Source organism: Cyprinus carpio, unplaced genomic scaffold (genome assembly GCF_018340385.1).
Source record: "Cyprinus carpio isolate SPL01 unplaced genomic scaffold, ASM1834038v1 S000006675, whole genome shotgun sequence".
Lineage (NCBI taxonomy): Eukaryota > Metazoa > Chordata > Actinopteri > Cypriniformes > Cyprinidae > Cyprinus > Cyprinus carpio.
In genome coordinates, this window is record NW_024879293.1 from 64,064 (window position 1) to 136,152 (window position 72,089).

The 72,089-nt window shown below is 38.6% G+C and overlaps 3 protein-coding genes across 3 annotated transcripts in view; 1 reads left to right on the plus strand and 2 right to left on the minus strand.

Annotated features, from left to right (window-relative positions):
* The window catches only part of LOC109054611 (trafficking protein particle complex subunit 12-like), a 44,877-nt gene extending 43,571 nt beyond the window's left edge, over positions 1–1,306 (plus strand). Inside the window, exon 9 of the mRNA XM_042755350.1 lies at positions 1,062–1,306. Within this exon, the coding sequence (XP_042611284.1) occupies positions 1,062–1,306 (245 nt within the window). The remainder of the gene's footprint in view (positions 1–1,061) is intronic.
* Positions 1,307–25,997: 24,691 nt separating this feature from the next.
* Positions 25,998–36,571, minus strand: LOC109077969 (piggyBac transposable element-derived protein 3-like). The gene is made up of 4 exons (XM_042755352.1): positions 36,354–36,571; positions 34,207–35,685; positions 34,081–34,142; positions 25,998–26,078 (listed from the first exon to the last, which is right to left on the minus strand). Exons 1-4 carry the CDS (start codon positions 36,448–36,450, stop codon positions 25,998–26,000), a joined length of 1,719 nt encoding a protein of 572 aa, XP_042611286.1. The 5' UTR covers positions 36,451–36,571.
* Positions 36,572–46,521: 9,950 nt separating this feature from the next.
* Positions 46,522–54,505, minus strand: LOC109074024 (gastrula zinc finger protein XlCGF49.1-like). The gene is made up of 2 exons (XM_042755361.1): positions 54,446–54,505; positions 46,522–48,036 (listed from the first exon to the last, which is right to left on the minus strand). The coding sequence occupies exon 2, from the start codon at positions 47,819–47,821 to the stop codon at positions 47,327–47,329; it is 495 nt and encodes a 164-aa protein (XP_042611295.1). The 5' UTR covers positions 47,822–48,036; positions 54,446–54,505; the 3' UTR covers positions 46,522–47,326.
* Between the last annotated feature and the right edge of the window lie 17,584 nt (positions 54,506–72,089).

Genomic DNA, 72,089 nt, shown 5'->3' on the forward strand with positions numbered 1-72,089 from the left:
AGTCCACATGAGGATTCACACTGGAGAGAAGCTTACAGCTGCCAACCTGTGGAAAGAGTTTCAGTGAACATGGAAACCTTAAAGTCCACATGAGGATTCACACAGGAGAGAGGCTTTTCACCTGCTCTCAATGTGGAAAGAGTTTTACTCATAAAAGCACTTTGAAAGCCCACATGACTATTCACACTGGAGAGAAGCCTTACACCTGCAAACTGTGTGGGAATAATTTTGCTGGAAAAGGAAGCTTTAACATGCACATGAGGACTCACACTGGAGAGAAGCCTTACACATGCCCTCAGTGTGGAAAGAGTTTCACTCAACAAGGAAACTTTAACCGGCACAAGAGAGTTCACACTGGAGAGAAGCCGTTCACATGTAAACTGTGTGGAAACAGTTTCACACGACAAACAAAAGTTTAATGGGCACATGAGAATTCACACCAGAGAGAAGCATTAAACCTGAAGAACTTCTACAAAACTAAACCTTAACTATCACATTAACAGTCACACTAGTGACATGATCAGTGGAAAGAGTTTCAGGCATAAAGCAACCTTTAATAATCACATGAGCAGGGGCGGTGGACAACTTGGGAGGGTGTTGCAAGCCGAGCAATCAGCTGGGCAGAGTTCTGGAAACTGCCACAAGCCCGGCTCAGTTTCCTCATTAGGGCAACATACGACACCCTACCGAGCCCAAAAAACCTCCACCAATGGCTTGGAACAGAGCAATCCTGTGACCTCTGCGGGACCATCAATGCCTCACTCCAGCATGTTCTGTCCCGGCTGTAAAACTGCACTAACACAGGGTCGGCTCAGATGGCGGCATGACCAAGTGCTTAGGAAGCTGGCAGAGGTGCTGGAGAAAAGTCGTCAGGAGGCAAATAATCAGAGTCCATTAGAGAGTTGATGGAGGATCCACTTCCTCAGGGAGGGGGAACCCGCAATGCATACCAGCAAGAGACCACCTGCCAAGTTATTAACACCAGGGGCAGGGTGGAAGATGGAAGTAGACCTGGGTATGCAGCACCACATTAAGACCAGACGTGGTGCTCTGGTCTGCAGCTGTGAAGTCAGTGATAGTGATCGAGCTGACAGTGCCATGGGAGGAAGGACTGGAAGGTGCTTACGAGAGAAAGAAGGCGAAGTATGCAGACTTGGTTGTGGAGTGCAGAGAAAGTGGATGGAGAGAGGCTGTACCAGGTCGAGGTGGGAGCCAGAGGCTTTATGGGCAGATCAATATCATGCCTGCTCAAGGACCTGGGATTACGGGGAACCACACTGAGCAGATCCACCAAAGAGCTCTCTGAGGAAGCAGAGAAAGCAAGCCATTGGCTCTGGCTGAAACGACGTGATAAGGCTTGGGGAGTAACATTTAATTAATGTTTTGCTGCAGGGAGTTTCAGGGAGACGAAGTCCCTGTTCACTGCCCCGCCACCAGGACATGTTCTGGGTTAAGGGGCGAAACGTCAATGAGCGGTGGTCCCCAGCTGAAGACCCTGCAGCAAAACCACATGGTATGCGGTCAGGTTTAGGCCTGCCTCAGGGGAAAAGGACGCCCCTGCCATGCATAGTCCACCATAGGCACCGTAGGAGGTGCGACAGGCCTCAAGGTCCAGCAGGAAAGACCACCTCACTGTAATGAATGGTTAGCAATTGGCATTTTCTTATCCTAATTTAAGACACATGGTCTAAAATGCATAGCAAAGCACTCAGGTGTTTCAGAGAATAATCTTAACTAGCCAATGTGTACATGTAGTAGCACAAACAACTATACAGTGTGCTCTGTAGGCACAATGTGTTTAACACAATTACATAATAGTATACCTGACTTCAGGAAGATACATAGTATGGAGCATATGAAATACACTCCACACTACGGGCTTTCTGGCTACAGAATCGTGCAGTAGTGGTTTGTCACTTCCCTTAAATACTCAGACCAGACAACAAAGAAATCTTCAAATCAGCTGTAAAAACATAAAAGACCTTTTGGTAAACACAGATAAACATTCTCAAAGACCCCTAAAGGGGGACACACCCCCTCCTCAGCAGAACACAATTCTACAAAAGTTTTCAATCTTTCTCATAATATAAATGACTACTATGAAATTGAGACCATTTTACCAATCGCACAAAGACCTTTAAAATGACACCAAACATGAAAAGTTTACTATCATGAATCCTGAAGATATAGTAAATGTTTTATGTGAGCGTAACAACTTTTAGTTACCTGGACCATGTGCCCTGGGGGGAAGGATGGGTGAAGGTACCAAAGAGCAAATGGTCTTTCTTCCAGATCTTCCTATCTGTTTGTTTGGCTCCACGAGGAGATCAAAGCCCATTGTTTTGGTGCATCTGCATTTGCATTGCGAGAGTTCCTGAAAGTCTGGCTTCACAAAGAATTCATTTCATAAGGAAATAATTTCACTCCTTACAAGCCCTTATTTTCCATTTCTGAAGTTAATTGGCAACTCTAATGATGATGTAATTATCTTTTGACTCCCCTTCCTTAAAAAAATAAAATATAAATAAAAACACCTCAGTTGTAGGAGATATGCGAGCGAATAATAGATTTAAAAAAGAAATAAAAGTGTGTGTGATTGGTTTCTGAAATAGAATTGAAGTGACTTCATTTAAAATAAATATTAGTTACCAGCCAAGATCCTCCATCCAAAGTTGCAAATTTAACTTATGCGCAAAATTGGAATATCGCACAAAACATTTGCAAACAAGTAGCGTTTTCCATCAAATGAGTCAAAGAGAACAAAATCATCACTTTCTGATAAAACTGGCAATATACATCAAGAAAAGTAGGAGAAATCTACTGAATATTATCGTTTTCCTATATAATAAATCACTTGCACCTCAGAATGAGCAGACGAAACACAAATATTTGTGCTTATTGCTTTCGGAAGAGGATGCTGCTGTTTCGGAGCGCAGTAGTTTAACAGTGCTAAAAGGCAATTATACAGAAATACTTTGATGACAGACTTTGCCCAGGCATTTCCGAATGACCATATAACATTTCAGATGCTGTGGAATGAGATCGGTCCACTGGTTAGTCAGGATTTACCGTCCATAGCACAAAGTCACATTACTTTTTCGATGCGCTCGGAGGAATTTTTTCGAAAAATGCATTTCCATCTCCAATTATTCGCATTAACCTTTTGCGCACAGGTCAAAAACCACCTCAAGCGAGCTTAAAAACTTTTCTGTGAATTAAGGCATTTTTTTTTTTAATTTAGCTTTCCATCACTTGATTCTGATGCAATACTTTAAAATGCGCATAAAAGCAGGGTGATGGAAAACCCAGCTATAGGTGACAGAGAGAAGTTAAAACACATGTTTGCAGGAGATTGAAATAAAGTGCTGGTTATGTTTATAGATAGATGGAAGTGCTATCAATCCAGTCTTTATTTAATTTCCTCTGAGATGAAAAACTGGACTGAGAGCAGAAGATACTGTAGAGAGAGAGCAGCAGATCTGATCATCATCAACAACACAGAGGAACAAGTGTGTGTGTGTGTGTGTGTGTGAATAATGTTTTACTGTTAAATGACACTGTGTGTTATTGTTTTTCAGTATTTGGTGAAGAACATTTCTGGTGGTTCTGAACTTTTCTGAACTGAACTGATTATTATATAATAAATGATTGTCACAGTCAGTATCATATCACACAGAAAGCAGCTCTAAAGATCTAAAGCTGATCTGTTGATGCAGGTTCTGGGCGTCTGGAGAACCAAACAGCTATCAGGGAAAAGAGGAAGACACTGCTCTGAATTATTCTCCAGGATGGGCTGATTTTCCATGTGATGATATTTACAAATGGATCTGTGAGAAGAACATTTTGAAATGACTCATTACAATAAACTTTTATTGAATATCTAAATATGTCTGTTAAACATCAAGTCGTGTATTTATTATTGTGTGGTTGGTGAAATAGATTGTTTATTGATTGATAGTGAGTATGTTATGGATGAGTATGAATCGATTATTCAATTTTCAAAAATCTATTTTTTATTTATTTAAAAAAAAATTTTTTTTGCATTATTTTATTTTGTAAAAAATGTTATACCGGGAGTTGAACGTCACGAACGCGCCCAGTTCCAGTTAGCAAGCGCGTGTAACGGCAGCCAGAGCAGGAAGAACCAGGAACGAGCAACCGATCCACCCAGCTCCATCTGGGCTCAATGCAAGCGTGTGGATTCATTTTGGTTTTCATGGCAGCAGCTCTAAACATGTTGATAAAACGCATGCCGTCTGTCGACATTGCCACACTAAACTGAAGTACTGCGGCAATACGAGCAACTTGAGGGCCCACATTTCCCTCTTTCATCCAGAGGAGGCAGGGTGGGTTAAAGACGACCGCCTGAAGCCCGTCATCCCACCGAATCAGTGCACTCTCCACGATATGACAAAATTGGCCCCGGGCTCGGAGAGAGCTAAGAAAATCACAAACGTCAATATCTTATTTTATAGCTAAAGATATGAGGCCATACAGTGTGGTGGAAAACCAAGGCTTCCGCTACATGGTCCACAGTATGGAGCCAAAGTATGTGATACCATCCCGGAGCTTTTTTACACACAAGTCGATTCCTATTCTTTACAAGGAGACAAAGTTTTTTTTTAGTGCAAGTGTCCCTCAAGTCTGCTCCCAGGGTAGCAATAACTTGCAATGCCTGGACCTCCAGAGCCACCGTCTCATATGTGACCGTTACAGCTCATCATGTCAACAGTGAGTGGAAGCTAATTTCATACGTGCTTCAGACGAGAGCTATGGATGATAGCCACACGGGCGCTAATATTTGCGAGTTTCTCAAAGCTGTGGCGGACGAGTGGGGGATAGAGACACACGACCTGGTTCTAGTCACCGACAACGCTTCAAATATGAATGTGGCTGCAGCGCTTGGCAACTTTCTACATGTCCGTTGTTACGCTCACACTCTTAACCTCGCCTGCCAACGAGCGCTGAAGTTGCCCGCTGTAGCCCCGACTGTTGGGTCGAGTCAGACGGATCACCGCCTTCTTCCACCCGCAGCACCACAGCCAGTCATGTGCTGGAACAAAAGCAGGCCCTACTCGGTAAGAAAAAAAGGCTTAAAATTGATTTAAAAAATAAAATATTTACCTTTGTAATAGAAGTGAATCTGTTTTAACGGTTGCATTCAAAGCAAGCTTTTTATTAGTTTCTAAATTACCAGTAGGCTATTTAAAAATATAATTCCTTATATAGGCTACTAGTAAGTAGCTTTTCTTCTTCTTTTTAATTTTTACCAGAACTGCCTAAACACAAACTGAAAGACAGATGCTCCAATAAGGTTGAATAGTGGCTTTGACATGGTTGATCGGTTCCTTGAACAGCAGCCTGCCATCTGCGCTGCGCTCCTCTCCCCTCAAGTAAGTATTGGATTTAAGATTTAATCAGACCTAGTAGCAAGCCGAGGTTTGAAAAAATATTTTAGTTAATTGAAATAAAAAAAAAAACTAGACTTTAGAATAAAAATATTATAAAAATAAGATATTGTGTACACACAAAACTAACTTATATATATATATATATATATATACAGAAAATGTCTTTAGTTTTGTTTGTCAATTTGACACGACAGCCTTGAGGAGGCACTGGTGCATGTGTTTGAGACAGTCTAAATGACTGTGAGTCGTTGTGTTGGCGTGAATGGAGAACTCTTATAGCATACAGTGTTAATTCCTTTATTTTAACTTTTCCTGTTCTCAATTCCCATCATCCTTACAGGTGAGGAAAGGTGCGCATGACATCTGCACACTGAGTGAGGGAGACGTGTCCGGCGCTGAACACCTTGTGAAGACCCTCAAGCCCATGAAATTGGCCACCACCACAATGTCTGAGGAAAGCATGCCTACTCTCTCAATCATCGCCCCACTACACACACAGCTCCTGGCCGACTTCACACCCCTGCGCCTTCCGATGACCGGGAAATCCTGCATCCGGGAAGATTTGAGGAATGATCACGATCTACAAAAGAGAGGCACACACTCCATAAGCATCTTGCCTGGGATCCTCGGCTCTCCCATTTTCTTTCAGGGGATTTGCATACATCAGAGTCCCTACGATCCCTCGAGGTATTCTCTCTTGATATTAATAATTCTACTTTTTTTAGAGAATGATTAATTAATGATCTGATTAATAGAATGCTTTGTATCAGTTGTGTGCTTTGTATGCTTTGTGTCTTATTTCACTGCTTCCCTGTGTTAGGTGATGAGGCAAGAGCCTGAAGTCCCCCTGAGGGGAAGGTGATGACATGGCTGAGGGGCATGATGACGGTGAGGAGGATGATGCAGTTCAGAAGGTTTGCGACGAAGCCCTGAAGCTGGATGAAGATGCCCCTTCCACGCCCTCTACCTCAAGACCATCTTCTCTGACTGCACTGCTGGGCCAAACATTTAATGTTGCTGTCACCACAGCAGAGCCCAAGTCGGCACACACCAGGGCTGAGGAAGAGGTTCGCATGTATCTGGAGGCCCCTTCACTTCCTCTCACCGATGACCCCCTTGAGTGGTGGAGCACCAACCATCATGTGTATCCTCTCCTAGCTAAGCTGGCCAAACGATATTTATGTATCCCAGGTACGAGCGTTGCTGCAGAGAGAGTGTTCTCCACTGCGGGAGACATTGTGTCAGCACAACGGAGCACACTCACGCCACAACATGTGGACCAGCTGGTCTTCCTCCATAAGAATCTGGTCATTCCAGAGCTATGAATGTTTAGTACAACTTGATTACTCACAAGTTAGTGTGTTGCATTTTGTCACTGTGTTCTACAGTACAGTATATAAGCTGAAGCTACAGTAAGTTGTTCAAAAATTTTCATTTTGTCTTCTTAATGATTAAATTGGACAATTTTCTTCTAGAAAGACAAGGTGTTCAGGTGGAGAAAAACTTTTTCTTTACCTTGACATGTTTCAACTGCAACCTGCAGTCTTCCTCGACCTGAACACGTTGTCTTTCTAGAAGAAAATTGTCCAATTTCTACAGTATGTTGGTTCTGATCTACTTCTTAAAGGAAATAAGCCTTTCATTTATTTGTTATTGTTTAGTTCAACTTGATGAGTCACAACACAATGTGATGTATTCATTTCTGTGTTCTACAGAACATAAGCTACATACAAATAATTCTGAAGTTATAACTACACGACACAGAAAGTGCTTTGAGTTGTTGTTACTCAATAAAAGAGTTAAGTAATTCAGTAGCTGACTTTTTTTAATACTGCAATCACTTTGTAGTGTATTTTCGTTTACTGTTGTAAAATGGAAAATCTATAATCGCTAATCGAGAATCGTTAATAATCGAAAATCGACTGTAATCGAATTGGGACTTCAGTAATCGTAATCGAATCGAATCGGGAAATCAGACAGATTAACCACCCCCAGTATTTAGTTATTTACCAGTTTTTATTTCAATGACATTTTAATTAGGTTATCATGTAAAAATAAATAAAAATAAAAACCATTGTAATATTACAACTTTTACATTAAATAATTTAAAATCACTTTTTCAATGTTCAGTCAACGTTTTCAATGTTCAGTCAAACTTTGTCACATCTGCAGATCAAAAATAAAATGTGAATGTGAAAAACAACTACAGACTGAATATCAGTAATTCGCTGCTGTTTGTATGAACATTTCTATTATATCATTGTTCCAATACTCTTAAAGGGGGGTACAATGCTGTTTCATGTATTCAGAGTTGTTTACACTCTTAAAGAGTTGGATTCTCATGCTAAGCATGGACAAAGTTTTAAAAAACAATTTGGGCATATGACTGAGTATTTCTGTGCCAAAAATCATACTTCGTCTTAGTACAAATTTCGGAAATTTTTTTTTTTCATGACGTAGACGCGGGTGGAACTTCTTATATGGGCATTTCTCCTGGAAGAGCGGGATCGCACCCATCAATGAGCTTCATCTGGCGGCAGCGCTGCACGGGACTTGCACGAGAAGAATGTCTCCTGAGAAGTGTGTTTTTGGTTGTAAGGGAAAGAATATAGCTGCAAGCAGCAATTACGGGGCCAAGCACCACAGAAGCAAGCTTCAGACCACCTGCAGGAATGAGTAATTAAAACCATTTTAAGAGTATTTCAGGCAAAATGGCTGAAAAATCATAAATACAACAACTAATAATATGATTTATTGACTTAACATTGTTGATCAAAAGGTGGCACTGTAACCAAATTAATGTGGCATGGTCAGTGTGAGGTGGCAATGGCACATACTAAGTTTGGTGTCAATATGTCAAATATTTGGAGAGATACAGCCTGAGATGCAGTTTAGCACTATGCCTAAAATTTGTAGCGGCGCTGTACGAAAACGGTTTTCGAAAATCCAGACTCGATTTTGTTGAAAATCAGACCAACAGTTGATGAGAAGTGCAAAAAAGTAGGTATTCAACATAAATCAAAATGGCCGACAATAAGTTTGGCTTATTATGACATAATTGATATGCATGTTGTCTGCATGACCCAAGGAATATTTTGAGACCAGTTTCATTACAATAGGTCAATGCAATCAAAAGTTATTAGCATTAGTGAAAATTTCATAATTAAGAATTAATGAATGGTTTATTACTCCAGACCAATAGTTGGCGCTGTTACCAAATTGATGTGGCGTGATCAATTTGAGGTGACAATGGCACATACTGTACAAAGTTTGGTGTAAATATGTCAAAGCTTCGCAGAGATACAGCCTCAGATACATTTTGGCATCTTTCCAACAAATTCGTTGGTGCGATAAACGAAAACCGTTTCGTATATCAACACGACTTGATTTTGGTGAAAATCTAACCAACGGTTGATGAGAAGTAAAAAAGAAAGTAGGTTTTGAACATAAATCAAAATGGCGGACAGGCACAATATGTTTCCATTACACTTAACTGCCCACTTTAATAATGAAAAGTGTTTTGCAGTCATTGAGAAATGTGAGGCTTTTTTGTTAAGTATTTAGACATGGTTAGTCTTAATATTTCTGGTGTAGCAATCTAAAGAGTAACATGGATGGTGTGTTTAGAAAAAAAGAGGGAATTACAGAATGTTGACAAGGTGAAGATTTTGTTTAATGTGTTCATTATTATTATTGTGGCTTTATGAACAATGAATACCGCAGTACCGGGTATTTTTTTTTTTTTTTTTTTTTTTGGTTTGTTTTTTTTTTTGTTAAGTGTTTGTTGGCTTTTTAAAGTGCTGGATATTTTTGCTTTTAGTAGGGTTTTGGTTTGTTAGATTTGTGTTTTGTTGTTTTATGTGACCTAAGTAAAGTAAAGGCCTTGGAATATATTGTATTGTATATATTTTACAAGTTGTTTTTATGTTGTCTATGTATATGTACACAAACGGTATTTAGTTTGCATGATATTATGCAAATATAATAAATGTTATGTTCATCATGCGATGAATCGACAGCGTCATGATAATGAAATCCCACGTACATCAACATGAAGAACATTCAGTTAGTGTATGGATTATTTAATGTGTGGCTGAGCTGTGTAGCAAAGGATAATCATGTGATTCTGTATTGTAATAATATAGAAAAATTAAAAGGGTCTCAAACAGAAACGACTCTTGAGCGCTCACTTAAAGGAGTCGTAGAGTTGACCAGTCTGAAAATGATTCACTCTTGCTAGAAAGTATTATTGTGACCCCCTAAATTATGTACACTTTTGGAGTATTGTGGTTTTGGAAGAAAAGTTGTATTTTCCATATATTGTTTTTCATTTTATATTGACATGCTAAATGTGATGGAAACCTGAAAGGTGTAAACCATTGTTTATTGCCGAGTGAGCGGGATTTTCTGTGTTGCGGATGCGCGCTTTTATTTGTGCTATTGTCCTATTGTTTGTACAGGTATGACTGTCACAGCAACAAAATAATTTACACACGAGTAATGTTATTTCTATGTGTATTTTCATGTTGTAAATAAATTGTTTATTTGATTGCGATCATCGTAAAAACAGTAATTAGTCGAGGCTTTCTTATGGCATCTGTGTGTAGAAATGTTAATAGGTCACGTGATGCTGGCAGTTTGTGTTACATGTTCTGAACCATTGACGCGAAACAAAAGATTTGGTCAAACTGTGAAGCTTCATGAAGCAGAATTGTGAAACTCGTTCTTACTAGATATTGTTGAATAATGTTTTTTTTTATTATTGTGGTTTACAAATAGTCTTGTTGTCGATGTACAATATTAAAGTTGAGCCACTGTACTCACTCACTGGTTTAAATATGTTTGTTGTACCTTTCTGGGTAGTAAAAAAGTAAATGGTTTTGCTGGCAAAGTAGGCCTCAGTGAGCCATTGGCTTGTTCGCAAATATTGATTTGTGTCCTGAAGATGAGTGCGAGGCTTATGAGTGTGGAACGACATGAGGGTGACTAATAAATTACATAATTGACATTTTTGGGTGAATTAACCATTTAAAAATTAATAGCAATATATGCGGAGCTAGGTGTAAAATCTAAAAGAGTTTGAGCAGTGAAATTGTAGATTGGTTGTTGTATTTTTTGTTTTGTATAAAAGCATAAATACAGTGGGGAGAAACTATGAAAAGGGAAAAAGTGAGTTTTAACTACAAATAAAGTAATTTGGAGAGTAAAAGTACATAGCAAATAGTTATGTAGTGAAGTATTTTTCATGTACTTGTATATTTATTATCTATATTTGTAGAAATGAAATTAGCAAGCTTGTATTTTGGTGCTTAAGCACCAAATTGTTGCCAGCAAGTATCATGCACTAGCTGTTTTAGCACAACAGAGTGAAGCGTTTCAGTGAAGGTGGCAGTTTTGTGTCTTGTGTAAGAATGGATTATAATAAAGAGAAATGTTATAGACTAAAGATGCTGAAAGGGAGCAGGTTTGTATATAGAGTATACATGGCTAATGTGAAAGTGGAATGCTTGTAGTATTTTGAATGAATGGGAAATGAGTGTCGGTGTTTTGTGTTTTTTGCAGGACTGCTTTGAAGCTCAGTGATGTCGGGGTTATCTCCTTCTAAACAGACCAAAAACACCAATGACATACTAGTGAACAGTAGATCAAAGCTGTCAGTTGTGCGACGCTTAGTTTATGCGTTCGAGGAGAAAGTCAGCACACACAGCACAGTGAGAACCCTGAGGGATATCATCAAAGATTTGAGAGTGTACCGCAGGGTAAGTGTAAATATTCTTTATGTGAAACGTAACATCTGTCAGTGTGATTTAAGTAGGTGCTTGAGAAAGACTTAAATGTGAGTATATATACACTAACAGTTAGAGCTGTTAGAAAAGATTGATATGTGGGTTTCACAATATGTAGTTTAATTTAAGGAAGAAAAAGGAAGAAATATATATATGTACATCTTACAAGGTGCATGGTTTTTGTTTACTGTGCGATTCATATCTTAATCCGTGAGTTGCATATATTTTTTATGTATTAATAAATATAAAGTGAATAGCCTCAGAAAGGAAAGGTGAAATGTTCTGACAATATGAAACATCTGTATTGATGTTGTTGAACAAATGTTTGGTTTGGTTTTGGATTCCTGAAATAACTTTATTTTTCATTGATATTAAGCAGATGTAATCATTTGTTCAGATCAAAATAGTATGGCAATGTATAGTATAATTGTAAAAATAAACTGTGTACCTTTGAAGCATATATAATAATATATGTGGTGTTGCACGTTCATTAACATTTAATGTTACAGAGACTGATTATTGCAAATGCAGATCCTACTGTACTCTGGAGAAATAATTTATTTTCTTTAGGTGTATTGTTTTTTGTTAAGGTTTGCATGTGGTGGTGTGTTTTTTTAATGACAGGTTTCATAAAAGTATATTGTATTCCTACTTTTTTGTGTAATCTGGAGAGGTGGTATCCATTTGCAGCTTTATTCGGATAGTCAGACAAGACAGGGTCAATCACCAGTAGATACAATGGAGAAGGCAAGGCTGAGACAGAACCAGGTACAGGCACAAGATCAGGGTAGATAGCAAACAATCACAGGAACAGGTCAATCCGAGTCAGGGCAGGCAGAGAACAATCGATAAACGTTAAACAGTCCAGGTCAAAACAAGAAGGCAGAATCAAAGTATACAAACGCTCAGTAGTGACAGCCAGGGCAAATCAAGACTTCGCGGTGTGTAGGAGTGAGTGAGCTGCTTATATGTGTGTGTGTGTCTATTGGCTGCAGGTGTGTGTGTGTAATTAGTCCCTGGGATGAGGCAGGATGGGAAATGGAGTTCAATGGGTACAGTCAATATTCAGGTGAGAGTTCCCTCTGGTGGTGGGAAGGAGGCAGCACGGGAGCCTCCTTTGTAACACCTACAATAAGAAATATCCTAATACATCGTACAGCTTACAGTATTGTAATGTATCACACCATATTGTATTGTGTTGCTTGTATTGTGATGTATACTGTTTTCAGCAGAGTGTTGCTAATATACAGCTCTATTAGTAATATTTACAAAGGAATGGAAAGGGGATGTGCAAGGTTAACAGATGTGTAGTGTTTGTATATTGTCTAATTATGCATTTGTTTTTTAGGTGACAGTTAAGATCAAAATGGTGCAGGTCCTGGAGGAGAAAGAGACGATGGTTCGGGGTCAGAGGGTGCGTAGGAAGAGCGTTGTTGTCACTGATGCAGATGAGTTACTGCAGCTAACTCTCTGGGAGACGCATGACCTGATGCAAGGCTTGTGGAACGAAATAAAAAATGTGTCTGTGAGATAATTCAAAGGCATGGCCACACAGAGTACAACAGTGAGCCAGACAGAGGACTGTGTAGCAAAAAACTTCACTGATGCAGAACTGCAGACTGTAGTAGGAGAAATCCTGGATGCAGATGTGAAGATGGAACATTTCTGTCCTAAACATCATTTGCTTCTGGCTGTCAATGCAAGCACTTTGATGACACGGTGTAACCAGTGTAACAAGACGTCCAAAACTGCAGTGGGTTTTCATATCAGTGTCAAGGTCAAGTCTGCACAACAGAAGATTAATCTGGATAATATGCAGATTCGTGAGTTGCTGTCTGTGAAGGATGAACAATCGGTCGACGCTCACAGCCTTGTTGCAGATATTCTTGTGCATGATGAGATGCACATTCAGACGTGGAGGGATTTCTTGACCAAAGTCTCATTTGTTGAGAGAAGTGGCAGCAGTAGTGCAGGTACTTCTCTTACAGTGAAAGACACAGCAGGCAGAAGCACAGAAGATTCTGTGTTTGAATTGGAGGGTGAAGAGGCTGTAGCCCTGGAAGGATTGTTTGATGAAGGAGAATGAAGAACTAACTGAAGGAGTCCTGGAGAACTGTGTAAAGTAATGGATGGTTAATAGGACAGAAGAGGCGAAAAGTTTTAATAACAAAGTTTAATGTGTCAGTTTTTTGTTTCTTTGTGGAAAACTACTGAAGCTGTGGAACTCTGCGTAACAGTATTATGTTGCTTTGTTGTGTTGAAGGGTACATTTTGTGTTAATTCACCTTATTTTCCATGGCAACAACGGTGCCGCCATTGCGTTCGTTTTGTCATCTTACTTCCGGCTGAGGGACCTGACGTACCTAAGCTAGTGGCTAGATAACAGAACGCAAAGATGTTACGAACACAATGTGAAGCGGTCGCTAGTGTTGTGGTGCACTTGACAATTTACACCCACCGCCTAAAGAAGAGGAGCACCTGAGGAAACGGCTGAAGGCGCTGAGGTTGAAGTTCCCACCCAAGCGCCTTTATGTGTGTTCGTACCATTTCATGGACGGGAGGCCGACTGACGAACACCCTTAACCCGAGAAATGGCTCGGCTACGATGTTCCAGTAAAGAAGTCACGCCGGGTGCTGAAAAGGTTGTCAGATTCGGCTAAGCTAACCTTAACTTGACTAGCTATGTGTTTGCTCGCCTAACGTTAGATTTATGAAGTCTGTTCTATGAATACATTTAAGATCAGTAACGAGCAGTTAAAGAAGTACAACAAATTTTCCATGATTACCATGGTCCACCTATTTATTTCATATTTACGGTAGTACAAGATATTATGGTACATTACCTGTACAATAGCTCACATTATTCCTGTTACAGAAACTGCAGGTGATAGCAGGCCAGCTAGCTACATTTCTCATTCAGATACTGAACTACGTTTTTACACTACAGTTAGAGTGTGTATACAGTTTTGTTTTTAATGCATCTCTCTCTACACACACACACACACACACACACACACACACACAAACACACACACACAGTGTTCTAAGTATGGGTCCCATCATATATTAATTCTAATGCTTTTTTTTTTTTAATTATTTATGTATGTTTGTTTATTTATTCAGATGTATCGATGGCAGCCAGTGATGCAGTGGACAGCTGTGAGGGTGATCAGATCCATATGCCCCTGATCTTGCTGAAAGTCACCAGAAGTTACCTGCTGTAATAGTTATTTTATGAACCTTAAAAATGTCACCTGACATTACCTGCTGTGAATAGTTTTTTTTTTTTAAATCTTAATTTGTTTTTGTTTTTTTTTATCTTTAATCTCTGATTTGAAGGAATAAGTCATGTCAAGTTTGCAAATTAATTCCATCTTAGTTTATTACATATGGATATTAAATGGTGAAATTTTACAGGATGGTCAGTAGAAAGTGTCTCTTGCTTCCTGAAAACAACAAACACTGATCAACAAATCACAAATGATGTTTAACTTATAATACATTATACATTTTCTAAAACACAAATCACAGTCTGTCTCTTTTTTTACACAACTTAAAATTTAAAACAATTTATTTAAAATAATTCCAGTCTTCACCCACACCCTCTACATACCACCCCAATTACCTAATATCCTATCCTTAACCCTAATTATTCTCATTCCTGCTTATTTACAAAGCTGCAAGTATCTTGTGGAAAGCAGCAGGTAGCCTGCCTGAAACTCATCTGACACGAGGAAGCATATACTTAAAATAAAAGGTTTTTAGTCTAGCTACAGTATTGGCACAGAATTGCTCATTGTATGGCACATGTAGCAGAACTTGCTGTGATGGAAACCAGATGAGCAGCTTACAGGCCCTCAGCCCTGTACAGAACATGGCAAACTTAAAATACATTTCAAAGCTTTCATAGTTGTCTTATTTCAGAATCATTCATTATTATTACACTTGACGTTTACCTACCTTATTCATTGATTAGACTTAATGTTACACTCAGTGTACGCCTACCAAATCTTACCTTTACCCTACATTTTGCATATACACTGTGCAGAATTACTAGGCGAGTTGGTTTTCTGATCATATTTTTTTCCCAAGTATATTTTACCAATTCCAAACCACATCAATCTTAATAACTATTAATTTTGTATTTAATCTTTTATAAGTGATATATAATCTTTTTTGGCTCATTTTATCTGTAAAAGAAAATCTGCCTAATAATTATGCACACCTGAATATAAGGCATTTTTCACTTCGAAGGTTCAGCCTCCTCTTTTTCTAATGTGTAATTTATAAATGTTCACTCACCTTACTCCACTGTACAATTAAGAGATTAGACAAGATACTTAGCTGCTGACCTGATGACCATCATCAGACTGTGTATGTCACAAACACGTTAATATACATTTATAACATACTTAGTGTATGTTAACAACACAATCGCTGCAAGATATTATCATGAATAATAAATAATGATGATGTGTGTGATAGTCTTAGCTTCCATAATATCGAGACTGCGTGGCTACCATAGACTGTATAAAAATATGGACGTAGTGTCCGTGACATCACCCATAGACTCCTGAAGAGCGGTTTTGAAGCTCAAAGTGTGCAGAGAAAGTCGCCGCCATCTTGGCAGCACATCACGCGCAACTCTCCTGGATAATCGAAAATGGGCAAAAGGCGGGAGCTGGTTGCTGAAGCCATGCCCACCTAGCTTGACGGCAGTGTGATTAGCAGCAATCCACCTGTCATTCACGTGGCCACGCCCTTAATTATGCAGAACTTTAAGGCTTAATATAATTTAAACGGATGAGTTATAAAAAAATTCACCCCCCTCACAGTTGTCATGAATGGCAAAATTAGCTATTTAGACCAAAATCATTTTTGCACCAGGCTGTAAACATGTTTTTTTTCTGCTGTAAAGCATTTTAACATGGAGAGTCTATGGGATTGACTCCCTTTTGCAGCCAGCCTCAAGCGGCCAGTCGATGAATTACAGTTTAAGTCACTTCCTTGTTGGCTTCACAAGAGAGAGAGCGGGAGGTTGCCGCACGGTGGCTACACAACCTTCCCAAACTAGCAATGCACGAACATCCAGTAGTCTCCACTGACCCCTGCTTACTGACCACCACCCACACCAAACGGTTTGGACTGCTCCACTGGCTGGGTGCACCTTTGCTTTTAAAAAGATGAAATCACCCTCGCTGTGGAACAGTACACGACCCACTTGCCCACTATGTGAATAATGGTAGGTACTTTTATCATTTTTCGTTGCTGCTCCATCAACTCTTTCTGACAGGATGAAGTAGTTTAATATATAGGTTACCTCTGGCCACTTCTTCATATCGTCTACCCACGCTAACAGCGACGATGGATGGGACAATTTGAGACCATTTGATAGTCTTAAGAAGTTTTCATCATGCTCCCAATTTATAACATTTATGGTATTAACGTTCTTTGTCATTTCGCCATAGTTATAGCTAGCTATAAACAATCTTACAACTACTGAACTAGTTACGGATGTGCCGTATCAGTTTAGCGGAAGTCGGATAACAAAATGAGGAAAAGCGAAGTATTAAAAGTGGGCGGGGCGGAATAAGGTGAATAGAGTGCTGAAGTTATGACATTTTGTAGGCCAAAAAGTGGAAGTGAATTAGCATTTTAGCACTTCTGGTTCCCTCGCCCTAAAGTCTATGGGTTTTTTGAATGGGTTTTTGCTAAATCGCCTGAAATAAGGTCTGTGGTTAACAAAGCCTCTAAATATTTTCACGTTTTGATCTATGACATAAAACACACCAGTTATAACCTGCTTGTGATTTTTTTAGACTTTGTGTCTTAAAAACGGTGGTTGCTAACAAGTTGCTAAAAGGGACTACATCCTTTGGCGGGGACGTTAGACGTCATCATGACAAACAGGAAATCTCTCACTAGCCTCACGTTCTTTGAAGTTTACCTTTCAGTTAATATACATAAAGTTATATATTTAGTCTTTTCAAATTGTAGTAAAATTGTTGTACACAGAATTCTGTGATATTAAGGTAACCGATTACCAGTTCTTTATTTCTGTGGAGAGACTGTAGGTCGACAATGGTGTTTTGTTTTGTCCCGAGATGCAACCACAAGTCGTCGAATGAAAGATGGTCATTTTACTGTTTTCCGTCTGATGTTACCCAGCAGAGACTCTGGGTTCGTGCCGTAAGGTAAGCTCACACAACGATGATTTCCATGTGAACACCGTATTTACTGCCTTAATGTGGCCACGACAAAACTTTAATGGTGCATGTTGCTTAACACGCTTATGTTACTTTGACGGTCAGATGGAGTAAAAAAGGCTGGCAAGAATAAACGTTTTTCATAACCAAATCAACAGATTAAATACCTTTGTCTTTCTCTTAAAATATCTAAAAGCTTGTTTACTTTGCCACTGTTTAATAGATTAGACCCACTGCAGTTTTATTAAAGGCTAACGTTACGTCGAGAAATGTGTTTAATTAAAATATTCAAAATAATACCTGGTTTATTGACTTTTATTGTAACTTGTTTGGATATAATTATAGAAAGGGTGGGTCCTGCACCCTGATATTTGTGAACTTGGCTTTTACCCACTTATAATAATAAGATTGTATTTGTAAACAGCATTAGTTAAGGCATTAGGTAACAATGATATTAATCTTTGTTATTTTAGTAGTAAATGTTAACTATATTTAATGTGCTATATAAACGTGGACAGATCAATGAAGAAGATTAATGTAAATGCTGAAAAACTCCATTCTAATTGAATACAAATATTTTATTGTGTGTGATTTCCCCCCCAATTGTGTGATTTTGTAATTTTAATCTGTAAAGGTGTAACTTCCATAAAACTAACATTGCTTATTTTGAGTTTATCCTTAGAAGAGATGACCGGAAGCCCAGTGTCCATTCTCGCATCTGCAGCTGTCATTTTCCTGCAGGGGAAAAACAATGTCCCTGTTTTGTTTTTATCCACAAATGATGTTCCCACTGGACAAATTTTGGAAGATTATTCATACTCCCTGAGACAGGATAGCACTGATGTGCCTAAAAATGTTCCACCACCCATGGATGAAGAGGAGGAAATGGCTACACAACTTATGGCTGACAAAGATGAGGAACCATCTCCGGCTGATCAAACCCTCATTATCAATTCTGAGGAACAACCAAATAGTAGCACAACTTAAGAAGAGCTGCAGTCTGAACGAAGAAAAAGAATCCAGCTTGAGACTGAGTTAGAGCATTCCATAGCAGAGATTCAGTTTCTCAAAGACAAACTCCAAGGGCAAACGAGTAACTGTCATGACAGGTATTCAGATTTTAAAATTCTGAGATTTATTCCATCTCACTTGCGGCACTTTGCAGATAAACTGGTTAAGGTATGCTGTGCACTAGTGAACATAAAAGAAGTGGCAACAGAATAGTGCAAAATCGCTCCTGCTTTCCATCCAGCCATTAACATCAGGCTCCTGCTCTGCATCCAGCTAACATCAGGCTCCTGCTCTCCATCCAGCCATTAACATCAGGCTCCTGCTCTGCATCCAGCCATTAACATCAGGCTCCTGCTCTCCATCCAGCCATTAACATCAGGCTCCTGCTCTCCATCCAGCCGTTAACATCAGGCTCCTGCTCTCCATCCAGCCATTAACATCAGGCTCCTGCTCTGCATCCACCCAGAAACAATGGATTTCCTGACGTTTCTAATATTACCTCAATGTAAAGGTTAGTAAGTTTTTAGATACTTATATTCTCTCATCGTTCAGTTAAGCTCAGCCCAGCTTCTATTACACTGTGTCTACACCAGGTGTGATGTGACACACAGCTTGTTCTAAGGGGATTTTCGCATTGCACCGCGACCTAATACAGTAAGAAATATGTCAACAAATTTTTGAATATTTTTTAATTCTTAACAAAATGAAGCATAACACCACATTCAGGACACTCCACACGCCAAATAATAAATTGAAAGTTTACCCCAAAAATTAAGATTCTGTCATATCATTCCAAATAACTTAATAACTAACATTCATTTTAATAATAACTATTTACATTTTAGCCAACCTTCTAATAAACAGTTCTCTTTATAAACTATGTATATATTGAACAATATTTACAGTTTACTTTTTTGCCAGCTGTGGAAGTATGTGGGATGTAAAAAAGTCTTCCAGGACTTGCAGGTTTGATTGCCAAGTGTCATCTCTGGATATGGGGATGATGACACTTTGTTTTGTGGTCCACACAGTGAAGTAGCAGGTTTCTCTTGCAGTGAGGTGAAGCTGCCCCTGTACTTGATGCCAGTAGGGGTGGTCTCTGCGCAGGCTGTAAACACCCCCTTCCATACTGACACAGAAGCCTTTATTTTGCACTGCCTCACTAATTGACTTTCTCTTGCATCGTAGGGACACTTGGCCTCCAATGTTGCAGATGACCCCACCAGACCATCTGAAGATGCTCCCAACACTCCTGATGGAGACAGCCAAAAGCCAGACTCCTGGACTGGCATCTGAGTTGCTGTGGTGAATGCCTGGATGGCTTCACTCTCGTTCACAATACCCCACTGTACAGACAAAACACCCTCTAGGGCTTGTTGCTTTCCCAGCACCCTAGCAAGAAGTGAAGCAGTCACACGCTTTGACCTAAGGACAGCTCCAAAGTTGCTGGCAGTCAGCCTTCCACGTAATTTATCCATATAAATGCCAGTTTGGATTGTTGCGCTGACCAGTTGTTGCCACCTGAATAGCCCTCTGTTCCTCCTCTGACAAAGCCATACTGGCCAGTATAGCTTCAGACCCCTGATGACCTACAGACTCTACAATTCTAGGAACAGAATGTGCTTCCAAGGTGTGAGGATTCTCTTCAGGCTCAGGTGAGAGAAGCCAGGACATTCCTGAGAGTCTGTTCCTCAGCCAATCACGATCCTCTGCTGTTGGCTCTCGTGTCAGTGGGTTATAAGGCTCATTCGGTGGAGGGAACAGTTCCTCTACAGAGTGTGTGCTCTTAGCTGCTTTGGGCTTCTTCCACTGACATGTGGTGTCTGTGCAGCTGAAATTGTGGATGGCAAAGATGGCCAAAGCAGCTGCATGGCTGCATTTGTATTGTCCATGTGGGCATTCACATTGTGTAGCAACAATGCCATCTTTCCCTGTAGAGACCTGTCATGTTAATTATCAGTTTTTGCAATTAGTATATAGTTTGTTTTCAGTTTACTTATTTTATGAAAATAAAGATGTTTACTACAATTCTTGCTGTAAGGTTTCTGTGGCTCAGTGATTAGAGCATTTTGTTAACTGTGCAAAAGGTTGTGAGTTCAATTCCCAGAGAACACGCTGATATGTATCGCCTGAATGCACAGTAAGTCGCCTGTCTGACAAATACCAAAAATTAAATGTTAAACTATTGTATACTATTGTAACTACACTCCAGTCAGCTCACAGTAATATGAATGTGAGATAAAATTTACTACACTGGCTCTCACATTGGGGCTTGTGGATTACCAGGTAAAAAAATATAGAAAATGTGAACAAAATGAGTATAAATGGTTTATTTAGGGAACATATATGGTTTAATTATAATATATTATAATAAGCATTTGTTGATGCTATTGGACATTTCTCTTTAAATTCAACATATATAATTATATACAACTATTATTTTAAATGTTTGGAATTTAACTGTGTTATGCTTGTATAGTTATCTTAAATACATAGAACACTATTATAACTCCTCTATCTCTCCCTAGTTTTACTTACCGAGACTCGATAAACCTTGTCCCTCATACTGGCACTTACAATACCGTACAATAAGTAAACCAGCATCTAAGATTATTATCAAGGTTTATATAAACTAACAAAATAATAAACGAATAAATAAAACATTAACAAAAGATAAAACATCTCAGAGAGGCACGCTCTGAGAAAATTAGTTTCTAACATTTTTGGAAAAAACAAATGGGCAATATTTCTCATGAAAAAGTGGTTAAGTGTTCATACACAGCGCAGATCATAATGAGCGAGCGTGTTTTTTAAATAAAGTTTGAGGAAGCTTGATGATGACGTTGATCGGCGACCATGGTGTGCTGTAGTTCGTTTATAGCCTACTGTTAGCATTTTATATGTGACGGCTTTATTTAGGCTTCAAAATGTATAAATTTTGGATTAACTTGTAAAGATTATCTTGATAGACAAAATGTGTAAGGGTCATAACTCTTTGTTGAACACGGATCTTATTTTTTCAGATTTTCTAAAAGTCTATGGGGAAATGCATAGGCTTTTCGATCGAGGGAACCCATGCGCCGCTAACTTCCGGGTTGTCCTACAAAGTGACATCATAACTTCGGCACTCTATTCAGAATGTTTGAGTTCAGTCTCCAGAGAGTGGATTTCTTCTTATTATTCAGGTGAACTGACATATAAATGGGGCTATGATCTGAAATATTGCTAGCTTTTATTTCACAATTATCCACCCTACAAAGATCTCCTTTAAGCATAAAAAAGTAATCTATGCACGAGAAGACATTATGAGAGGGTGAGTAATATGAGTAATCTCGGCTCGTCGGGTTTATCTCTCGCCACACGTCCACGATCCCCACTTCACACAACCAAGTATTTAATCTTCTACTAATGTTTTTGGCGCCAGATTTACCGTTTGATGAGTCAATTTTCGGATTTAATCGGATATTAAAATCTCTGCCACATATTAAAATCCCTTGACATTTTGTTGTCATTAGATCAATTATATGTTTATAAAAGGACCAGTCACTGCCCGGAGGGACATACACGTTAAGGAGACACACACAATTCCTTCTATTCTGCCCGTAATCATAACAAATTTGCCTTCGCTATCCTTATGCTCTGATATGTGTACATAATTTACAGCACCGGATATCAGAGTCGCCACTCCTCTCCTCCTTCCCGATCCATGGGAAGAAAAGTAAACGTTTAAATCCTGATTTATTCAATTTGGCATGTTCAGAGTCATTAAGATGTGATTCCTGCAAGAAAGCTATCTGAATTCTATCCTTCTTTAATTTTGATAAGATTTTCCACCTCTTAACTGGATTGAGTACTCCATTTATATTAAATGATGCTATCTTTAAAGACCTGTTTTGCATCTATGTGATTCCCCTCTTCATCCCGCTCAGAAACCTGGTGCGCTTCCTCCTCCCTGCAAGAACCGGCAGGGAATGAACGACTAACCTAAAAATAAACATAAAACTGAACACAATTTGTCCGTGTGACTTCCTATATAGGGGTCTGTTGACCTGACCCTTTTGAGCCTCCCAATGTGGCTCGAAGGGAAAAATCCCCCTCTTGACTCCAGAGGGAGAGGCCCTTACCTGCAACAGTCGCATAGTGAAATAATAATAATAATAATAATAATAATAATAATAAAAGAAAAAAAAGGGGGGGATTCAAAGGTGAAAAGTTAGTCCCGAACGAACCAGTCAGTCCTGTCATAGAATTCCATCCTTAATTTCAGTACAGTTCAAGAGGTTTCTCTATTAAATCCTCCGTTCTGAACTTTTTTGTCTTTCAGCACTTTGCAGATCTCAGAATATTCTCTTCATTTTTTGATTATCAGAGGTGGATAGTCGTGATCCAGGTTTATGTTGTTTTCTTGCCAGGTAAACCCCTTCTTCTGCCATGCCTTGCGGAGTACTGACTCATTTGTTTTGAAACTTAAAAACGTAATTATGATGGAGCGTGGCAGTGCATCCACCGGCGGCTTCGGTCCCACCGAACGATGAGCTCTTTCAATCTGCAGGTCGGGCATGTCCTCAGTTAACTCGAGACCCCCATGTAGTAAATTTTCCACAAACGAAACCATCGTTGTTGACTCCTTGGCTTCCTCCGGCACCCCGTAAATCCTTATGTTATCGCGTCTGGAGTGACTTTCCAGATCCAGCAGCTTGTCCTCCATTTTAGTGTGCAGCTTTAGCATAGCCGTGATGACTTCCTCTGTGTTTTGGATCCTCTCTTCTGCTTTCTCAATTCGCCCTTCTGCCTCGTCCAGTCTGGCATTCACCTTCACAATTTCTTCTTTTATTGTCTCTAATTGTTCTTTATTTTCTTGGCGAAACTCTCTTAGTTCTCGCAGAATCAGCTCCAAGTCAGCCATTTCTCCACATTGTTTGCTAGCTTAAACCTGTTAGCGGCTAATGTTGCTGCGCCCCGTCTTTCTCAACCCCTGTCTTCAGACAGTTTTTATTGCTCTAAGTGGTGTTATGGCTCTTGCCCCATTGTCTGTTTTTTTATGAAATTATTTATTTGACATGTATGGGGGAATTTCTCTCATTTCTCTGGTTCTATGGGGAGCTCTCTCACTATGCGGCCATCCTGACAATGTTGCGACCGGAAGTCCCATATTCACCAATATTCTGTCCCCTCAGCGAGGCAGAAGTATCAAAGCTTCTCCTCTCCAGCTGTCCTACAAAATGCCTTCTAGACCAGAGGTCCCCAACCACCGGGTTGCGACCCAGTACAGGGCCATGGAATAATTGCTACTGGGTCACGAGAACGTTCTGGGCATTTAATGGCGCATATTCTCTCAGAGACGAGAGACGAATATACTTGAACTTGTGCTGATAACAATTGTTACGGAAGTATACTCAGAACACAGAAATGGCAGATTAACAGGGAATTTATTTACAACCACAGTGAGCAACAATGAATAAGGTGAGTAAATGGAGCAATGAGAATATGGATGAACAGAGATCGTGGATTAATACACACACATACAACGTGGAATGTCCTGGTTTGTATTGAAGCCACGGTGACGAGGGAGGATGAAGACACGGAGGACACGCTGGAGAAAGACAGGAGGTAGGTACACGAACAGCACTTGAGGAATCAGCTTGTTGAATTCGTTGAGCTACGTTAACAGTCCTTGACATATAAACGAGACCAGACATTGGAGTGTGGTGATGCGTGTGCCTTTGTAGTCAGCTTGATGATTGTGTAGATGGATGGCAGGTGTGTGTGATTAGTATTCAGGTAAGGGAGTGCCCTGGGATTGGCTGGAGGTCTGGCTGTTCTGTGACAACAGTATATAACTGTTGAAAATCAGTGCACAAAATAAAGCTGCTCTTAATTTTGATGACTGTAGTCTCAATGATAATTTCAGGCCTATAATTTATTATATAATAAATTAATAGACCTGTTTTAAAATCCCCCTCCCCCTCACCTCTTCTCCAAGCAATCCAAAGCAGTTCTTAATCTGGATCTATCTGCTGCTTTTGACACTGTCAATCATCAGATCCTCCTGTCCACTCTCTCATGACTGGGCATCACAGGGATTCCACTTCGCTGGATTGAATCCTATCTCACAGGTAGGTCTTTCAGGGTGGCCTGGGGAGGGGAGGTATCCAAAGCACATCAACTGTTTACTGGAGTTCCTCAAGGATCAGTTCTTGGACCCTTTCTCTTCTCCATTTACACTGCATCACTGGGTCCCGCCATGCAGGCACATGGCTTCTCCTACCATTGCTATGCTGATAACACACAGCTCTATCTCTTATTTAAACCAGATGATCCAACGGTAGCTTCTTGTCTTTTCCTGCCACTCCAACTCTACGGCATGATTTCACCATCCAGCTAGGTTCTTCTACAATTACGCAATGAACTTCAGAAATCGTGGTGTAATCTTTGGTGACCAGCTGACTTTCAAAGACCACATTGCAAAGACTGTTCGATCTTGCAGGTTTGCATTTAACAGCATCATAAAGAGTAGGCCCTTTCTAACAAAGCGTGTTGCACAACTTCTTGTCCAGACCCTTGCCATTTATAGGCTGGACTACTGCAATGCTCTTCTGGCTGGACTTCAATCACAATCTAAACTGCAGTGGGATGATTAGTCTTCAACAAGCCCAAATGAGCTCATGTTACACCTCTCTTTATTTCTTTGCACTGGCTATTAGTTGGGGCTCGCATCAAGTTCAGGACATTAATGCTTACATATAAAACATCCACAGGCTTAGCTCCTGTCTACTTCCACTCACTATTACGAATCTACATCCCTTGCAAAAGTCTGAGGTCCACTGGCGAGTGACACCTCGTGGTACCCTCACAGACAGTCTTAAAATCACTTTCCAGAACATTCACGTTCACCATTCCTGGCTGGTAGAATGGTCTTCCCCATCCTATCCGGAATGCTGAAGCCCTGTCAATTTTCAAGCGACAGCTGAAAACTCATCTCTTTCAAAGCTACTTGACTTCATCCTAAATGTAAAAAAAACTTACTATACTTAAGGGGACATTTTGTTCCTCTCAATGTAGTATAAACATGTGCGTGCACACACTCTCTCTCTCTCACTCTATCTCTCACACACTCACAATCACACTCTCTCTCTCTCTCAACTCACACACGCACACACACATTTAGGTGCTTTTTTTGCCATGACAAATATTTGTACATTCGCATACATTTGCATACAATCAAAAACAGTGCAAAATAATATAAAGAAAAGAACAGTAATTTAAGCATAAAATATAACAGGTACACAAGTAGAAGTAAATAAATGTAAAGAGTAATACGCTAAAATAAAAAAGCATTAGTAAAGTGTGCAGGAGATGGACTGGAAAGGTCCCTCATGTTGTGACAGGTGAACACATATTCAGTCTGCACATTCCACCAGTAACAACGACAGAGGCTGAAACTCTGGTGTAAAGGTATAAATGTAGGATAAAATGTTCCAGAATTTGTGAGTATTTTATATAAAATTGTCCCTAACATGACAAAACTGATACATGTGAAGGAAAGTTACAGTAGACTTGAATACAAATAAACAGCCTACCTTTCATTTGTGGGAAAACTTGCTTTCGTCGATAACAACAAATCGATGTCGACCACCAATTCTCATTCCTCTATTCCTCAGTCTCTTGGGACACATTCAAATTTAGAAATATCACATCACAAGTTGACTTGTAACAATGTCGTAGTATGGAATTTTATAAAGTATAGTGCACCAAATAAGTATGTAGCAATGCTGAATCCAGTTGTCTACGGTGGGTTTTGACTTATAAAACTTTGAAATCAAATTTTTTGCTTATTGATTACTGACAACTAATAATTAATGCAACAACCTTTCTGAGTACTTACGTCATTCTTGTCAGTGTCTTTGAGCTTCCTGCTATATGCTCAGTGATCATGGCACGTTCCTTAAACTGCAAACCTGTATGGAAGGTTATTAAAAATTATTAAAACACCTAGTGTAATTAGAGTTACTTGAAATTGAACTGTTGTTTTACTGAAGGCCTGGCCTGCATTATTTCCTTTCACTGAACTGGGTAAAAGCAAACAACCCTTTGCTAAACAAAACTAGCCACCTCTTTATTTTGAATCTATTAGTATAATATGACATTACTGTAAAGACTTTTCTACCACTTCCTGGCAAATCAACAACTGGATAGTTTCTGGTGAATTCTGAAAGTGGAGTCTGTGTATTGCAATATGCAGGGCTGAGTTGATGTTGATAAATACACATGTATAATTCATAAATCTTTAATGCATTTATATTAAATTATTAGTTCTGTTGTTAACTGAGGCAAAGATTTACCTCAACTTCTACAACATAAGCAATTTTTGTATGGACAATTTTCACTCATATTACTGAAACGGTCTGCCATCCATTTTTGTGCTATAACATATATAACCATGATTTATAATGATGTAAATTATTAAATAGTAGACCAATAATTGGCTGAATGACACATAATTTGCTACTGTCAGATTTCCATGCTTTCAAAGGCCTCACTCAAGCAAAGTAAAGCTGAATGAGAGTTTTTATATCTCCATTTCTCAATAAGATACAGCATTGTCGCTGGTGTCATTTTAAAGCAGAGATTATCAACTTTATAATGATGTAAATTATTAAATAGTAGACCAATAATTGGCTGAATGACACATAATTGTCAACACATAATAATAAACACTGTTCATATACTACAGAGTTAGATTAAATTAATTTACATTAAACCAGAAATATGGAGAGGCAATCTAATATAGCCCTTTGTTTATGTGTTTTTGACTTCAACTGTATGGTACATAACGTGATAACTGTTTGCTATTTAAGTTTGTACATTAGCATGGACTCACTAACTTAACACTAACGTTAGCTAGTTTTAGCCAGGGATACCTTGTTGAAGCACAAGATGACGTCAACGTTCTGCTTGATCAGAGGAAAAGTTTAACTTAGTGTGGGTATGACAACCATAAAATTAACATTTTCATCTTCATTGCGATTGGGGTTGAATGTTAGGGCTGCGAACAGTGAATCTCTAGTTTGAAGCTTTATAGAGCTTCTAAGAAAATCAAGCTAGAATGCAATTCATGGCAAAATGTATAAAGATTAACTGGGACAAGATTTGCCATGCCTTCTGCAACATAAGCAATTTTTTCATTGACAGTTTTCACTCATATTGCGGAAACGGCTTTCCATCCATTTTTGTGCTATAACATATATAAACATGGATCCACAACCGTAATATGTAAAAAAGAATTCACAACCTTTATGCATTCATTTAAAAACCTAAAATAACTATCTATCTATCTATCTATCTATCTATCTATCTATCTATCTATTTATCTATCTATCCTGATCTCATGACAGTGTGTATAAACTACGCCAAATAAAAATGAAAACTTTGTGTTGATTAACATTTCATTTCAGCCACAGAGAGAGTCAACATGGGAAGTAATTTGGCCATGTTTCGGTGATGAAAAAATAATGCTTTGACTGTGTTACGAACATGATGGTCAAATGTTAAATTGACGTCAAATATCACCCCAAAATTTTTGGTTTAGTTTGTAATAGTAAAGCAGAGCCATCCACACTTAAGGTTATGGACTCTGCTTTATGCTAAAGTCGCTAATGTCCATTTTTCATGAGACTAGGTTCATCTATCTGTCTATGAGGTCTGTGAATTACCTCCAAGCCCCTGGTCATCAGCCAGATCAAATAAACTTTATGAACTAAAAGTATGTAGACAGAATCTTCCCTCCTATGTAATTCTCTCAAACAGATACATACTGCTATAGGAAATTAATTATTTTATTAATTCATAGACCATTGTTTCTATCATTCATATCCATTGTTCATTGTGTATGATTACTACCTTCTTGTATATGTTTTTTTGTATTGTATATGTTTTATGATAGATCACTAGTTAACATAACCCCACTGATACCATGTTTAGTAAAAGGAAAGGAGGTTCGGCAAAAATTTGGCAGCTGTCAGCAGGAAGTTGCTGCTACTGGCAGCAGTCAGTACTAGGGATGAGCGAGTACAGCATTATCTGTATCTGTATCTGTTAACCATATGAATTATCTGTATCTGTATCTGTACTTGGACTGGGCGGGGCCTAACCCGAAAGTGGGCGGAATTTAACCCAGAAGTGGGTCTGGTTGACTTAAAACGGGTGGGGCTTTAACCGGCATGTTATTTTAAGCATGCAATTGATAGGGATTGATCAGAAATTGTTATATTTTATTGCTGATTAGAAAACTATTTACATGACAGCATCAGCATTGAGCTTCAGATCAATGGTTTTGATCACGATAACAAACGAACTATATACAGAACAAGTTTTGCAACAATGAATACAACACATGCGGTTGCAATTATGAAGTTTAATGTAATGAACAAGAGTTTTCATCTCAACATAACTTTCTTTTTTTAACTTTTAATTTTTTTATAATCAGTGTGATTTTTTTTTTGGTTCTTTTTTATTTTTTTTTATTTTTTTTTATTTCCACACCAGGTATGTGTGTGTGCGTAGCTAATTAATTTGTAATATAGTTTTATATACCACAACTACTTTTATTTATTTTTTATGAAATACAGCAAGAAATAAGTGTCACTCAGTGCGTGAAGTCAAAAAACTGGTTAGAGCCAGCTGACGTTTAAAAAAGAAAAAAAAAATCTCCGACAGGCAGAGAGGCGAGTCGCATTCTACCAAGCGTCACGTCTAAGTAAACCCCACGTTTACCAAAACTCTACTGGTTAATAAGTAAGTACTACAAACCAAAGTAAAAAACAAACCTGAAGCTGAAGAACACCTAAACGTTAACGGAAAAGACCCGCGAACCTGAGTGACTGAGGGAAAGACAGAGAGAGAGAGAGCGTTGTTCTCTTCTCAGTGTTCTGTGTGTGAGTGAGCAGAGCGTGACACAGCAACACAATAAAAAAACACGGTCAGCAACCCAATGAGAATTTTTATTTAATCCGAGCACAGATATTGACTCGTATTACTCGTATAATACTTGTACTCGGCAAAAGTGCTTTATCCGTACCGGATACTCGTTTCAGCCGAGTATCCGGCTCAACTCTAGTCAGTACCTGCCACTAAAACCTGACAGCAGCTGTCACTAAAAAACAGAAATCAGAGGAGACTGCCAGCGGCAGCAAGACAAATAAATAACTATAATAACTGTATAATAATATTTAATATTATTTAAATAAGTATAAAGGTCAGTATTGTATATTATTTGATTGAAAAGGTTTAACAAATATAAACAAAGAAAAAAAGATAATTTGGCTAAACATTAATTTCCAGATGAATGTTTACGTATGAGTGCATGTGCATTGTCTGAAAAAATAAAAGATATGCACACAAACATTTATATACACATATTTATGAGAGAGGCACTTACTAGGTGTATGTTGTGTATTTTTATATAGGCTATACACACACACACAAACACCTGCCTAGGTTTGTTGTCAAAGTCAGTGCTATAAAATGTAAACAGTATAAAATAGATCCAGTTAGCAAGTAGATGAAAATATCAGTCAGAAATCAGAACCACTAAGAACAATCATGAGGTATTTACAAGACTTTCAGATTGGAATTGATGAGTTATACCGAGTTACTCCTCCAGCCTCTTGCACCAATCACTGCAAAACCCTGGATGGGTGTACATCTCTCCTCGTTTTACTCTTCCAATATAGTCAAGTCAAGTCTCCTTTATTTATGTTGTGCTTTTAATAATACAGATTGTGTCAAAGCAACTTTACAGCATAGTTAAATAGGAAAAATGAGTCAATAAATGCAAAATGACAATAGTAAACACATATTTTTCAGTTAAAGGCCGTTCATCATTGAATTTAGTGATGTCATCATGCAGCTCAGTTCAGTTTAAATAGTATCTGTGCAATCAAGTCAAGAATATCGCTGGATATTAAGTGTCTCAAACTAAGCAAGCCACCAAAACTCCATCGGTGACAGAATGGAGAAAAAACCTTGGGAGAAACCAGGCTCAGTCGGGGGGCCGGTTCTCCTCTGGCCAGACGAAACCAGCAGTTCAATTCCAGGCTGCAGCAAAGTCAGACTGTGCAGAAGAATCATCTGTTTCCTGTGGTCTTGTCCCGGTGGCCGTCTGAGACAAGGTCTTTACAGGGGATCTCTGTCTGGGGCTCATCTAGTTGTCATGGTCTCCGCTGTCTTTTGGGGGTGTAGAGGTCCTTTCTAGGTGCTGATCCACCATCTGGGCTGGATACGTACTGGATCTGAGTGACAGCAGCGACCCTCTGATCTGGATACAGACTGGATCTGGTGTCTGTGGTGACCTTGGAATAAGAGATGAACAGATTAATATAATTTAAGATTTTAAAATCTATATACAATGTTTAATAGGTAGTCAGCGCAGTGTTGACAGAACCGGGCTAATATGGTCATATGGTAATAAGCTACACAGATCACCGCGGACAAGCAGATCACTCGTACTGACCGGAAGTGTTCGGCATCGAGATTGTAAACAAAGACGGGGAAGTGTGAAGGGCTGCGTGCTAAGCTAAGGCTAAATCCACATTGACCAGCTCTGCCCAGCATCTTCCTTGCCAATGTATGGTCTCTGATGAACAAGATGGATGACCTAAAGATCTGGACCCTCTCACAGAAATGGCTTATGGACTGTAATGTTTTGTTCTTCACTGAAACATAGCTCTGTAATGATGCCCTGAACAGCGTTGGACGCTCTTACTTCGGGGCTGACATAGTAGCAGCAACCTCTGGTTAAAGCAAGGGTAGTGAAGTATGCATTTATGTAAACAGATCATGGTGTAAAGACTCTGTCATTGTTGATACCTACTACTCTGCTGATCTGGAGTTCCTGATTATCAAGTGCATGCCATTCTATCTACCACGTGAGTTTACTTGCACTGTTGCTGCTTGCCACTTGAGACCCTAGAGGGCTCTTAAAGAAACACTATGATGCCAGAGTGGACTTTTAAATACCTTTGATGGAATTAATCCATTTAAGAACCTTTCAGTTTTTCCTTCATGGAAGTATCAACCTAAACATACTGTTACAGCTGCTGCTTTTCTTTTTTTATTAAGATTACTGGAGATCTTAATTTTTATTGTTTTTGTGTTGTTTAAAAGTACTTAAAGTTTACTGCAAGTTTGGGTCTTTGCTCTTGGTTACAAATGTGGATCCATATCCAAAGTGGATCCACATCCATAATAATTTCGCCTAAAAACAAACCACAAATCGCTAGTAGATACAACAGACCTAGAAATCAAGCCACTTGTGACCCTATCTATGTTAACTTGATCTAGATTTTTCTATTAATACAATTTTTTTGGAGAGCAAAACTAATCAAAGTATTGACTCATATTGGTTCACATATCAGAATAACCACTGTAAGACTGTGTCTTTGCTCTCTGGAACAAAGTGGATCCACATCCATAATAATTCCCCCTAAAAACATTAAAAAACGCCAGTAGTTACAAATGATTTAGAATTCAAGACACTTGACACCCCAGAGGCCACTCAATGAAACACTATGATGCTAAGGTAGACATTTAAATGTCTTTAAAGGAATTTATCTATTTAAGAACTTTTCAGTTTTTCCTTAGCTACTGTAAAAACAGCTGCTATATCCATATTAACTTGATCAAGGTTTCTCTTTTTATACAATTTCTTGGAGAGGAAAACACAATAAACATGGCAAGTTTGTGTCTTTGCTGTCTGTTACAAAGTGGATCCACATCTGTAATATTTCCCCCTAAATACATCAAAAAATGCCAGAAGTTGCAACAGATTTAGAATTCAAACCACTTGAGAACCTAGAGGGCACTCAAAGAAACACTATGATGCCAAGGTAGAACTTTAAGCAAAAAATATCACGGTTTCATGGTATCACTGTGTTGTTGTTAGTGCTCTGAAATGTTTTAATTTTAAATGACTGGGTAAAAATAAAATATGTTTTACCACTGGACACAATATATTTTGTTTTTGAGCAACATACAGAATATTATAATATATATTTTTTTCTTTGATTTGTTTCCTAAAAATAAAATAAAATAAAGACTGACATCTTTAGTTAACCTAAATCTGTAATTAGTTATTTAATTTTAGTTATATAATTCATAAACATATAATTCATATATTTTCATATTATTTAGTTATATAATAACAATCATACACATCATTTGATTTAATAATAACCAAATCTGAAGGAAAAACAGAATGTTCTGACAAGCTTTGTGAAATTATACCATGTAAACTTTTCAGAAGACAGTCAGCTCCCCTCAAAAACACATTCATATAAACACCCAAATCAATACTGAGGATTTTCTTCCAATAGTTTGTGCATCATGAACAGTAAGTGATCTGCCTGCTACAATACTTTTCTCTGTGCGTCCATCTTCAGCGTTTCTGGTCTGTGTCAACGGGTGTTAACAGACTTCATATTTTCACTGAAATTACATTTTGGAAAATGATTGCATTGTAACGCAGTTTGTGCAAGTCCAGAGCAGAGAGTTGCAATAAGGCAAAAAATGCTATTTTCGTCACCAAAAGGGCTCGCGGACAGCTGCGCACCCCATGGTAATGCGCATGTGTCGAGCTCATCTGTCTGTGCTCAAACCTGAGTGGACGCAGCTGTGCGCGAGATGGAAAGGAGCGCTGAATGTGAAGTGTACTCGGGTCTTAAATTCGGCCATCCTACATACACACGTGACTGACTGTTCGCTCACACCAACAGGAGGAGGAGGGGTCAGTGCTACTCACTAAACTGCACTCAGCCTGAGTGATTCCTACTATTGCAGTCATTGAGGAGACATGGAAAACTGTGCATACCGCAACAACGGTATAATGGAAAATATTAGTGGTTTTGAAACAGTGAAATTTTCGGTATCTTGAAACTGGTAATCGGCCCATGCCTACAATGGAATTGTGTATACCTGCTCATTAATAGTTACTTCATAGTTATTTTTCTTGAACCTTAACTAGTAGATAATCATATTAGTTCTTAACCCTCTATGGTACGCAATATGATATCAGTGAGGAAAAAAATATTTGTTATGTTTTTCCTGCTTAAAATTGGACACTATAACAATATCAATAAACATTATAATTATTTTTAAATGTATTTATTAATTAAAAGTTTGTTACCTCAAGGCAACATTGTACCACAATGGACAAATTGAAACATTTGACATTTTCATGAAGAAAAAATTTATATATTTATTGAAATCATCAATTTCTTTAACTAAACACTTGAACAAACAGATTCATCAAGTTTTTAATGAATTACACATTTCATATTTAATAAAAAGTAACATTTATAATCCAGCTGTTGCCCTCAGGCAACATTGTACCATCGTGGAACGCAAACCATCATATCATCAAATTATGATATCAAAACATTACAATCGGTGTTGTTTCAAGGTAAAACATTAACAATCACCATAACCTTATCCTAATATGAACCTTATCCTAACAAGCATGCACATACACACACACACACACACACACACACAAGGACCTGCATGTACACAAGCACACACACACACACACACACACACAAGGACCTGCATGTACACAAGCACATACAAACACACACACACACAAGGACCTGCATGTACACAAGCACATACACACAAAATCTCCTTCCTCACTAATGGCACCTCACTGCTTGTGAAAGTTGAGGAAGCAATTCCTTTCAACAGAAAAACACAGGTAGGTTACACATCAGCACTGCACTTTTACAATGCCTGAAAAACCTGGGTATTTGCATCTGCCCTTTCTTTCAACCCAAACCGACCAATGACCGGTCTGATCAATGCGAACCAGCGTTGATGGTCGTGGTTCTACAGGGGTTTTTGGACGCTTCTCAGGCTGTTCTTCCTCAGTGTGCTGTGATGGTCTCCCTCTTCTCTTCAAGGTCTTCTTCTCCATACAGAGACATCCTGCAACTTCAGCTTTGAATTTTGCAAGGCTGCTCACATCCTTTGGGGGGATGCCACAGTCTCTGCTGTCTCTCCGGTAGAGGAGCCAGGCCTCAACAACAGCAAAATCAAACATGTGGAAGACCACTCGGTGATACCACTTTTTGGATCGAATCTTTGTTCTGTAGAGGGCAATGAGGGAGTCTAGTAGATCAACCCCTCCCATACTTTTGTTGTACTTGGTGACAATGCTTGGGCATTTCACCTGGACTGTTGTCTTCTTTTTTTTGTCCCATCTCATCACAGTGGTTGCTGGATTCGCTGAGGCAAAGGTGGAGAGGAGAGTGACTGCTCGATTATCATGCCACTTCACAGCCCTAAGAGTAACCCCATTATAAATGGTCTCCTTTTCCTCAAAAGCCCCCCTTCCTTTCCTTTTCATGTCTTGATCTGTTGGGAGACAGCATCCAGCCAGACGATTGGTTCTGACTGTGCCAATGCAGTGGATCTTCCTCTTTTCCAACAGCATCTGCAGGTCAACACTGGAGAACCAGTTGTCGAAGTACAACTTGTGGGAGATGTTGTCTGGAATGATGCTTGAAAGGGTAAGCACTATGTTACCACTAGCACCTATGTCAGGCTGCCCATTGCAAGGAGAGATACACCCAGTGTACACCTCAAAGTTGTAGACCATGCCACTGCTATCAGCAAGAACAAAGACTTTATATCCCCAGCGTTTTGGCTTCTTGGGATTGTACTGTTTCATGGGGTGTTTCCCCTTGAATGGGACAATTTGTTCATCCACACAAAGATTTTCATCAATTGGGATTGCTTGGAACTGCTCCAAGAGGGATGTCAGCAGTGGGCGCACCTTATACAGCTTGTCATAAGCTGGTTCTCCAATAGGAGCTTGCTTTAAGTTGTCAGAAAAGTGTAGATTGCGTTTGATAGACTCCCAGCGATGCAAGGCCATGGTGTTTGCAACACAGTCGATCCTTGTTGCTGACTGCCAGTACATTCGGCATCCTGGAAGTCCGAAGATTGACATAAAGAAACAAATGCCAATGAATTGCTCAATCTCCTCAACTGTGACTTTGAGTGGTTTGCTAGGATCACACTGTATGGCATAGAGGTTGGTTTGTTCTACTATATTTTCAATACAGCTACTAGTGAGGAGGCCTCTAAAGTATTCAGCAGGATGTTTCACATCTGTTGCCTTTGGCAGTCTGCCTCTCCATTGTGGTACTGGAAGGATTGTCCTGCATTTTTTCCACACTAAATTCTTAGCTCGTGTGTATTGCTGCTGGCAAGCCTCTGTAAAAAAAAAAATAATAAATTTAAAAAAAAATTAAAAATAAAAACCTTGTGAGTTGCAAATGACATGCAAATGGTTTATTTTTACCAAATTTACCAATTTACCAATCATCCTACTCTAATCAAGCCTGGTACTGTACCTCCATTTTTACCATCACCAGGTTCCTCATTCTCAGTCTGAACTTCTTCCTGTTGATTTTCTACCATTATGGTAGTTCCGTCTTCATCCTCATCTCCATCCTCACTCTCACTCTCACTCTCTCCCTGCCGAACTGTCACTATGACCTCATCTTCCTCATCACTACATGCCATCTCATCCTCACTCTCATCAACTGGCAGTGCTACCTGTGCTTTATACCTTTTTGAAGTGCCATAGAAAACGTGCGGATTCATCTCCTGCATTAATATGTGCATATATAGTATGTTAATTACTTTTCTTATAAATGCATTTCAAAATCATGCAAAAATGCAAATACATTTAGATAATTCAAACTCTTTTCCTTACAAATAAAATATACTTGTATTCAAACCTAGTATGCCTGGTATGGCCTTATGTGATTCCATTATGGTACAATGTTGCCTCGAGGCAACATGCAGTTTTATGTAATTTCCTATGATATATTTGATGATATATAATGTAAAGTTTTTGAAAATACTTCTTTACTTACCAATGAAGGTGATTCTGATTTTTTGTAGCTGATTATCTGGACAGAAATAAGTGAAAAATGCCTTTTTCAGTGGAGAAAATATGGAGCCATGTGACATGTGCACGTGTGCTGAAAGAGGGAACAAAATGGACCCATGTGGGTCATGTGACCACTCTTTTGCATTTTCATTGGTTAAATACGAGTTCCCCTCCCCTTAGAGAGCATTGACCAATTACATTTTATTAAGTTTTTATAAAAAAAAACCTAAAATAGACTATGTTGCCTGGAGGCAACACCGTACCATAGAGGGTTTAGTTGTTCATTAGTTTTTTATTTGGTTATTGTTTATTTTGGTGTTATTTATTTTGGTATATTTTTTAATTCCTTATTTTTTTTTTTGTTAGAAACAGTATTCTAAAGTTTTACCCAAAAAAATTTACACAAAATGTTTGCTGGATGAACAGATTAGTTGACTGCAATTTCATTTTGCTACAGTTACTACTTGCAGTTGATAAATAATTGTGATGAATCTATTGCAATTATTTATATACATTTACCTTTTGATCAATTTTTTTCACTTTGTTACAAAAAGAAAATGTTCATAACTCATTTCATGTCATATTATTATTAGTAGTACTGCACTTGCTATGGCTGGAAGGGAAAGACCCTGGCTGAGACCCCAAGATTATAAAGGCTGTTTCACTAACATGAGTGGAATAGTAGAGGAATACTAGTATTCCACTCATGTGCTCTGCTCAGGGTATAAGAAGCAAATGTTGTACTAGGAGAAAGGCGTTGATCCTGCCACTTCCATAAAAAGGTTCATAACCATGTACTAAAAAAAAAAAAAAAAAAATTTGACATTCCTGCCCAGTGCTTCACTGCACTTCACTGAATATAATAGACTAATTTTTCCTGACTACATTTAGTAAAGAGAAGTATCAATTTAGCAACTGAATAGTTAACTAAAATATTTTCTACATTGGTAAGAAAAAATAAAAATTCCAGATGTAAAAAATTAATTGCTAAAAATGCCCGGTTTAATAAAGAATGGAAGAATTATATTACCTTGTAGCGGGCGAATGTAGCGTTTGTTTTGTGGTTTTTGACCTGTAAAGTAAAATAATTATGAATAAGTGTATGTATGAATATATATATAAACAAACAAATGTGAACAAAACAATGACTACTACAACACTTACAAAAATGGTATGGCCATCCTTCCCTTCTTTAGCAGACAAGAATTCCTCTAAGGTGAGGTTCAGGATGACACATGGCCGGCCAGAGGTGGCAACCATGACCCCACCGAGAAGACCGAAAAAACTATCCAAATGACTTTTGTCACAAAGGTCCCATATTGTACAACTTTCTGGAGATTTAATTTAGGTGTTGATGTCCTTAAGAATATGTAATTGCAGAATAAGCACCAAAAACCATCTCAATATATTTTTTACAGCTTCTCTCTCAGTAGCTCTGCCAAAAACAGGTCGATTTTGGCCTGTCTAATTAATATTTGTAAGCCTCTCTTCTGATTGGCCTGTTGTTTTCTGCGTGATGCATGTTACAGTTACATCACAGCACTAGCTAGTTACTGTCTATGAGACTGTCTAAACTTTTATTGCATCTCACAACTATGTAGTTTATGAAAATATCTGTGTGTAAAACAACAAACTGATGATTTATATCTAATCATTTGTAATTGTTGTAGTGATATTCGGTTTCGCCAACCTAGGGAGGCAAAACAGTGTAATGATGGGTAGTCGCGTCACCAATGACGTTGTGATACTTGGATAACGTGTCACTTAAGGTGTGGTTATGAGTACATCACATAAGAAAGATTGGTGGGATCTCTAACTTGTAGAACCTCTTCTGTTTCATCGACACAAGGAAGACACAAGTGTAATAAAATAAATTTTATTAACAAAAGATAGACAAGAGTAATCAACAACTACTAAATGAATACCATAAATGAAATGGGAATAAAGTGCATAAGATGCATAAAATGCAACAGATTATGTTGGGTATTGCAATGTCAGAGCTACGTTATCTGGTAAGATAAACTGTTGCTACTCTGAAAGAAATCAGGTGAAGATGGAAGATACATGAAAGTTTTGTTATAAACTGCAATCAGCTATATCATATCTAATATAAATTAGAAAAATCATATACTGATAATAACTAACAATGCCAAGGTCTCTTAGGTTTTGGATAAGTGATATTTACGTTCTCTGTGATCGAGTGAGCAGTCCGGTAGTGGTGACTTCATCCACTGGTTGTGGTGGTAGCAATGCAGTGTGGAAAGGAGCAGGAATCTGTTTCCACAGCCTTGAACATGAAGAGCTGGAGGATGCTGATCTCCTAGAGCACCAAAGGGTCCTAAAATCTGGAACACACAGATGACCCTGGAGTAGGTGCAGAAGGTTCTTAACCTGGAACACGCAAGCAAAGCTACCTTGGAATGAAGGCTTGCTCGCCGGAGCTTAACCTTGTTGCAGATGTCTCTGTCTTCTGCCTCTCTAGGCTAGACTCAGAACTTGGTCAATCCACTTTGTCTCTCTAGGCTGGAGTGCTGCATCTGTTGTTGTCTCACTGGACGAAGACTCTGAATGAAGTTTGAACATAGATTATCTCTTTCCTCACAGGCTGGAGGCTCAGAATGTGGTTGTATCTGTTGCTGCCTTGAAGCTTGAGACTTAGGACTTGGTATCTGTTATTGCCTCTTCCCTCATGGTCCTGGACTGAGCCGCGCTTCTTGTGTGCCTTGTAGCGGGACAGAAGGCGAGGGCTTTTGGGTGGTGGCGAATCACTGGCTGGATCCACATTCATGGCTTCTGAGGCAGTTTCATGATCTTCTTTACTGACCATCATGTTCTCTAAGATCAATGTGTCTGAAAAACACAAACACAAGCACAATGAGTTAGATTTAAAAGGATATGTACATATCAGAGTTAAAAGAAATACTTTTAGGACCTTTTATAAGACACATTTTTTAAATGATCAATTACATTATCTTTTTTGTTATTCAAATAAACATAGCAAGTTAATGTAAATGCTGGTTATTTCATTCAGTGCAGAGGTCAGTAATGAAATGATTTTATGAATAGTTATTTATTTAGGTTACAAGGTGCTACTGTACTAAATCTAACCACTGGCCTACTGTTTTTAATAGTACTTGGAACACTCTGTACTTTTGATTTCTCTCTACAGGTGAGTATGATGGGCTAGTATAAAGTGAGTTTGCTCTATGTACAATAGGCATGTTACCAGCCTAAATATAAAGAGTATCAGGTTCAGTTGGCCCAGAGTATTACAAAATATTTTTAATGACAAAAATAAACAGATGAAAGGAAGACTCTATGAATTCCACTGTAAGACTAGTTAAGGCTTTTATAGGCTACTAATTTAAAACATTTAGGATTCATAGTTTTGCAAATAAGACATTTATTTTCACTGGATAAAAATGTATACTAACCTGTCAGTGTCTTCTTAAGTTAATCTCTGAACTTCTTCACTGATGTTGCATTTCCCCCATTGGTAACATCTAAGTCCACCCAGCTTAAGCCAAACTGTGGATCCAGCATGGTAGCAAAAAAGTACACAGTGTGGTTAAAAGGTTCCTCTTTTCCGCTATCTTTGCCCATGTTTGTTTTTGTAAAGATTCCAGAGAATCATTTCACCAGAGACAGCTGGAGGGCTCTGACCAATGGCTGGCACTGCATTCGGGTCTCCTCCATCTTGAGGAGGTGTGTATTCAAGTCCAGGTTGGAACCACCATGCTAATGGTAACTGAATTCTCTCCTTCTGTCAGGTCTGTTGCCTCGGAAAATGGAGCAAGAACTGCACTCAGTTCCTTCAGCTGGTTCCACTCATGGACACTAAACACCACATCCCTGTAATCTTTGCTGCACATTTCGTTCAGGGCTTTGTGGTCCAGAGCTGTGAGGGCCTGTACTTGTTTGAATGTACTGTTCCAGCGAGTAGTGTTTGCAGCTGGAACAGTCCTATTAGTGCCAAACATAGCCTCAAACTTGTCTTTGAATTGTGAGCTGCTATGTAATAGAGTTGTGAACCGTGATGTTTTGGCTATGGTGCGGGAAATGGCCCTAACCTCCTCCATGTCATCATTAACAACTAACTGCAGATAGTGTGCAAAGCAGGAAAGACGTTCACCTGATGACCAGGGTAATTCTGTGTCTTCCACTGAAGTAATGTCCTCCCACAAGTGCTCATCATCTAGATTATCCTCCTCACTCTCACTGTCGTCAGATTGCTGTTGGGGCATGTTTACTTTGAAAGCGCATTTCATACTGGCGGCATTGTCTGTTAAGATATAGCTTATTTTCTGATGGATACCATATTCTTCTGTGATCTCCTCAAAGGCAGAAGCAATATGCTCTCCAGGATGTCTGCCTACAAAACGCCTACAGTCCAGCAGGTAGGATTCAAGTGCATAGGAATCCTTTGATTTATAGCACACATGGGCAGTCACTCCCAGGAAGGAGCGTAGCCTGCGATCAGACCAGATGTCAGTTGTTAATGACACGGATGACTGGCCTGCGATCAGACCAGATGTCAGTTCCTTGACCTTCCTTACCAACTCTGGTATCCGTCTCTCAGAAATAGTTTTTTCTAGAGATTGGTGTGTATTTACTATCCATAATCCCAAGAAAGTGGTTTAAAATGTCCATTTTCCACAAGTGACAGAGGCAGACAACACCCAATTATTAAATCTTGAACAATGGCTTCACTGATGTCTTGTTGCCTTGGCGACTGTAGACTGTAGAGCTGCACTTTCTGTGTAAAGAATGATATAGTTGGCTGTGTGACATCTGTCTGTTGCCCTGCCTTGTACTCCAAGAACCTAAAAATTTAGGGAAGAGGGATGTGTGTTGTTTATTAAACGGATGACTGTGCAATCAGACCAGATGTCAGTAAAGAACAATCTTAAAAAATAAGTAGCAACTTCATAAATGTATGTAAAAAATCTGTGTAATGTTACTGCATAAGAACACGTGTGGGTAAACACAATATAAATCAATGGTATTTTGGCCATCACATTTTTCAAATAGGTAAACAAAGAAATTAAATGATTGATAATGGTATGAGCCAGAGAGAGTGTGCTGGTAAAAAGTTATATATTTGATCTGCAACTGTAAATTGGAACTTAAAAATTAGCTCTCTGAAAGTAACGTGCCATGTGTCATAACCTATTTAATTTAATAATTTCTCATATAAGTAGATGCGCATTACTCAGTCTCCACTCTCTGCTCATATCTCTAGGTTAGCTCTCTCACCCAAACGAGGGAGCATAACCTCGGCGCGTAGCTTTAATGTCGGGAGCTGTATGCAGCTGACATTAGCTAAGGTCGATGTAACTTAACATTAGCTACACAGCTTTATGTGGCCTGTCTCGTGACATTCCACACGATTTGTGTCAACACAGAAAACAATTGGATAGGTTTTTTCATTTATTTAAATTGTGGTTTATGTCAGCTGAATGTGCGGAACGCTGTTCAGAGAAGATAAGGTATTTTAGCACAATTCACACCCAACGGTAATTCAGGAAAAAAAAAATATCCGAATGCTCCACATGAAACTATGGTCCTCCGACCTTTAACCATCGTGTCGATTTATTTTGATTAATATGTGCCATCGAGAGATAGCAAGACAGCGCTTAGGAGACGGTGAAGCCTTGTTTATACTTTCACCTGGCTCCGAAGAGAGAGAGAGTGCGCGCGCGACCGAGGCTCTCTCTCTGCTCATTCTTCAGTTGTGCCCTGTCACAAGCACAGCAGTTCATCTACATTTCTCACCGATCAAATAAGACTATGGCGGGACAAAAATTCGCTTTGGAGCAGGAGCATCGATAAGAGGACTCATTAACGTTGAGGGCATACAATATCGATGATTCATAAAACTTAGAACTGGTTCTCGAGTGGAACCGGTATCAATTCCCATCCCTATTAATATGTATAGCTAATATTGAGGTTTTAAACCTCTTTGTGTGAGGGGTAAAACATTTTGGTACGAGGCAGATTGCTAACGTTAGCTAGCCAGCTTTGCTAACATCACTTATACATAACGTTAGCTTACCTTTCTTTGTGCTTCCTTTCCATGTGAGGATAAAAGTTTGACGTAGTCTCTGAAAGCGAAGCACTGCAGAATTTACAAGAAGCTGTATGCTTTCTTCTGGATGTTGTTTTACAAATATATTCTTTATGATTTTTTTAGCCGAATTTTATTACTGAAGATTTTGCAGACATCTTCTCCCACTCCCAGACAACCACAGCTCACTTTCTTGGGAGTGCGAGTGAAAGGGGGCGGGGATGGGTGACAGCGTAACAAAAATACATAATTAGCAATGACCAATGAGTCACGTTATTGCTTGGATTTGAATCAGTACGTTTTACATCCAATAAAAGCAAGGATGTTAACAAAAAAATTAAACAACATATACTGGCAATTTAGTGATATTTCCACAGTTATGGTCTTGACTGGTCTTGAAAAAAAATCCTGAGTCCTCAATGTCTTGAGACCGAGACAAGACCGAGTACAAATGCGGTCGAGTCCGAGACGAGACTGAGACCATCAAAAAGTGGTCTCGAGACCGGTCTAGAGTACTACAACACTAGTCAAGATTTACTGCATCTGCTGCAGATGCTTCTCCCTGAAAATAGTTTACCCTCCACCAACTACCTGTTCAAGCGTGCTTTTGACACAACCAGCTGGCAGTTACATCACTATTGTCTGAATCCTGACTGTGGAGCTTACATTGGCATACTAGATGTTGAGAGTGTACCATGTCCAATGTGTGATACAGAATGCAAAGTATCAGAACATCTGAGTAAAGGCTATTATTTGATGTACACCCCCTTGAGAAATGAAATTAAAAATCTTTTTGAAAATCACAACCTTAATGAGAAACTATCAAAGAAAAACAACTCTGATTGCATCCAAGCTATCAGTGATGGTACACTGTATAAGAGAATTACAATGCTGACAGACCAGGGCAATATATCTTTGACATGGAATACAGATGGTGTCCCAGTGTTTAACTCTTCAAGCTATTCAATGTGGCCAATTCAGTGTATGTTTAAGAAAGTCCCTCCTTCTGAGCGAGAAAAATTTGTTTTTGTTGGTGCACTATGGTTTGGGCAAACCAAGCCAAAAATGGAAAGCTTTCTAAAACCATTCATTGAAGAGTGCAGATCTTTAGAATCTGAAGGTGTCGTGTGGCACAACACTGTGACAAAAACTTATGAATGTTCAAAAGTTGCTGCGATTCTATGCACAGTTGACTCTGTTGCAAGGGCTCCAGTGCAAAATATCAACCAGTTTAATGGGGCACATGGCTGTAATTTTTGCACTCATTCTGGAGAGAGAGTGGAAAAGGGTGATGGGTTTACCAGGGTCTACCCACTCTCAGTACCCACTCCTAGTCTGAGAACACACGAGGGCATGGTCCATGATGCAGAACTGGCCTCTGTAAATAACCCAGTCAATGGTGGTTAAAGTCTTTTGACCACATTACAGTGTTTTGACATGGCAGAAAGTTTTGTTCCAGACTATTTACATAGTGTACTTCTTGGAGTAGTGCGCCAAATAACAGGCTTGTGGTTTGACAACAAAGTGCCAGAAGTAAACGTCAAAAATCCAAGTGTCTTGAAAGAGATAGACAAATGTTTGAAATCAGTCCGGCCACCTAGCAAGATAACCCATCTGCCACGATCTGTAAAAGAACGGCAAAAATGGAAAGGAACATTTCTTTTAATCTCTCCGTTTATACTGGTGGGTTTAATCCCGTATTTCTACCACTGGATGCTACTAGCCTTTGCCGTTTATCTGCTAACTAGTTCACATATTTCACATGTGAACATCGACAAGGCTCATGAATACATTTCATCAGCACTTCGGGGTTATTCCTTGTGCAAAAACGTTGCACAGGTCAGTAGCTGCAATTTTGGTCATGGTCAGGTGAAGGAGCTACCAATGTCTCAGCACATCCTACTACAGGATTCTGGAATTCATACAGAACAAAATCAAGCCACCTAATTTCAGAGGTTTGTTTGTGATGGGACACTCTACTCCACTGATCAGTATGACTCAAAATACTCCAGATGTAATTCCTTGGTAACCACTGGGCAACAGGTTGCAAAAATTGAACACATCATTGTTGTTCAAACACAGGCCACCCCCAAACAACCAGTTTTACTGGTAAGGTTAACAAATCAAATTCAAGCCTTTCACAAAAAGCGAACAGAGTATGTTTGCATGGATTCTCACATACTTAATGTCACATTCTGTGCAGGCTACAAGGCAGTACTTCCATCTGAAGTAACAAACTAATGTATAGAAATTGTAAAAAGACTAGATGGGCTTGTCATTTTGCCCCTACCAAACACATATGAAAGAGATTAAAAAATAAGCAGAATCAGATTTACTTTAGTATCTCAATGGGAGGAGGAGAAAATGAATGCTTTGAGAAAAGAATGTTTATGGTTGAATCATTAGTACAAATTTAGTAAAACTGTATTGTGTATGCTCACCCATCTATTCATTAGAATAACTCAATATAAATGTACCATATTTCTTGTATTAACTGCATGTTTTAATCTCAGAATGTGACAAATGAAAAGTATATATGTTTATAAAATGTACAAAATGCAATACAAATAAACATGAATTGAAAACCACGTGTACTTGCTTATTTAAAATAATTAATAACGAGATTAACAAATAATCAGAATCAGATTTATTGTGACAGTATCCCAATGTAAAATGTGAGGAGGAGAAAATTAATGCTTTGGGAAAATAATTTTTATTGTTGAATCCTTAGTACAAATATAGTAAAAAACATTGTGTATGTTTACCCATGAATTTTGAGAACTCCGTATAAACGTACACAACCCATTTGCATCTTTTATGCATTGGCTATATCTTAATTTTTGTGTTGTGGCTGATTTATTGATTTTATTTGAAAAATTGAATTGTCAGCAAGTGTCCACAGTGTCACCAAGTCTCATGCCATTTAGATTAAGACAACTTTTATTATTATTATTATTATTATTTAAGATAGCTTAAGGGTAAATGTTGCATAGCAGTGGTCCATAGCTTTTTCTTGCTGTACAGTAGTAGCCTACTGGTACCACAGCTGCAGTAATGTAGTATGAGTGTTAGGTTTATACATGCATTTCAGTACTTCATTATATTGGAAAACTACAGTTGTACTTCATTTGACTGCAGATGTACTAACATTTACTGTAGTTTTACTGCTGTCGTACTTCAATGTACTGCAGTTGTACTGTCATTATACTGCAAATCTATGGCTGTGCTTAATTATACTGCAGTTATACTGCTTTGTACTGCAGTTTTACTGCAGTTGTACTTCAATATACTGCAGTTGTTTTTTGTAAGGGCATTATGAACTTGTTTAATTAATTCATTAATATAATTCAGACCAAACGGATAAGCTGTAGGCTATCCGTGCTTCCATGATAATGTATAACGTTAGCTACATTGTTAGCCAAACCAACCAACTAGCCTCGACAATATAAAGATACTACTTTAATAGGTAATGCAACACAGACAAAGTGAATTAGACATGTAGTGTACACGTAGGTATACAGACAAATGGCAAAATTAAACTTCACTGTTAGAGGTCTATACAGCACTTTATCTGATTCAGAACTTGATAACCTTGTTGCTCATATAAAAGAAGACATGCTACATGCAGGTTATGGGCTTACTAAGGGGAGTTTGCAAACCAGAGGACATGGGGTTGAATGGGAGAGAGTAAAGGCCCTTAATGCATCATGTTGACACCATGGGCATCCTCTCCTGTTTTGAAAATGTTTGTGTTGTCCCGGAACAAAAGTACTTGTACACATTGATACAAACCACAAACTGATCCACTGAGTGTATGTATGTATGTGTTGTGTCTGTCTGTCAGTTGGTGTTGCCAAGTGTAAACGCGCCATGTTCTTATTGACTGATGATCCGATCTGCTTGATTGGATCATGGTGATTGCATGTTAATGCCAAGTGTAAGTGCAGTGGGTGTATTGGTTTATGATGCTGATTTTATATTTGCTTTTGTTTATTTTATTTATATTTTTTGTTGAATTGATTAATAAAATTTTTTTTATCCTAGTTTTGGAATGATCTGATGTTTTTTTATATGTAAAGACAGTCTCTGTGGGTCTTAGAGAGGATTCCAGTCATGCAAGGAAAAGGTCAAAATGGAGTCTGGCTTTAGCTCTATATCTTGAGTGAGGGAAATCCCAATTTTGTCTTATGGTTTTCCCTGTGAGATTCAGAATGTGTTTCCAGACCCATTTATCTTGGGTTAACTGCCTAAAGTTGCCAACGCTGGAGGAGTTCTTTTTATACAGTCACTAGTTTATAAAATCATCTGTAGAGGAGTAACTATTAAACTCAGGCTTTGTGGTGTCAATTGACAGGTCTCAGTTTTATGATCATCTAGTGTGAGACTCGGGGCATCTTGTGAAATTCAGTTCTTTGCGTTGTTTCATCACAATTCTGGGCTGCGTTTCCCAAAAGCATCGTAAGCCTAAGTTGATCGTAGCTCCATTGGTTTCAATGGGTCTACGATGTACTTAAGCTTACAATGCTTTTGGGAAACGCAGCCTTGATCAAGTCTTCAGTATCTGAATTGCTCCAAAATCACATACTGACAATTTACATGTAGCAAGCAGGGTGGGGCTGGGAGTCGTGGGAACAGAGCAAGGAGGCGGGAACCTTCCATGAAACTCGAGGCCTCAATCCCTTCCCACGGCTCTCGGCCCCATCCTGCCTGCCACAATGATGTTTGAGGTCTTTTTGATATGTGAAACACATTTTACACTGAAGACACGTAAAAGCGTCTCTCTCCAGTGTGAAGCCTCATGTGCTTATTAATGGTTGCTTTTCGCCTGAAACTCTTTCCACTGTTCACATGTAAACTGCTTCTCACCAGTGTGACTGTTCGTGTGATAGTTAAGATTTAGTTTTGTTGTGATGTTCTTCCACACAGTTTACAGGTTTAATCTTCTCTCTGGTGTGAATTCTCATGTGCCCGTTAAAGCTTGTTTGTCGTGTGAAACTGTTTCCACACAGTTTACATTTGAACGGCTTCTCTCCAGTGTGAATTCTCTTGTGCCTGTTAAAGTTTCCTTGTTGAGTGAAACTCTTTCCACACTGAGGGCATGTGTAAGGCTTCTCTCCAGTGTGAATCCTTATGTGCATGTTAAAACTTCCTTTTCCAACAAAATTATTCCCACACAGTTTGCAGGTGTAAGGCTTCTCTCCAGTGTGAATAGTCATGTGGGCATTAAAAGTGCTTTTATGAGTAAAACTCTTTCCACATTGAGAGCAGGTGAAAGGCTTTTCCTCTGTGTGAATCCTCATGTGGACTTTAAGGTTTCCATGTTCATTGAAACTCTTTCCACACTGTTGGCAGGTGAAAGGCTTCTCTCCAGTGTGAATTCTCATATGGACTTTAAGTTTTCCTTGATGGCTGAAACTCTTTCCACACTGTTGGCAGGTGAAATGACTTCTAGATCTAATCTTTCAAGCTCTTTTTTGTGAGGAAGTCTTTGCTGTCTGTGAGCAACTAAATGATTTTTGTCCAGTTATGAATTCATGGTGTTTTTTGTACTGATCTTTATCTTGTATTTCTTTAAGTTCTTCACTCTCTTCTTTCAGGTCTAGGGTGAAAAGAGACGAATACAAGTTAACATCCATTTAGAAGCAACAGTAGAACAGAAATCAATAATGGCTACAATCTGCCTTTCATGTCTAAAACAGGGTTGTCAAACTCAGCTTGTTGAGGGTCACAGTCCCGCAGAGTTCAGCTCCAACACACCTAGCTTTAGATCTCAAGTGATGAAGACCTTGATTCAGGTGTGTTTAGTTGGAGTTGGAGCTAAACTCTGCAGGGCTGTGGATGAGAACTGAATTTGGCATCCCGTGTATAAAATATCAAAAAATACATATTGCCGGGGCACTCGTGGACACTGGAGAAGATGGCCACCTAAACTGTGGCTCCGCTCCTAATTGCTTAATAAATTGCTACCCTCTTTGATTTAAGTTAAAGAATCTCCTAATTAAAAAGCTCAACACACGACTAACTTGTCTGAGACTCAAGATCTAAAGGACCTTCCACTTGTTGCAACCTCACGATCACAGAAAAAGAAGCAGAAATGTCCTCATCTTCAACAGAACAAACTGACCCAGTTTTAAACTAAATACGAGCACTTAGTACCCGATTGGGGAACATCGATGGTCGTTTTTGACACTATCGAAAGTCGTCTCGATACTATATCGACCTCTGTTTCTGGTGTTTACAAGACTTATCCCAACTTATGACAAAGAGTGTCCTTGAGTGAATCCCGCTTAATGGAAGCTGAAAACAGAATCTCTACCACAGAGGATGCTCTGCAGGCCAATGAAGGTGAACTTTCTGCTTTGACAAAAAGGGTAACTCAGGTTCAAGCTAAATTGGATGACCTAGAAAACAGAGGAAGACGTAAGAATCTGTGAATCGTTGGATTACCCGAGAAAGCTTAAGGTTCTACCCCGCTCCCCCAATTCCTGAGGGAAATGATACTGAAATGGCTTGACCTCTCTTTTGATCTCTATTAAGGGGTGTAACATTTCCGTAAAAGGCTTGAGGCATTCAGCCAATCACAATGCACTGAATAGCTGGCCAATCACAGCATACTTTGCTTTTCAGACCGATGAGCTTTGTAAAAATAGATGCGTTTCAGAAGGCGGGGCATAGAGGAGAAGCTATAATGTACATTATATGGAAAATAATGTGTTTTTTATTTTTTACCTTAAACTGCATAAACACATTTCATTACACCAAATACACAAAATAATGTTAATTTTAACAGCATCATATGACCCCTTTAAGCTAAATATTCCAGAACAATAAATAACAGTATTGCATCTTTTTTTAAACAGACTGTTCAGATTAAGATTCAATAAATACAAAGCTGGGGTGATATCAAAGTTTAGTTCAAGAAGATCTTTCATTAGCCTATGTATTTTCTTACAATATGGCAACATTTTGTCACAGTACCAAAAACAATGAACGGATGTACCTTTATCTTTTTTACACTTGAAACAGTAGCATTGATAAACATCTTTTTGTAAGATATATCATAAAATAAATTTTTAAGTTAAGCTCATGGATTCCAAGGGAAGTATATTTAGGGTACATATTATCACCTCCAACAGCCCAGTCATTCTCTTCAATGGTTTGTCCAGTGTCTTTTTCTCAAACATCCTTCAGTCCAAAGCAGAGGTGCAATTACTAGACAAGATGTCATATGCCCTTGATACTGATGCCTTTAAACAGACTGGATTCAGTTAAAGGTCTTCAATTTCTGTTCTCAACTCTTCTTTATATATATATATATGGTGCATCTATTTAGCCAATCTTCCTTCTTATTTTTCTTGGTGGCTATTGAGTTTATCAAGTCAAGTCAAGTCAAGTCTGCTTTATTGTCAATTCTTCCACATGTGCAGTTCATATACAGAGAATCGAAATTGTGTTACTCTCAGACCCCCGGTGCATACAGATAACACTAACAGTAGAGCCTAAAAATCTAGATAAAATATAAAATTTAAGATAAAACTATACAATAAGGGAATGTAAAAAAAAGACATAATAGAAAAAATAAAATAAAAATAAGGTTAAATAAAAGCAGTGCAAGGCACATGGCAGATAGAGTGCAAACCAGTGAACAAACAGTGCAGATAAAAAGATTTTTAGTGCATAAAAAAAAGCTTATTCAGTCTGATTAAAGTGACAAAGGGCTCAAGAGCGGTTATTTTATTTAAACTGACTGATGAGGTGGTAGAATGACGTCAGTTTCATGGTGAATGAGGTAGTGAGCAGACCAATGCTGCACAAAGTAACTGGTGCATGTCATCGTATGTTAGAGGGAGGGTGGGGTGGAAGGACCTGGAGATGTGTGATCTGGGGGGTGGTCATAGTTCAGTGGTGCCTGGGGCAGAAGAGGGACGGGGTCCGAGTTCGGGAGCGAGTTCAGCTTCCTGACAGCCTGATGGATGAAGCTGTCCTTCAGTCTGCTGGTCCTGGCCTGGAGACTCCGCAGTCTCCTCCCTGATGGCAGCAGACTGAAGAAGCTGTGTGAAGGGTGGGTGGGATCACCTGCAATGCAGAGGGCTTTTCGAGTGAGACGGGTTCCATAAATGTCCTGGAGGGGGGGGAGAGAGACACCAATGATCTTCTCAGCTGCTCTCACTATGCGTTGCAGAGTCTTCCGGCAGGACGTGTTGCAGGCGCCATACCACACAGTGATGCAGCTCGTTAGAATGCTCTCTATGGTGCCTCTGTAGAAGGTGCACATGATGGGGGGGTGGGGCTCTGGCTCTCCTCAGTTTGAGGAGGAAGTAGAGACGCTGCTGTGATTTCTTGGCCAGTGCTGCTGCGGTGTTGTCGGTCCAGGAGAGGTCCTCTGTGATGTGCACACCCAGGAACTTGGTGCTGCTCACTCTCTCCACAGTCGCACTGTTGATGGTCAGAGGAACATGCTGAGTGTGTGCTATCCTGAAGTCAACAACAATCTTTTTCGTCTTCTCCACGTTCAGAGAGAGATTGTTGTCACTGCACCACCCGGCCAGGCAGCTCACCTCGCTCCTGTAGTTTGTCTCATCTCTGTTTCTAATGAGACCCACCACAGTCGTGTCATCCGCAAACTTAATGAAGAGGTTGGAGTTGAGTGACAGTGTGCAGTCGTGTGTCAGCAGAGTGACAAGGAGGGGGCTCAGCACACATCCTTGGGGGGGCCCCAGTGTTCAGTGTGATGGTGCTGGATGTGTTGCTGCCGACACGTACTGCCTGAGATCTTCCAGTCAGAAAGTCCAACAGCCAGTTGCACAGCGAAGTGTTGAGCCCCGGCTCGACCAGTTTGTGAATGAGCTGTTGAGGGATGATTGTTTTGAATGCTGAACTGAAGTCTATGAACAGCATTCTGACGTATGAGTTGTTTTTTCTCTAGATGTGTGAGTGCTGAGTGGAGGGCAGTTGAGATGGCATCATCGGTCGATCGGTTGGACCTATATGCAAACTGGAATGGGTCTAGGGAGGGGGTGAGGGCAGACTTGATGTGGTGCATGACTAGCCGTTCAAAGCACTTCATGAGGATGGGAGTAAGTGCAACAGGATGGTAGTCATTGAAGCAGGATGGAGATGGCTTCTTCGGGACTGGAATGATGGTGGTAGCTTTGAAGCATGTGGGTCAGCATCATCACCTGGTCACTGGGAGGAGGTGGAGTCTTCTGTGCAGTGGGTTGCTGGTTCTGTGCCTCAAAGCGAGCGAAGGTGTTCAGCTCGTTCAGCAGAGAGATGTTGCTGTCACAGGTCCGCTGTGGGGGCTTGTAGTCCGTAATGGTCTGTATCCCCTGCCACAGGCTCCGAGTGTCTCTGCTGTCACTGAATTGATGGGCTGTCCTCCTGGAGTACTGTCTCTTAGCCTCTCTAATGCCGCGGGATAGGCTTCAGGCCCACCTCATCTCCAGCTCTGAAGGCAGCATTCCGCGTCTCCAGGAGTCTGTAGAACTCCCCTGTCACCCACGGCTTCTGGTTGGCCCGGACAGTGATGGTTTTTGTGACCGTTACATCCTCAATACACTTGTTGATGTAGGCAGTGACAGTCTCTGAGTACTCCTGGAGGTCAGTGGTTTTATTGTAAGTGGCAGCCTGCTTAAACATATTCCAGTCAGTTGTATCAAAGCAGTTTTGAAGAGCGTCAGACGACCCTTCCGGCCACACTTGAATCTGTTTCTGAACTGGTTTGCCGACTTTAACGAGCGGTCTGTATGCAGGCATTAGCATGACAGTGATGTGGTCTGAGGCACCAAGGTGGGGGAGGGGGAGGGCTTTGTAAGCTCCTCTCTGTGTGGTGTAAACAAAGTCTAAAATGTTATTACCTCTTGTTGGGAAGTTAAAGTGTTGGTGTATTTTTGGAAACACACTCTTTAAGTCAGCATGGTTGAAATCCCCAGCTATGATGAGAAAAGCATCAGGGTGGGCTGTCTGCTGTTCACTAATGTGCTGTTAGAGTTCATTAAGTGCGTCGTTCCTGTTGCTGTTGCTGTTGTTCGGGGTAATGTAAACCGAAACGAGCAGTATGGCAGTATATTCCCTCGGCAGATAGAACGGCCGGCACTTAATAATCATAAACTCCACCAGGGGTGAGCAGTGTTTGCAGATCACAACAGCATCGCGGCACCACGCGTCATTGATGTAAAACACAAAGCCCGCCGCCACGGGTTTTTCCTCCCGCGACGAGAGCTCTGTCTGCTCGATAGCACGTCAGCTGGTCGAGCTGAATGGCGCAGTCCGGAACGCTGTCGCTGAGCCATGTTTCCATGAACACAAAAACACAACAGTCTCTTATAGTCCTTTGAGTTGAACGTAGTAATCGGATAAAGTCCAGTTTATTGTCCAAAGAGCATACGTTAGCCAGTACGATGGTGGGGATAGATGGCTTGTGTGGGATAGCCCCCGCCGCGCTTACCCCTCTTCTGCTTCCTCTCACGCCGCTTGTGGCGCCTCTGCTGTGGGCGAGATGCAGCAGTGGGGGTCGGTGATGATGTAGGCCTCCGGAGCAGTCCAAGATCTCGCAGTTGTTCCGCGTGCGCGGAGTTTAACTCTAAAAATGCGGAAACTCACATCCAGCAGAAACTCACGACTGTATGCGCGCTTAAAGACAGGTAGACGCGATGACGACGTACAAAAACACTGCGACTCACAAGACAAAAAACACGAAAACACCGTTCTGTCGGGACAGAGAGAAGCCGCTGCATGTGGACGCGCCGCCATCTTGGATATCTTTTGTTGATATCCCAGTTATGGTCACTGAATGACTTTAATGAGGTAAATGTAATATTATGTGTCATATTGTTTTATTGATGTCTTTCTACAGTACAAACACTGATTGACTGATTACATTATACATGAAATGGATTTCTGTAAGTTACAGCCTACAGGTTAGGGCTGTGCAAAAAATCGAATACGATTTTCATGCGCATCTCTTCAGTAAAGACGCTCCTGTAATTAGTAGTATATCTCCAGCACGTGCGTTAAGATCAGGGTTGCCAGGTTTTCACAACAAATCCTGCCCAGTTGCTTCTCAAAACTAGTCCAAAACTAGCCCAATCGCGTTTCCAGGAGGTTCCCCGAAAAAAATTGCATCCCGGGGTTAAAATATAACTTCCCTGGTAATATTCACATTTTAGGGGCTAAATATCACGTTATTGGTATTGGGGTCGCTTCAACCCGCGGACATGAAAAACAACCGCAGACTTGGCAACACTGGTTCAGGTGGAGCGGCATTTACTACACAGAGCCGTAGTCCACCGACAAGCTACACAAAATCGCTTTCAAAATCGAGAAAGAATCGGCTGCGATTTTAAAATCGATTTTTGTGTAGATTGTCCAGTGAATTACGGCTCTGTGTAGTAAATGCCAACCAGTGTTGCCAAGTCTGTGGTTGTTTTTTCATGTCCGCGGGTTGAAGCGACCTAAAAATGCTCTAAAAATGCTCTAAGAAAATCGTATTCGATTTTTTGCACAGCCCTACTACAGGTGTTTTCAGCATCCAGTCTGATGTTCATTCATGTTTATTTTGTGTATCTATTTAGTCAGTCTTCCTTCTAGAGTTAATCAGTAGTAAAGCAGAAGTGATGATTGTTCACGTGCGCTTTGCTTGATCTGAGGCGGCAACAGTGGTCTGTCACAGCACAAAACGGGCAAAATCTGTAATCCTTAATTTCAAGAGTAACAACTGAAAACAGCATCTAGACCAAAATATAGGCAGGATTTAAGAATGGATATCAGTTCTTAAAAATGAGAATCAATTAAAATCAAGAAATCTGTGGAAACTGTTGCATAAATAAGTGATAGAAATAAACTTTTTTTATTGTTTTTAATTAAGCAGTACATACTGGGTTTACTGTTACACTCAATGACTGTTTTGTTTGGGCTACTTCTGTATTATTTTTCCTGGTTTCTGTAGAGCTGTACATTTTAATAAGGATCAAATCAAACTGAGTTCAGGTTTGAGAATGAAAACTAACCTGTTTGTTCCTCAGTATCTTCATGTTTGACTCTGAATGTCTCTTCTATCTTCATCTCTTCACTCTCCTCTTTAATAAACTCCATCTTTATAACAGTGTGTGTCTCAGAATCTTCATGTTTGACTCTGAATGTTTCTTCAGTCTTCATGTCTTCACTCTCCTCTTTAATAAATGCCATCTTAATAATAGTCGTGTAATAAACTTCAGCAGGAGTTTTTCTGTGTTTGGACAATTATCCTGTTTAAATGAAAATTATTAAGAGATTGTAAAATAAATTAAAAGTAGATCTCTGTGTGCATCTCAATAAGTTTCCGAGTTCTGTAAAAGAGTCAGTCAGAGTGAGATTCTTATCGTTGCATGTTTTGAGGATGAGGTTGATTCAGTTTTTTGGTTTTTGTTTTTTTATCGTTTTATGTTTCACTACTCGCCGGTGATTGAACTGGTGTTTATGATAAACTGTTCATGTTCATTCGTGTGCGGATGCGCTTTACTCACACAAAATAACTGTAACACTGTAATTATTTATCTAATGTCAATAATTACAGTCAGTAATAATTAATTTCACATTCATATACATCATATGCAATTCTCTAAACGAGCTGTATTAATTCAAACACTTTATATGATTAAGAGCACACACCTTCAGCTGAATCACAGACCCAGAGCGCGGCGCAGACTTATGACGTCACATCACCAAAACAAAATAAAAGTCTTGTTTGCTGAAGCATAGAATTTTACTTTAGAATACGAATATAATTGAGGCAAAGGATAGACTGAATTAATTAATAAATTGCAGAGCGATCAAAAGCCCAAACCCATGAATACCGTTGATCTAGTCTTGTATCTGAATGTAAGCAACTGTGAAGTGCTTTCAGTGTTCATCTCATTAAATCCGTTTTTCCTCAGAATATATATATATATAAATCACATTTCAGCTTTATTTGGTTAAAGTTGATTTCATTAAAGATCCATGACTAAAAAGATTACATTGACTGTCTGAATGGAAATCTTTAATTAAAATGGTTTAAATAATTTCTCCTAATGTTAATAAAATGTTATTTACATAACCCCAGATTATTTTTATTAAAATCATCAGTTTTCTAAATGCTATTATAATATAAACAAGTTACCTGTTAAACTCTCAGCTTTAGCAATTGATTAACAAACATAATTTTCCTGTCTATATAAGCCCCATATGAACAACATACACACTGAACAAATCTGTCCTTAATAAGGATTGGTCTTTTGATTTTACTGATTTCAGTAGTAATGTTCTTTATATGAGCAATGTTTTATAATACAGTTTTCACAGCATGAAGGAAATATATATATGCAGCAAAAATATGTCAACATCTTTACTTATTAAGAGTGCACAGTTCAGTAAATAATTACAAGATGCCATAACCAGTTTATTAGAAACTCTAGAAGTACACCATCAGAATGAATAAAGAATGTGTTGTTCTATTAGTGTTATGATTTCAGTGAAGCTACGATATCCAGAGGAGACTGTGTGAATCTTCAGCAGATTGAGATGTTTCTGTGTGGCGCTGCAGTCATCAAGACTGAATCACTGTGGTTTATACAGATTTCAGGAGGCTGTTCTTACAGATGAACACAAAGAGGATCACCAGCTCAGACAGTATGAAGAGGATCAGAAATCAAATATTTACAAATTCTGGAACATTTTATCCTACATTTCTACATTTACACCAGAGTTTCAGCCTCTGTCAAACAAAGAGAAATTGCTACTGTTACTGTTACTGGTGGAATGTGCTATAAAGCATTGAGACTGGCATGGTGTATATGAAGGATGACTCTGAACATCGCGGCTTGGAACTGTGCCGTCAATTTACTGGGTGAAGTGAGACTTCTGAACTGAAACCATTGTGTCCATTAGTAGCATCATTATTCGCATGTTTTTATCGTTATATTTTATGACTGCTATATTGTAGCCTTGTAGAAGAGATTGAGTTGAATCAGTTTAGATTGGAGGACTGTGTGGTGTGAAATTGTGTGGGATAACTTTGCACTTGTGGTGATTCTTTACTTTTGGAGGTGTGTTTTTTTTTTCTCTCCTTCTTTAAATCGCTTATCAAGGCTAGTATTGAAGTTGTAAGTGTATTCTGGTGTTAGTTTTTTTATTTTATGATTCATTTTATTGAACTGCTACATGATCAGTTTTACTTGAACTGTCATCTCTTAATTCTGTAAAATAAAGACATTTTCTGAGAAAGTGGTACTTCTGTAGCCTGGTAATACCAAAATCTGCTACTTTGCTTTGCTTCGTAGACAGAGTCTGGAAGGGCATAATTGACAAGCGGAGGGGCGCTTGTCTGAAGTTTAAAATCATTGGTGTACCCGTAAGCCAATCACATAACGTTTGATTATGATGCGTGTTATGCGCCGGCTCAGCCGCCTCACACTTCCACTGTTAACCAGTCTATGCTGTAAACACAGGTACGCTGTGAGAAAAAAATAAAAAAAACTTTAACCTTTATCACAAGCACCAGTATTCTTTCCAATGATAAGGCTTTCTGTGGTTTATTTTATCTTGGGTCAGTGTTTGATTTCTACTATTGTTGTTGGTTTTATTTGATTTTGCTTGTTTGGCCATTGTTTGTATTGATTTGATTTGAGAATGTCTACCACAAATATGGGTTATTCATGTATGGTGTAAATGGAAATCTTTGAAGAATAGAGTCATTGACAAGTGTGGGTTTTGCATATGTTATGTCTGCATAAAAACAAGAACTTAATTGGCAAACACGTTTGAGGAAAACTATTTATAGCTGAGTGTATTGTGAAATAATACAGTTGATCTAATATATGTATAGCTGTTTTTTTGTTTGAAAGATAGAGAATCAGTTATAATATATACCTCACTTCTTTGAGATGTCAAGAAGGGCACTACTCTCTTTCAATTTTTTCTATCATGTCTACATTAGGCTGAGCTAGGCACTGTACAAGACAGACACCAGAAAAGTTTTGGATGTTTTCTCCCTTTTTAAAGGTCGCTATCATAGTTTTGTACTACTCAGAATTTGCAATTGCTACAGTTGATACAACATGAAGGGTGAGTAAATTATATCAATAATGATAATTATCATTTTAGTTTGTGCTATTGCTTTAAGAAAAGACAAAATGTGGTTATGATAAACTTATCTCTCTTGTAAAACAGGTTGCGTCGCTTCCTGTTAAGGTCATTTGTATGTGCTTTATTAAATATAGTGCAAGGAGCTACTAAAATGAGCATAAACAATGATCATCGCATATGCATATTGATATTAAAAAGTTTTTTTTCTTCTCTCCATTCAAATGAGGATAAACCATGATCATCGCATATGCATACTGATATATAAAAAAAAATTATATATCCTGTCTAACATTCAGATTTTAAACTTGAATAAAACTGCTACAATAAAAAGTATTAAATCAGCAACTACATCATATGAATCCATCTTTCAAACCATGTTTTTGTCTTATCCGGAATCACTACAGTACATTTATCACTAAAGTTGTTTATGTTCTGACTACTTTAGACAGAGCAGGATGCCAGGCTCTGTGGAGGAGCCCAGTACCTGCATGTCTCGTCAATGACATAAACACAGAAGTAGCTCTGGCTACAATGTTCTTCTGCGAGATGCATGCAGTTTTATTAACTGCTAGAGCACCAAAAGTGACATGGTGTACCTTTAAATACCCATAGATATCGCCGTCAGTCCCTATTGCCATCATGCTTGCCTACAAGGCCTTGCATGGTTCAGCACCAAATGTCTGAACTTTTAACGGTCTACACCCCTAGACGAAATCTCCACTCTTCTGATTCAGGCTTTTATTTTATTGTTCCTTCGACGTGTTTACATTCTGTGGGGTGATCAGGCTTTTTCTTCTGTGACTCCAAAACGAATTCTCTTCCCACTGAGATCAGACATGCGGACTCTCTTAGTGTTTTTAAATCTTCACTTAAAACTTATTTTTTCAGGCTAGCATACAAGTGAATATTCAGTTTTGTTTGTTTTTTTTAATACATCTGTCTCTTAAATTTGTTTTGATGTATGTTTCTATTTTTTGTCAACATATTTTATTTGTATGTTCATTTTGAGATGCAAATTTTAAAGGCGCAATATGAAATAAAGTTTATTATTAACACTTTCTCCAAAAAGCAGATGTGATGAGACATGTTCTCCGGTTATTCACATAAAGCCTTGACAATTTTGATTTCTGGATGAACTATACCTTTTAATACTTTTGATAGAATAAACATACCTCTCCTAAAATCAACTCTCAGTTTCTTGGATTTCTTCTTGTGTTTTCGCTTTTTATCCTTTTTACACCTTTTTCCTTCAGCACTTTCTTAATCTCTTGATATGCCATGCGTTTTTGGACGATCTCAGTTGCATAGTCGTGGTCAAAATAAATGTTTCTCCCATTTGACTGAATGCGTCCTTTTTTCCACGCTTCTTTGAGGATTAGCTCTTTAGTAGTATATTCTTGAAAATTTACTATAATTTGTCTCGGGTTATTTTTGGGTCGGGGCTTGGCTGCGAAGACTCTGTGGGCTCGCTGAATTTTAAGATCAAAGTCCGCTGGCAAAGGTAACTCACGCTTGAGGAAATCTGTCACGAATTGCGTCACCGACTTCCCTTCCTCTCCTTCTCCTTCCCCGAAAAGGCGAATGTTGTTCCTTCGCGATCTGGATTCGAGATCAGTCAGTTTGTTTTGGATACTCCTCTGTCGCTTAATGCTTTCAGTCAGCGCTTCAGTCAAATCCAGTGTCATGTCCTCAACACGTCCCACGCGATTCTCCGCTTCTTCCATTCTTTCAGTCAGGCCTCTCATTTCCTCCGTCAGGTTGTCAAGTTTATTACCCATCTCCTGGTGCAGGGTATTGATGTCCTTCCTTAGTTTGTCATTGTCCTCCTTCAGTTCAGATTTAAGCGTTTCTATTGCTTCCAATATATCGCTCGAAGTTTTGTTAGTTCCGCCCGGGCTCGTGCTTGCTTGCTCGGTTGCGTTGCTAGCTTTTGTCGCGGTTATTGATTTGTCTCCTTTAGACATTTTGCGTCTTTTGGCCTTTAATGTTTTGAACCCCACTCAAATGCTTAACTTACTCTATTAATGAATAATATATCGTCGAGTTTTGGTGGGTATTTTCCATCAATCTCGGAGAGCGGTCACCAAACACGTCTGTCTCGTTACGCCATCACCGGAAGTCCCTCATGTGCAGTTTTTACCCTGGAAACTCGTATTTACGATAATTCCGAGAGCACTTGAAGGCAGCATAAATAACATAATTCAGGGCTTTTTAGTCCAAAAGTGTACCCATTAGAACAATGTTTATTTCAAATTTCTTTAGAGAAATGGGTGATGTGAGCATTACAGAGTGCTAAACACTCTCATCTAATGTCAGTTTCATTTATACTGGAAGCCAGAGGCACACTCCTGCCGAAAGTCCACAAGTGAGAGTAAACTCATAAAAGTCATGGGATATCCCTTATCGTCAAGTCAAGTCAAGTCTGCTTTATTGTCAATTCTTCCACATGTACATGAACTATAAACTTATCCCAGTACTTCTGTAATAATTTGAAACATTGTACTTCTGAGGGTTTGAAAAACACTATTATAAAAATTTACAGCAAATTCTCATTTTTAATTTTTGTTGTTGTTGTTGTTCTTTAAGACACTTTTTTCACCCTCACCCCCAAAAATTTTAAACATGAAGATATATAAAAAAAAAAAAAGAAAATTAAATGACACTATTGCAATATAAGTGGCCAGATAAAATAAAAATACAAAAGTAAATGAAAACTAAATAAATTTTTGTTATGCTGCATTTACACCATTCAAGCTTAATATTAAATTAACAATTGTTAAAAGTAAAAGTAGAAAGCTTTGCACATGAAACAAAGACTGCATTAAAAAAAAAGACTACACAAAAGCTTCTTCCTGCTTGTTGCTTTGGCAATGGGCAGAACTTCTGCAGAAGTAGTAAACACATTGGCTTTTGGTTTTTGGAAAATTATTATTTATTTTTTTTTACCACAATTTATTAATTCTTAGTCCAGGTAAAATACTTTTGTCTGCATAACCATGTTTTGCCATTTATCACCGTCACAGGATGTGTAGACATAAGTCATTGAGGCAAGAAAACTAGCCGATCAGTGCGAGTAGGGTCTTCTTAGAGAGATCAAAACTCAGCTTGTCATCTTGGCTAATATTCATTTACAGGTGAGTAGGACAGCAGAGAAGGAATAGTAAAATGGTATAATGCATTTCAAAGTTTTTTGATTGTTTTAATTTTGACAACTCTGCTTTACCTATTCTGAGTCAGCATTATGTACTTCACAGGTTCACTGAGGGATTGTGGATCAGACAAATTGATATGATTCCAGAACAACTCTCTAAGATGGCTCGTATCATGAGGAAAGTTTGCCACTGTGCCATAAAAACGATTCAGATGAAGACATGGACAAATGATTGGAAGTTAAAGTAACGTCCGTCATAAACGAAAGGTAAATTTAGAACCTGTTAGGCAAATTCACACTGCAGTTGCCGACCACTGTTGTTGTCATCTGAATGCATTTATTTGGTTGTGGAATGTCTGAGACATGACGTACTGTAATCTGTTGATTGTCCCTGTTTGTCAGTGTCTATCAGTGCAGTGTGAATTGGTCTTTAGAAAATATGTGGAAATGCAGATAATAAAAAAAGATCGTAATAGCATAAAACCTGATGATCAAATGTTACTTGATTACAAACTTGGTTACGGTTTCTAGTAACATAGAAATAATGTATAACCTCAAATGGGTCATATGACGTTGCTAAAAAGAGCATTATTTAGTGTGTTTGGTGTAATACAATGTGGTTTAAGGTAAAAAAAAAACATATTTTTCCACATACTGTACATTATTGTTTCTCCACTTTGCCCCGCCTTTCTAAAACGTGTCAATTTTTACAAAGCTCATCGTGCTGAAAAGCAAGGTGTTCTCTGATTGGCCAGTTATCCAGTGCATTGTGGTGGCAGAATACCTTTTTTTTGGTCATTCCAGTGTTTCTTTAAAAAAAGAAAAATGGGGGGAAAAAACTAACAGTAAATACTGATATGACGATAATATAATAATACGAATTCTGCTAATAAGAACGGTGTAAAACACACTGAGGATTAATGAGCTGCTGGATTCAAGTCAGGTTGTGTGCATTCGTTCGAACTGATTAGCTGAAATCAAATCAGGGACAATAATAGGTGAGCACCAGCCAATGAGATTGCCGCTTGTGCATTTAGTTCTGCTCACTAACGGAAAAAAACCTGGCAGTTCTTAAAAGCGGGAAAAATCCAAAGGAATTCCGTTATTTTAACAGGGAAATACAACAAAAAATATGATTTACATGTAGCGTGTCAATTCTGCATGTATGTAAGACTCTCTCCCGCTCTCTGCTTTCAACAAAGTGATGACGAGTTGTGCGCCGTTACACTAAAGTTTACGGTACGTCAAATACAGGTGTGCTGTGCATCCATTGAGATGAGTCAAATACAGGTGCGCTGCGCATCCATTGAGATGAGTTGGAAGATAGCACAGATCGCTTGACGTGATTTACTCGAAAACTTATATGTTGCCCTCCAGCTCACACATTAGCGAGTAAAATCTGAGAATTTATTAGCCATTGGCAAATATAAGGCATCATTTAGTCGCCCAGAGTGAAGATTAGTCGCAAATGCGAGTGATTTACTTACAATGTAGAGGGTTGTTCAAATGAAAAGCCCCAATGTTTATGATGGATGGATGTGGATAGAGGTACTTTCTTCATCTTCATACTTGTTGGTCTGGCTAACTGCCATTTATAAAGCTCCCCCAGATTTTCCTTTTAATTTGTCACCCATCTGTATGTGTAAACATGTTAAATGAATATAATTACATAATATTGTATTTTTTATCTTTTTAATTGAATATTTTTATTTTATATTTTATAATAATTACATATATCATGTAATATTGGCGAAAAAAAAAAATGGGTGTTTGGCATGCTAGGTGTGAGGGATAAATGCAGGACACCCAATCCTGCGGCTTGTGAAAAAGAAGATCAAGACCTCAACCCCATAGTTGTAAAACATGTGTGTCCAGGCACTACCATTATTTCAGATGAGTTGGCCAATATGGGCTACAAACATTTTACAGTGAACCATTCCCAGTGGTTTGTAGACCCACACAGTGGAGCTCACTCACAACACATTGAAAGAGCTTGGCTGACATACAAACAAGTGTATGGAGACTAAGAGGAGATAGGACAGAGAACATGTTAAAAGAACACCTCTCTCTCATAGAGTGGGCTCATGGCTTGGTGAAAAAATAAACGGGGACCACTTGGTCAATTTCCTGTTTAGAGGATAACACTTAAATCTTACATAAAACACAATCAAATGTTAAGTAAAATACAGGTTAAATATAAGGTGCACTGATATTTAAAAGCTTTGTTAAATAAAATGTGTATTTTACCTTTTAATTTCTGTGCTTTAAGTGCTGGTCTGGTATCTATGTATCTTGAAGTAATCATCTTGGATATACTGGTGCAAAATAAGAATCACTTTGGTGGATGTTAATTGAGATGAATTATTTAGATAATTAATAAATCATTAACAGCTCATAGACTAACATGAATTTATGACTTGTTGATGTATCATTATGTCATGACTTTACATGGGGGGGGGGGGCATTATTATGATAGAAAGACAGTAAACCAATCCATAACATAACAAAAGTGATAATCAGCATCTCTATGCTAACTGATTTTAATTTGGGAAAATTGCGTCTGCTTAATGTTATTGTAGGACGGCAGCAGTGGAATCACGCAAAACCGAATGATGAAATTGTTTTTTAATTATGAATGCATCATTGTGCGTTGGATGAGTTAGGTTGAACGTAAATATTGCAATAAATCCACTGTCGTTCACTGATGTTTGTGACAGAGCTGGTGGCAAATTTATAAAAATTTTACATTGTGCCATTTTCATACATCTTGCTTCTAGAGCATGTTTGATTTAGTTTACCTCAAAGTGTTAATTAATACAGTAACTAACATGCAGGAACTAGCATGTAATTAAGGTAGTGTTATTCATGCAGTAGCTCATATGACTCATGTCGTAGTTAAGTTAGTTCTTCATTAGTTCTTGATTCATACATATCTTAACTCATCATTATTTCATAGTCAAGTAATTATTACTTCAGGTATTAGTACATGTTGATTCATGTACTATTGTAAAGCGTTACCCTTTAAAATCATGCACAGACATCAACATTCTGTATCCATAAAAAAATGCCCTAATTCTGTTAATTAAACTGTACATCTATCGATTATTATACTTTGCTGATATATATTGTTGTATTAGTGAGGTCACACATTGCTCGCGACAGTTACACAATATGACAATTTTGATGTTTAGATTTGAAGTAGAGGTCTTTATACACCAACTAAAGCAATAGTATGCTGTAATATCTTGTCAGATGAACAACATAAAGATATATAATTTTAAACAAATATCCATTTTTATTTGTAAATGTGACACATCTTTACTGCCTTTCTCATAACGTCCTGCCTATATAGATGTAGTCAAATTAGTACATAGAAGCGTGTAAAGCACATCGATCTTTGTGATAAATATAGAGAATGCCACGTTGCATCTTCATTTCATATCTGAAAGGCAAGTGGTAATCTGCTTATTTTTTATTTTTACTCTCACAGGGCAAAGATAAGTACACTGCATGTTACTGCCATAAACACTTAGCCTACTCTCCAGTGAGTATTGAATGCATAAATCATTATATTTGACTTCTACCATTGGTACAACACAACACAAGCCACCAGCCCAGATCATTATCTGTTACCCACATAGCAAACGGACTTGGCCCAAAGGTGGCCTCAAGCTGGCATGCTGGCCTTCTGTCGGCAAAAAATTGCCGTTAACAAGTTTTACAACCAGGTTTACGGCAGCGATATCAAAACGCTCATTGGCTCTCGTCGGCATCGTCATAGATTACGACATGCCGTGTTTCCGGTGATGTGTGTTTTGAATGAGAAACTCGTGCCTTGACGGAGTGGATCGGGATAGTATTTTTAGCATTTAACAAACTTAAATTATGGACCTGCTCCGCATTACTATAGACCCCTTCAATGTTTGTAAACATTCGGTTGCTAGGTTATGTGCGCGCACAGCATGGGGTCAGAAAAATGGCGTGGCTAATAGACCGGCATATTGTGTCAAGTTATGCACTGTCTTTGCCACCACAGGAACGGGAACAGTACCATAACAAACTTGTTTTAGTTAATGGCAATTGTCTGCCTGATCCCGATCTCATAACAGAATGGGTAGACAACGTCAGCAAGTGGCCAGATATTCACTGGCCCGCCATATACAGCTATCTGGTGGACAAGCCGAGTGTTTACACGCGAGGAAAAACTAAGAGCCTACAAATCGTTAGACGCTTATAATTACGCAGTCTGTGGGCATGTCCAGACGGTTTTATATAGCGATATAGGTGATGACTTTGTGTGTTAAAAGCGGAGGTTTTACCAAGCCAGCGCCAAGGGGAAAATCACCTCTATGTACCAAGCCTGGGTTGTGATCAACAAGCGGGAAGGCTTACATCCATACTGCAAATTGCACCTGCATGGGCAGGGTAACGTTAAGTATTTACCATTGGAGACGGATGCACTGTAAACTGATTTCCTTGACGTGATGGTTTTATTTCCTAGAAAACTGTCATGACTACTAATCACTTATACCCTGCATCCATCACCTCCGTCACGCAAAGCGGTGCGTGATGAGGTAAAAAAAAATAAAAAATCTGACATTTCATTAAGACACAAAAGCACACGGTTAGAACAGGCATACATAGTAGCCAACTTTAAAAAAAAAAAAAATTTCATAGTAGACATGTTAGTAGTATTTATTATTTAGTTTGTCGCTATGTCTCTTTAATCGTAGCATTGTCCCAGTCGGCCCGTTTAATAGCTTGCGTCCACAGATGTCATCTATTTTTTTGAAGAGGATGAGATCCTGCAGGAAATCTGAAAAACTTGACTCCACAAACTGGTGCGATTTGCACAGTCCACGACACAACAAGTAGGCATTTTGACGAAAAAAAAATTATCTGGTTAACATTAACACATGATTGAACGTTCTGACCCTGACATGCGCACTAAGCACTTCGAATTTTCCTGTGACGTCAACCGTGAGGGGGTCTATTACATTCTGCCAGAGAGGACTGCAACTACAATGCATCGTCATTTGGATTACTGTGGTACTGCTCTTTGACACATCTGCAATAAATTATTATGATTAAGTTACATGTGTCTATCTGTTAAGTTTCTCTTATAGACTGTATACTTTATACACTCACTCTTTATTGGTTGATTTGTTCTTTATAAAAATAAATAGAAAAATGTGTATATATATATTTTTTTTTTTTTTTTAGTTACATGATTTGTGGGTTTTAAGTCTGATTTTCTATTCAGTTTAATGTACTTTACTGGCATAGTTGTGTGTACATTCCCAAACAGCAAGCAGTTTGCTTGCTGGGCCAACACTATGCTGCTGTCTGGGAATACAGAATCTATGAAATCCGTGAAATCCATGCAGGCCAGATGTGGGCTGTCTGGGCTATATAAGGCTCAGGTGTGGCTCAGATTTGGGGATTCTGGTTTACTTAATGCTGAGAATTGACACAAATAATAAAACCTGTTTTGGCCAAGTTCAGGGCCAGTTAAGGGTGATTAACTGGCTGAAATTCGAGCCGGTTATAGCCCATGTGTGGCCCTTGTCTTTAATCCAGTTCTGGGCCGCTTCAGGGCCGGCATTCTTTGCGGCACTTGGGCCAAGGGAAAAGTGATGTTTGGCCCGGATTTGGGCCAGAAGACATTTGCTGTGTGGGTATGTGTAAGATTTACATGGTGTGTAGCTCATAAGAACATAGGCCTAGTAATTATTAAACTTTGTGGTTTGGAGGGATTGTTCTTTTATGCTGGTTTTTCCTAACAAAAGGCAAAGATAATGCAAATGTGAAATAAATTTTCATAACACTTTTATATGATTCCTATACTGTAGATACAGAAGCCTCCCTTAAGAGAGATCATCCTTCAAGTCTCCCTGTATAGTAATCAAAGCCTGGTTTTGGAGATGACCAGCACAGAGACATCTTTAGGTCCACCGCTAAGAAACGACTGCAACGTTCCTATGGCATATAATGTTGACATATGCTCTCTACACCGTGCTAACGCTTCAGTTTCCCTCAGGAGAGCTTTTCTATTTTCTTCATTAAAGGTTGCAATAAATTTGTACTTTTATTGCTGGTCATTGTGTTCTACTGATAAGATCTGAATACTAATCCTGTAACATTTCAGTCTGTTAGCTTGACATTCCTATATTCCTACCTAGTGGTGGTATCTATGTCTTATTGAGCGAGGGAATTGTGAACTAGTTTCTGAACATCTCAGTTTGTTGTTTCATTCTTCTTTCAAGATGTGATATAACTCGCATATCATCTAGTCGTGTCCGTGATAAAAGAGTGCTGTCTTGACCCAGTCGGCACATGACCGACCTTCAACGTTGAAATAAAATCAGTTGTGGTTTCAATGTTGAAACAACGTTTAAAGCTGAACGGTTGAAAAACTGCCGGCACACGACCAAACTTCAAACATTGAAATATGGCTGAAATAAGATCAGTTGTTTTAACGTTGAAACAATGTTGAAAATGTTTAATGCTAAATGGTTGAAAAAGGTTAACAAACTTTTAAATTATTTATATTAAATTATTTAAGATTATTATTATTATTTTAATAGCATTTTACAATATTTTTAATCATGATACCTATTCTAAAATCTAAATGGTATAAAATGAAATCCTGCTTTTTAAGAACTTTTCAGTAAACCATTTCTTCTTTCCCCTTTTAGAGTCATCAAGGATCCAGCTTATTATTGGCACATTGGTAAGAAATTGTTCATCTGCTACATTGCACTGTCACTTCTGGTAGAGATTCATTGACCTTTTGTGATAGGTTGTGGTTTTACTTAGTTTAATAAAAATGTACTTAATTTGATTTTACTTGTTTTACAACACTGTTTTAATCAGAACACTAGAAATACAGAGTATCTGGGGGCTCTGAAAACACTGCTTGTGAATAATTTGTTAATATTGTAAAACTTTCATCTGAATACATTAAATAAGTGTTTACTGAATAGTGTTGTGTACTTTGTTTCCAACCCCACTGTTACAGAACTGTATAGTGAAAATATTGTGTGAATTATTTTGCATTCAGTTTTCAGTTAAATATATTTTCACAATATCAAATTTGATATTTTATGAGGATTTATTTTTGGTGTTTTTGTTTATATAGGACAGTACAGAAAGTACACAAGTGGGGGAGAGAGAGGAGGGGACGGCGACAGAAAGCACCTAGAGCTGGGACACTTTCAAGGATCACCCGAAGCATAACCACACTATATGCACAAGGTTGTTGGTTCTAACATTTTAGAGTCCCCTTCGGTAGAAAATCACATTCACCGTTCCCCACGGGTAAAAAAAGACACAGTCTCGGGGGTTCACCGTTAGAAAGGACCCTTGGAATTGTCCTCACCTTCCCTTGCCCTTACAGCATCCCTGGTTGAAGGTTCCCTTCTCGAACTGTTCAACACATTTTCACTGCACAAATGTACACTCTCTTGTAATGAGGACACAATAGTAAAACATGTTTTCACAGAAACTGTAGTTTTCCACCAAAATAAAAGATCAGCTGGTTTCAGTCATAAAGATACAAGGGCTTCTCTTGCAAGTGCCGCACAAAATATGCATTTATATGCAAAAATATGCCAAATTATTTGACAAAAACTTTAAATATTGTTGTATTTGGATTGTTCTTCTACATGTTTTAACAATACATCCTTACATACTCAGCAAAATAAAGTTTGGGATTATTTCCATCTGTTTTATGGTTTGTGTTTTTGGGATAAAATTGCTGTTTTACATTTTTGAGCATGTGGTAGTTTATTGAAGTTGATTGTAAAGCCATTGCTGCCAGTCATATGATTTTTAACCTTTATCTACAGTGTGTGATCTAAATGCAAACTAGGCTCTAATTGAACGTACAGTTGTGTATTTATACATGGTGAAAGGTGAAACAGCGTCGCGATTTCAGCGTTGATTGAACCCTGGTACCTGACGTTGTTTCAGCGTTGAAATGCCGGCGGGGGAGGAACATTTTCCCGGGATCTGGCAACCGCTCTCCTCATGAATGAAAGTGAAAGTAATGAACAGAGTTGATGTGGCCATTTTAAACAGACAGAATCGATGATCTACAATACATTATATCTTTAACTCTTTAATAGAATCGGTTATAAATGCTAAATCGGGAGTTTGTGTGGAGTTACCGGATGGGAATGTGAATCGGTATGTACGCATTTTTCACCCGAAAGCAAATGAACAAGTTTCTTGTGTGTTTCCTTCGATTCTTCAAATAGCATTTGTGTTAAAATATATGTCTAACCTTCTGTATTTGAGTGAAAGCAGTTTATAGTCTGTTCCTCTAACTGTCATTCAGCTGAAATATGCACATTAATATAATTATAATATAAGAACGCGCGAGCCTTCCCAGCCGCCATTTCAAAGTTGAATCAACGTTCAGTTACCTTTCGATTTTGCAAATTGGATCAACGTTGATATTGTGACGTTGTTTCACAATCTTACCTTCATCAGGGGGTGAATTATGGTCGTTCTTGAGACGTTGGATTAACGTTGAATTAGGTGTTGATTTGAAGAGTGAATCAAGGTTGATAACATGACGTTGTTTCACTGTCGTACTTTTCAACATGGGTGAAAAAACACAACTGTAAGAAATAAGAATATTGTACAGGATTCTAATTGGAATTTCTATCATATTTTGGAACCGTTCCTATTGGATTCCGATAGGAATAGTCTTGGGATTTCCATTTTTTTTATTTTATTCTAAAGGTACACTTTTCCATTGTATTTGTTTTATGAACAAATAGTACTTGCAGTTTGTTTAAACTCACCCTGATGTAGACATTGTTCATTGTATGCTGCACAACCTTCAGTAACATTGTAAACAACATGAGAGGTGATTTGTGCAGCACACAGCATTAGTGCAAAAATTTCTAAAGCATGATAATGGATTGATCACACACACACACACACACACAGTGGACCAGTTCTAGACTCTAAAGGAGTAAGGAGGAACATATAAAAGCATACAGTAGGTAGACCCGCCGCAGGGCCGCGGCGTTAACTGCAATTCAGTCGCGTGTTAAAATCATTCACGAAACTACCGCCATAATATACATTATAACATCCTTAAAAAAAGTCATTAAAAAAAAATAGGATGGTCTTAGGCTACAGTCTACTCATTAAAAATTTAAGGAAAGACCATATAGCCTATATATATATATATATATATATATATATATATATATATATATATATATATATATATATATATATATTTATACGGATTAATTCTTTAGCTAAATGTTTTCATTTCGGTTCATTCTTGGTTACAAAAATTATAATAATCTTCAGGTTCCATTTGCAGAGCGAAATGAGAATGGTGCAGCATTTACAAATAATTCTTATATGTTATTATTCTTGATTTTTCAAACTGCTAACACTTTGCATTTTTGAATTATGCCTTTACTGTGTGACCAAAAATTGTGAATTGTGACTGATCGTGCTGGTGCCTCACGCGCACATATTCATTGGAAACAGCAGTCGTTCACCGAGCCATGCGGTGCGAGCAGCGGTCCACTTTGGCATATTTTTGCTCATTATGATTTTTTTTTGCATAGATACTGAAACATGTGAAATCCAAAGACTATTTTACCTAATGAATAAGAGTTTAGCTTCAAATGGGCAACATGTTTGGATTTGTCCCCGAATGAGAGTGATAAGCCCAACCTTATGTGTCCCCTATGTTGTTAACTATTTACAAGTTTCGTGTAGCTATAATTTTATCCAGCTTTATTTTTTAAATTGCATCTGAAAATGATTGTGCATCACATTCACTCCGCGTGCTCAAGCTGCCTCCCGCGTTGCTCAGCTGTGGACGATTTCAAAATGTTTGATATAAAGGTTGCTGTCACATTTTATACAGGAATTGTTCATTAAAAAGAATAAAAAAAAAAAAAAAAAAATATATTGTTAGTTTTATGCTAACATGCAATCAAGGTCTTCAGATACTATACAAGATACAAGTTCATTTAGGCTATTTAACATGCACTGTGACATTTTACCGTTTCAACTTATAAACTCCTTGAGATTTTAAAGTCAGTTTAATAGTATTGAAATTAAAGTTGAATATGGTATTTTTTAAAAAAGGTTTTAATTGCTTAAATTATTTCTATGAATTAATAATATGTTATCATGACTTTTTCATCATATATTTTTTTTACGAGCTTTATTCGTTTTCCATTTCGGAAAACCAAGCACACACTTTTTTTTTTCTTTTTTAAATCTATTAATCGCTCACATAGCTGTAGCAAGGTTTTATTTATTTATTTTGAGGAACGTGTCACTGTCAGGGGAGTCACATCATCATTAGAGTTGCAAATTAACTTCAGAAATGGAAAATGAGAGCTAATAGAGGTTCTTTCTTTTATTCTTTATTTATAATGTTTATTCTTGAAGAAAATAAGTATTTACTTTTAGAAAATAAGGGACGATCCAAATATTTGTAATGTACAATAATATAGGCCTATGTCTGTCCATTGGATTTTAAAGCATGACAACTGAAGGTCTATGAAACATTTCTATGATGCATTTTTTTAAACAATGGCACTTAAAGTTTTCAACTAAAATAGTTTAAGAGTTTAAGAATAGCCAACACGTTTTTTTTTTTTTTTTTTTATACTCTCTATTTAACAGCATTAGCTCAATGAAATACGTTTTTTTCTTCAGGTAGACTGATTGTTTTCCCGCCTTGCTAAATGTTGGGCTCATGATCAATAAGTTGTATTCTCCTCAGACTGATTTTTTATAAAGTAAACCGCGGACGGTGAAGCTGGGTCAGTTAGAGCTCGAGCTGTGAAGCGGAGCAGCTGACGGAGGATTCCGCTTGGTCTTAAAGCCTTCCTCAAACGTAACAAACGTCTATGATTTTCTCAAAAATAATGATTAATTATCAATTGATAATTTGTTATTATTTTGGTCTAGTGAAAATAATAATATGGGCTGCGAGAAAATAATGACTAAAAAGAGTAGGGCTGATGTGAGTGCAGGCATGTTTCAAAACCCAGTAACATGACAACACAGCGTTCCTCACAGCCCAAAAACAGACCAAATTCAGTTCATCTGGAGGGGGTTTTGGGGTAGCTCTGTATAGCTTGTGGGGGTCGAGATAAAGGTGTGAATCTCTTGGTCTTTCATATGCACACAGTGTCTTATGAGGGTTTCAAACTTGCAGAAACAGGTTTTTTTAGGACATATTGGTTTTAAAAAACAACTTTAAAGAAAGGTTTGATCCACTTCAAATGTTGACTACTGTATAGCGCAATAAAGTTTATTAGTTATTATAACTTAATTTCAGAGGAAGTTGCCTTAACTTTTAAAAAAAAAAAAAAAAAAAAACCTGTTGCATTAGGGCTGGG

What these genes read in the sequence shown, in the direction of transcription:
- LOC109077969 (XM_042755352.1), bottom strand. Translation starts at nt 36,450, where the DNA reads ATGTCACATGGCTCCATATTTTCTCCACTGAAAAAGGCATTTTTCACT. An exon ending in AATCAGAATCACCTTCATTG is followed by an intron (nt 35,686 to 36,353) that starts GTAAGTAAAGAA and finishes TTTTTTTTACAG; the next exon opens with AGGCTTGCCAGCAGCAATAC. An exon ending in GGGCAGATGCAAATACCCAG is followed by an intron (nt 34,143 to 34,206) that starts GTTTTTCAGGCA and finishes TTCTGTTGAAAG; the next exon opens with GAATTGCTTCCTCAACTTTC.
- LOC109074024 (XM_042755361.1), bottom strand. Translation starts at nt 47,821, where the DNA reads ATGAGAATTCACACTGGAGAGAAGCCTTTCACCTGCCAACAGTGTGGA.